Consider the following 65252-nt stretch of genomic DNA (forward strand, 5'->3'; position numbering starts at 1 on the left):
ATGGTTCTACAGGTTGTGCCTCCATCGCTTGTGTCCAGATCACACGCTGCACTGCCGTGCTACGCCGTCTTTTTCGCTGACATTTGTGTTTGCGCGTGCGCAGTGTGGCAAACTGCGGTGACACCCTCACGACCAAGCGATTGATGATCGGGAGCTGGTCGTGAGGTGTCAATCGCTTCTCGTTACCCCACGTATACTACACTATGCACGACGCACGATGAAGGCCAAAATCGGGCCGATCGCCAAAACGGTCGCACGACTCAAAAATCGTCTCAAAATGGGCCAAAAAAAATCGCACAGTGTGAGCCCAGCATTAGTCAGAGGTCCCTTTACTACAGTTCGGAGTCGCGGACCTTCAGTAATAGTAATAAATCACACAGCAACAGTACATTCACGTTGTTGTAAAAAGCATGATAATATTGTAGCGGGTCAGGGCTGTTCGGGGTTCTGCTTGTACAGTTATGTTTTGTGTATGTTGCCATGGTGACGGGTGACGCCCTCTCGCTGCGACGGTGTGTCCTTCCGGGGTCAGAGGGCGCCCTATGTGTGTTGTGGTTGCCGCGCTGAGCAGTTAGCTAGTGGCAGTGTGTTCTTCTGCAAATGTAATAAACGGCTGTGCTCCCTGGCTAGCTCACGGGAAGCAAGACCAAACGATACCTCCGTCTCCTCCTTGTCTGAACTCGCCACAATATATTAAGTAATCCAAAGTATTCAGAATACGTTACTGTCATTGAGTAACGTAACGGAATAGGTTACAGAATACATTTTGGGGCATGTATTCTGTATTGGAATACGTTTTAAAAGTAACCTTCCCAACACTGTTTAGAAGCTACTCATAGCCTCGCTTTGACCTCTGATCTGACCTCTTACTGCCCTCAGGTACCAGTATGCAGAAGCCTAAATTAAATGAAAGTGACTTACATTAAACTAAACAGGACGTGTGACAAAACCAAAGCTTCTGCCTGGAATGAGGTCCCAGCAGTCACGGTGTCTTTGGAAAAGTAATAAAATGCCTTAATGTCGCAGGTTCCTGGTCCCTGTCAAACCGCTTTAGTTTGAGTCTCTGCGGCCTGACGAGGCGACGCTGCAAACGTTTACTCAGCAAACTGAAGCGTCGAACACAGCAGTGAAGCGAGGCTCGAGAGGCTGGTGCTGAGAAATGCTTCCTGCACTTTTTCGGGCTTCACTCGTTGTTTCAGGTTTTATTTTGTTGTCACTGTGATGCACTTTTTAAAGCGAATGATTGTGTTGTAGGTCATCATCGTTGGTAATATTACTGACATTTTCCTGCTCTGTAACACTTTCAGCAGCTCTGCTGTCTCAGAATAATATTTTCTTCTATGTGAACTTTGTTTACAAACACATTTCATGCAGAGAATAAAAGAAGAAGAAAATCAATTTGCATAAGATTAGAAAGTAACGGTGCAGCTGTAGTGTCCATCTGTGGCCTGCAGGGGGCAGCGCAGTCTCAGGAGCTGCTCTCAGTATATTAAATATGAGTTTTATAAGTTTCTGAAGAGCGAAGTTTTTCCTGCACAGCTGTGAGGAGAGAGGCTGACGCTGCTTACTCTGAAATCAGACCATTCTTCATTTTTCAAAATCAATTAAAAAAATCTGATGATCAACAAACCAAAGACTCACTATTTCTTTGCTGTATGAGAACTTTAGTGTGTGTGTGTGTGTGTGTGTGTGTGTGTGTGTGTGTGTGTGTGTGTGTGCGCGCGCACTGAGGTCATGTGACTGGTTTGGTAGGTTCTGGTTGGCTCTCTAGGAGACGTTTCCAGAAATCTGCTCCAGTTTTCCTCTGAACTTTCTGAAGGACATCTTCTGTCGCTGAACTGAGAGGCATCGTCTTTAATTTTCATCTTCATCTTTGTTTGAGTGAGCTGCTGGAAAATCCTGTCGTGAGGACATTAATGTTGGATGACAATGTTTATGCTCCAGAGTATCAAGCCCCAAATTAGTCAACGTCTGGGTCCTTTCTCAGCCTCGATAAAAGCCGCCGCTCAGAATCTTGGGATCATTGTTGATCAGTCTGTGCCGTTTGATGCTCATATCAAGCCTGTGACCCGCTGCTGCTTTTTTCATCTAAGTATTGCTAAACTCAGGACTCTCATCTCCAAAGGTGAAATGGAGATGCTTGTCCACGCCTTCATCTCCTGGTTAGACTATTGTGACGCACTCTTTTCCTGTCTGTCTAAGGCTTCCTTCCCCCCAAGTGATCCAAAATGCTGCAGCAAGGCTTTTAACCCACAATAATAAGCTCTCCCATATCTCTCCCATGTTAAAGTCCTTGCACTGGTTTCCAGTTGGGTACAGGTATCAGTTTCAAATCCTCACGTTTACGTTCATATCTGTAGGAGGTGAGGCCCTCACAGATATCACTGCGCTTCTCCAAAGCGGACATCCCCTGATAGCGCTCTCCTGATTAGTCCACGGACCCGTCTGAAAACGAGGGATCGCGCTTCTGTGGCTTCTCTTAAAACACTTCTGTTAGACAGGCGTCAGGGTAATGTTCCTGTGAAATGTTTTTATTTGATATGCTTTTATATTCCCATGTGACGCACTTTGTAACAGCATCTTGTCTTATAAAGATCTGTATAAATACATTTTACTTGCTTTATCATTCTTATTTCATTCTGAGGCTGGAGCCTGGCTAAAGCGCGTGCAGCAGCGAGGCTCTGACTCCGCAGGTATCAAACCTGAATCTTTTTGCTCTTTGATGTTTTAATGAAACGAAAGCGGGGCGCAGCCAGCGCTCTGTGCGTAAGGAGCCGTTTCCATCAGTGCTGTTACATCTGCTGCAGGTAACTGGGTCAGTAACGCCTGGCATCCTGCGCAGCTCAAGTTCACACAGCGCTGGGAGAGTTATAGAAGCACAGCGGCGCCAACACGACAAACTTCCAGCAGACAAGGTCAGCGCTGCGCGTGCACGCCCCGTTAACCCAGTTCATCCACAGGGCTGGTAGAAATAGAGCGACACTCTGAGTGACGGAGCTTTAAAGGAGACGGGTCACAGGCGCCTCTGCATCACTCGCTCCTCCTGTAGGCGTCAGGTTGAACCCTGAGCGCGTTGCACCAGCTCAGATTATTAAACACAGGAATATGAGTTCTGTTGGGACGCGCCCTCCAACCGGAGGATCATCATCAGGATCACTCAGTGTCCTGACCTCAGGCCAGCATGTCAGTCTGCAACATTACTGTGAGCTCTATTTACAGTAATTAGAGCAACTTTTCCAGAAATAGTCCCCCTCACACACACACACACACACACACACACACACACACACACACACACAGACACACACACACACAGACACACACACACACACACACACACACACAGACACACACACACAGACACACACACACACACACACACACACACACACACACAGACACACACAGACACACACACACACACACACACACACACACAGACACACACACACACACACACACACACACACACAGTGATCATGTGCTCCAGGAGTGCCCAACGTCTGACCGGGAAAACCGCCAACCGCTGTTTTCCTTGCACTCCCGCCCGTGAACCCGCTGGCCCTCGGCTCCACAAAGCCAACACGCCCACTCGCATTCCACCCTGAGCGCACAGCGTGGAGGAGGAGCTTAGCCTAATGTGCCGAACACAGACCCTCCCCACGGCCTCGGACAGGATGGCTTTGCTGTTTCACAATGTGAGGCACTTCTTTCTTTATTAAACTGTTCAGATCTCCAATGAGAGCAGAGGCAGCATTCAGTCAGGGTGATAAATCCGCTGTTTCGCTCACTTCCTGTCCGTCACACGGCCTTCTCCGTGGGCCTCACAGTGGTGTTCGTGGGACTGTGGACACATCAAGGTAGAAATAATAAAGTCATTCAGCCTCTTCCGCTGAATCCTGAAACTGTGACGCTGGTTTGGTTTGATGAGTCATCTCTGCCGGGAGCCAAGGACCAATCAGGAGTCCTGATTCTGTCAGAAACTGACAAACCTGCCCCCCCGAGGTTTCTTCCTGTCAGATGGGGGTTCTTCCTTTCCACTGTTGACTGTTTGTTGGGGTTTCTCTGTATGACTGGAGGCTCTTTACCTTACAGCGTCTCACGGTGACTGTTGTGATTTGACGAATGTTGTAATGATTTTAATGGTGAACAGACCTCATCACACTTGATTCAGCCAGACCTGAAACTGCGACAGAAAGCCACCATCAAACCGTTCGTTCCATACAGCCAGACCAGAGGAGTCGCCCCGTGGGGGTCCGGCATGCTTCAGCTGGAGCTGTGCTCGGCACCGTGCAGCTCCATGCGTTGGGTCCTCGTCTCCACAGGTGGGGATGTACCACAGGTGGCAGAGAGCAGTGGTCTGTGGACACCACCTGGGAACCCTGCTGCTGCACCTGTGCAGGTGAGATGAGTGCTCTCTGCTTGGACAGACTGAGTGTGGGTTGTGCTGTGACTGTGTGAGGTGGTGACTGCTGCAGAGCAACAGGAAGTTAAAGAGATTCACCAGGATGGCTGAGGGAGGGGTGGAGGGAGGAGAGGAGGTGTCAGATAATGAGGAGTGACCGTGTTTGAGTGTGAGCGCAGAGAGCCCGCCGAGGGCGACACACAGCAACGCCGTCACCTCCATCCTCCACCACCATGCCAGAGCTCACGGTCCCGGATTTATCCGTGTGATGTGAGGAGCCTCGGTATAAGCAAACTAAGTGACGGTAAGACTTCCCTCAGTTGTCTGTGATAATGCTCACTTTCCAAAATAACATCGTGTTCATCCTGTGAGTCAGCGTCGCGGTCCAGCGTCGTGTTACTGACACAGAGCAGACTGCCAGGATACAAAACAAAGACACTGTTATTGCAAAGATTACGCAAGACGAGGAAACTGACGTTAAGAGAGGCGAGAAGGTCACATTTAGCTTTTCTCTCCTGGAAACTTGGCCTGAGTGTGTCTGTCAAACTGAGAGAAGCCAGCTCTGCAGACTGGAATCAGCCCACTGCACTTTAAACCTGATAAAAATATGAACTCTCCATATTTAAAAGCCTAGAGATAAACTCGAGTCCTGATCTCTCAGGTTTGAAGCGTGTCTTTGGTGACACGGCTGCTTTGTTGGCACGATAAACTGTGCGTTCACGCAGCGAGCGAGCACGCTGAGATTTGAAGGAGAAAATCTGCAGCTCAGAGGTTAGAGGACGGTCGTCATTTAACCTTTGAGCTGCAGATCTCTGGGCTCCAAAGCACTCAGCCCCTCCCTTCTGTTTCACCACTTCAGCTCATTTTGTTTTCATCAGCTGAGCCAAACATAAAAACATAAAAACCATGTGACCAAGATCAGAATCACCCACCTGTCAGAGGATAATAATCCTCCCACACAAAATAATCAGGCCCCATCTTATCTCAATGACCTTGTAGTACCATATCACCCTATTAGAGCACTTCGCTCTCACACTGCAGGCCTACTTGTTGTTCCTAGAGTATTTAAAAGTAGAATGGGAGGCAGAGCCTTCAGTTTTCAGGCCCCTCTTCTGTGGAACCAGCTTCCAGTTTGGATTCAGGAGACAGACACTATCTTTACTTTCAAGATTAGGCTTCAAACTTTCCTTTTTGCTTTAAATGGTGACAGCAGCTCGTCTTTAGTTTCATTACTAATAGAAACATTAATAATTCAGTCCTTAATGTGACACTTTTGCATCCCCGTCTCCTGTTTTTTTAACCCACACACCGTTTGTTCCTCTCCCACACCGCTGCGTTTGGTATTAATCAGGAAGTCATGAATCATCAGCAGGCAGATCGGCTGCAGAAAGCGAGGCAGTCGTTATCCTGCTGTGCAGTTTCCCAGTTCTGTGTATGAAGCTGTTCGGCTTTAAACACGCAGCGGTGACACGGACGGTTCACCTGTGCGTCACCCCGACCCGGTCAGCAAACTGGTGCTGTGAAGTATGAGGGCTGTGTTTACGAGGCACGCGACCTCTGAGGGATTTACGGCTCACCGCTGTAATCTGCATCCCGAGGCCTTATTACTCGGGCCTCTCTGACGGGGCAGATCTCCTCGCCGCCGTGTCGTCGGTCAGAATTAACGGAGCCGTTTCCTGATTCAGCAGGAAGTCCTGTTAACAACAGCTGGTTTTCATGTGGATAACCTGCAGTCAGCTGGTGGAGACCGAGGAGGGAAAACGTGAGAATCGCTGCCGCCTCGAGGAGGATGAAGAACGTGTCCACGTTCAGAAGCCAAGGAGCAGAAAGCTCATTAAAATCATCCAGATTACGCTGAACGCTCCGAGGGAGCCGGCGGAGCCTGAATGACTGGAGCCAGCACTCACCTCTGCTCCTGCTGGTCTTCATGTTACACAGACCAGAGTTCCCAGTAATGAGATCCGTCTGTGTGCACTGCTCCCTGCAAGCCTCCAAACACTCAGCTTCAGTATGTAAAGCTTCACTGACAGAATACTCGAGTAAAATACTCGAGTATTGACCTTCTCTTGCTTCTATCAGGTAGGACCAAGAGCTCAGGCTTCAGAGCATGCTCAGTGTCCTCCTGTCACCACCTCAGCTTCTCTCGCGCACACACACACACACACACACAGACACACACACACACACACACACACGCACACACACACACACACAGACGCACACGCACACACAGACGCACACACACACACGCACGCACACACACACACGCACACACACAGACACACACACACACACAGACACACACAGACACACACACAGACGCACACACACACAGACGCACACACACACAGACACACACACACAGACGCACACACACACACAGACACACACACACACACACACAGACACACACACACACACACACACACACACACACACACAGACACACACAGACACACACGCACACAGACACACACACAGACGCACACACACACACACACACACAGACGCACACACACAGACACACACACAGACACACACGCACACACACAGACACACACACACACAGACACACACAGACACACACACACACACACAGACGCACACACACACAGACACACACAGACACACACACACGCACACACACACACACACACACACACACACACACACACTTGTAGGTCAGCACAGAGCTGAAATGACACGCTGCATCTGTCGGATAAAAACGGCTGCTGACCTTTCCCTCCGCCCCGCACCCACATCAGAGGCTCTGCTTCCTTTTTTCCCTCCATTTTCCTATTTCCTAAGCTTTTCCATGGATCCTCACTTCCTTTCCTTACCACTGTTCTTTGCTTCCTTGTTTCCTTCTGTCACTATTCACCTTTCCTCTTCCCTGCCTCAGTTTTCATTTACAGCTTCAGTGTGTAAACACACACACACACACACACACTTTCCCCTACTTGTGCAGAGGGCAGCCCGTCCTCCCTTCAGTGGAAGTACAGATACTTGTGTCATAAATACTGAAAGTGAAAAATGACTCAGTCAAAAGTAAAAGCTGCTCCTTGAAGGACGGCTGTGCTCTACATGATAATAAAACACTATTAGTGCACGACAAACGAATGTTGTGTTGAATGTAAGTGATAACTCTAAAGAGTGCTCTCAGCTGGAATCTGTTATTTAGGAAAACTGAAAAAAATGCCCTGAGCTCCAGAAAGAGGCGCGTCCAGGATAAAGGAGACACCTGGAAGAATCCAGGGTTAGCAACGTTACATAACCTTTGACCTTGTTTCAGTCTGGATGACCATGTTTGCTCCTGTTTGTATCATCGGACAGATATTGCCAAACTAAGCTGCACTCTGTCACGTCCTGAACGGGAAATGATTACTCCCACGTTTGGTTGTTTCTGCTGCGCAAACCTTCCCTGAGCTGCTGCACGTTGTTCAAAGTGCTGTTTCTGACAAAATCCCCACGTGTGACTCTAATCTTCACGCAGCTGCACGGCTTCTGCTTTGTTTCACAGTGCAGTAAAGAGGCTTTACTGGACAGCACCAGGTTGTATCAGAGGCTTCAGCTCCCACATGTCCCGGCAGGTCCCTGAGGTCTTGTGACCCGGGCCTGCTGACGGGCCAACTACGCTGGAAACAAAAGGAGGCAGAGCCTTCTGTTCTGGAGGGTGACCCTCCACACCGAAACAACGAGAACAGCCACAGTGGGTTCAACAGGAGGGGGGATGCTAAGATCAGCGTGGGGAAAGAATCACAGCAGACTTTTCACAGCGATCACAGCTGATTTCCTACACTCACAGTTTACACCGTCTTTAGACTGGACTGCATGCAGCTGGTATAAAGATTAGGGATGGGTATCGTTTAGCTTTTATCCGATACCAGTACCAAACCAGTACTTTTGAAACGGTGCCGGTCCTTAAACGGTGCTCGAACCAGTGCTTAAAGAATGGAGAACACAAACTTTGTCCAAAAACCTCTCATGTTCAGCTGTTTTTTTTGTAAAAAGATATCAATGTTAGCCTTTTCTGCAGCTATGGGGCATATATGGTATCACTCTTGGCTGGAAGCTTAATCAATGGAAAAAACACAAACTTTGTCCTAAACCTCTCATGTTCAGCTGTTTTCCACTTTTTCTTTGGTCATTTTAGCCTTTTTGGCCAGGGTGAAGGGAGTATCTGCCATCAAACAAGAGGACAGCCGCATGTAGCTATGATGATGTTTGCTAGTTCACCTTACATGCATTAATGTAATAACGTGGTTAGCCTACTCAACGTAAATTACACACGAACAACATGAAGCTACTCACGCAGAGAAGAACGGCTGCTGCTGCATCATCATCCTCATCATTTCTGCTACACTGGCAGGGCTAGGGGCCAGGACTCTCCTCTTCGTGTTTTTGGGGGATGTTGCATAACAGGCAACCCACCCGCAGTAGATGTGCTCGGTGTGAGGTCTCGCAGCAAGCTATCAAATACGGTTCATTTCTTGGCTTTTAACAAAACGCTATGTGTCGCCAGGTGTTTCATCGGATTTGAGGTGTTACCTCCTTTGACAGTATCACAGTATCAGCTTAAAGCACTTGTTGCTGCTGAGTTTGCATCTTTTGCTGTGAAGTACAGCCAGACTTTGACCGCTTCGCCTTGGACATTTTTAATCTGTAGCTCTGCTCTAAAAGAACGGACGTACCTGGACCCGCCTACTATCCTCAGAAACGTAAAATGATTGGCTAGAATCCAAAGTGTATGACATCTCAGGGGGGAAAAAAAAGCACCGAAATGTGCGCTGCTTTTCGGTCTGGTTACTACCGTTTATGTCAGAACGATACCGGGACCCATCCCTAATAAAGATGCAGTTCAGTGACTGAATCTCAGCATCATCATATGATCAATTCATCCCTGCTACACTCGCTGTGACCTGACTGTAAGCACGAGCTCCACGGTGTATCAGTCACACACAGAGCTTCCTGTGGATTCACCACACTAATGAAAGCTGACCTGTTTGTCCAGGAGGACACTGCCCAGTGTCATCATGCAACACTTGAATAACACAAGTTTGTGCACCTTAGTTTGTTTTGCAGGACATTTATCAAAAGGCGTCATACACAGATGCAACATGTGATTCTACGTCACATGTAAGCTTTGCGTTTGCTTCCCTTTCTGATCTGTCTGCATCTCTGAGCTCTCCGTCTTTTCCCTCTCAGTCAGATACAGCAGCTGGACCTTCAGCTGCACACACACAGTTTGTGTGTTTGCTGATGTTGGTCGAGCTGATAGAATCGCTGAGCGCTCTGCAGAGTAAACACAGCTGAATGTAAAGTAACAGCTCTGATTTTAAAATCTACAAACTTCAGAGATTTGTGTACAAATGTTAGCGTGGGCCGCAGCCACGCAGCGTCACAGCTTCAGGTTAAGATCATCTGTGCAGATAAAGTGTCTGGAAGTTTGTATGTGAGCTCACTGTAAAGGACCCAGAGGGCCAAACCGGAGCCGGCGGGTTTAAAAATAAGCGTCTAGTCCAGAGTCCTCCAACAGCAAATATTTTCTGTAACCAAAAAAAGGAACTTATCTAAAACCAACAGGTCGACTTGCCACTGAACACCACGAGGACGCAAACACACCGGCCTCCGGTCTACGACTCTGACCTCAGCTTATCAGGAAAACACACCTGCCAAAGTAATCACATTACACTGAATGACCTCCAAAGGTTTCCAGGCAGATGTATTTCAACAAGGTCGAAGCACCGAGTACACACGAATACAGGAACACAAACACGGCAAAGACGTCCCCCTCCAAGCTCCTACGCCCATGCTCAGGTGAAAGGTCACACTGACTCAGGCATCAGCGTTTCCTGAGGGGGGGGGGCTCTTCTCTGCTGTCCACCTATAGCAGAAATAGCTGCTCGTGCTAAAAGCCTTTTAAGCTGACTCAAAGTGTGAGGCTGAGCTCGGATGCTCCGCCCTCCTCCTCAAGCCGCTGACATTACGCTGATGCCACCTTTGACCCCAGAGGTCTTTGCAAACCAAACATTTACAAAGGTCGAACATTAACGCTGAACGTATCTGATCATCAGAAAAACTGAAGTTATGAATTTTTCCAGCTGACTCAGTAACTGAGGCCCGCAGTGAGCTTCCTGTTTCTCTCCCACGTATGGATGATGTCACTTTCAGGCTCTCAGTTGCTGCTGAACGGAAACACCAGTGACAGATGTTTGGTTGAATACTGGTTTGATGCGCCTCTGACTGGTTTTTCTCACAGTCCTGCCTCCAGTTTATGTGGCGTCGGCCTCTGCGGGGCAGCTGGCTGCATGTGAGCAGATTCATCCTGTAAGCCTGTGCTGGATATTAAATCCACACACACACACACACACACACACACACACACACACACACACACACACACACACACACACACACACACCAATAATAAAAAACCCAAAAAAGTTGAATTACTTTCCATAACATTTGAACTGTGAGCACATTGTCTCATGTCAGCACAGAAGCTTCAAAGCGGTGATAAAGGCTCATAAGCTTCATTTCGGTATGAGGTTTTATCACCGACATAAGCAGACGTCATGGAAACAGCTTCTTTCTCGTGAGGAGTAATGAGTCAGACCCAAACTCCTGCATCTTCCCCTTAAGACGCTACATTAAACCAACACGTGGACGTCAGCACTGCTCCTACTTCCTGCAGGCACGGTGTGCAGCCGCTCAGCTCCTCAGAGTTTATCGATCACTGTTTAAATGCTGGGAGCCGGCTGGCAGCCTCCGTCACTGCTTTTAAAGTCGAGGTGCCGATGGAAACGGGCCGGAGGAATCTCAGAGACGATGCTCAGGGAGTCTGGGTGCTCCAATAAATCAGTTTTCTATTCTGGTTCGTTGCTTTTATTCATTTCTTCTACTTCCTCCTGACTTCATCCTGTTTCTGTTCCTGCCTCTGTTACATTATTTACACCTTTCAAACTGGATCTGACCTTTGACCTCCATCTGTCTGTCTGCAGGTTGTGGATCCTGCAGGTCAGCAAACCCACCCTGAACCACCATGACCAGTGTCAACTCTCCAGCCTGCGTGCTCGCCCGAAACCACTTCTACCGAAGTATGAACACACACACACACACACACACACACACACACACACACACACACACACACACACACATAACACACCATAAGCTGTATTTTTAACTTGTGAGTCATTGTGATGGTAAATCTCTGATGTGGCACAAAGGTGTGTTGGCGTGCATGCGTCCTGGTCGTGCTCAGAATAAAGATAACTGCAAACAAACATCTTCTGGAAAGTGAGCACCATGTTCTGAATCTTTGACCTTTGACCCCACTAGACAAACTCCTGCATGTAAAACAAACATTTGTCTTCATTCAGTTTTCTGCACCAGTTCATCCTGTTATACAACGACAAACCAGCAGCAACAACGGCTCTTCTGATTGGCTGCCTCTCTCGAGCTGCAGGTGTGATGAAGTGTTCAGAGCCACCTGAGCTCATCATCAGAAACTTTGTGTTTAACGTCAGGAAATGAGCAAAGCAGAAGAAGAGCAGGTGTGCATCAACATTCACTCAGTCATGTGTCACGGGTTAAAAAACAGTCGAGGGTAACGAGGGTAACGTTCGCCTGAGGCAGCAGGACGGACGCTTTGCTCCTCTGCAGCAGTGTGTTTGGATCAGTGAGCAGAGAGAAAACATCCACACTGAGCATGCTCAGCCGCTTCGACGCCACATGAGTCAGAGCGCGGGTCCACGTTGTTCGCCTGGGTCACGGGGTGACGATGACAGCCGTGGGTAAAAATGACGGACTCGACCACCGACACCAAACTAATCTCAGAACAGCTGGTCGGTTCTGTCGCACGAAACGTGGTTTTCACCCGTCTGTCTGCTCTCCTCAGGTCTACCACCGAGTCCAGAACCCACCAAGCCCGCACGCGGCTGTCAGGACAAGCAGAGACTGCCCACGCTTTGGGTTACCGTGGAAACAGCTCCAGGTAAACCTTCAGTGAACACGCCTGAAACTGATCCTCAAACGCCACGCCAGAAAACAGCTACAGGTTGTAGAAATCCAGTTTTCAATGTATTCACGTGTGAAGCACAGAGGGCGGAGCAGAGCAGGCGTCTGCACTAAAACCTGTTTAAATGCTTTAATGGCCCTCCCCCTCGCTTCTCTCCTCTCAGGACTGCCGGGTCTCGTGGGAACCAAAGGATTATGGGTCAGCATCATCCTCAGCGCTTCTTCCTCCTCCTCCACCTCCAAACCAAGCAACCACAGAGCCAAGTAGATGAAACACCTCACCCTGCAGGTCGTTCCTGTGAACGTCCACTCTTAATAACAGGGCGGCGATCCCCTGGGGACAAGCTCCTCCCCCGACTTCACCGTAGAAGGAAAAGAACCACATGTCGTGTCCAAATTCATGGGCTGCATCCTCTTGAGGACCCGGCCTTCGCGGTCTACATGGGCCGGGTCCTCAGAAGATCGGGTAGGCCGGAAGTACGAGGTTGGGGAAATTGGACGGTCCAGCCTTCTGATTAGCGTCACCACTGCCTCGGTGGAGTTTAATAAACTCGGCCGTCTGCTCCTTGCTATCTAAAATATAACAGGACACTGGAGGAAACTCTCGACCGTCTCACACGTCTGTTTAATCAGTTTTCTGTTTGACGTTTATTCAGCTGTGTGAAAACCACCCGATGGATTAATAAAGTTTTATTTTATCTAAACTAATAACTTTGATCTCAGCCAAACCGATTTACTCACGAACAAACAAAACACTGAAAAAAGCCCAACAACAACATTTTAGGTTGTCTAAGTGAATTATATATCCCGTTTAACCTGAGTAGTGAAACTCCGCGGTGATCTGAAAATGATGTGCCGGAGTTGTGCCGTTCTCGGCCGCATTGGTGACCCTCGAGCTCCCGGCTAGCTATCGAGCTGGTGGGTAGCAGACGCCTCTGAAAACGTCGAAGCACTTTTGCAAATATGCGATATCTTGATAAACTGAGCAGATATTTGAAGTTTACACAGCTGAAAATATGTTCAAAGTTTATTTTGTGACCCAGAAAGATTAATAAGAGTAATTTTAAAACTTAGTGGCGGCTGCCATCGTTGGAAACTGGAGTTTGGCTGGGCCGCGCTATGAATTCTGGGATATCGTGGGCCACGAAAGACACACCCGACCCCAAATTCGTGGAAAAGGAGGACGCATTTGTCGGCTGCATTCAGAGGAGTCTACGAATTTGGACAGCCTTCATCGTGTCGCTGTGACGTAATCGGTCCACAAATGCGGCCTCAGGAGGACGCAGCCCATGAATTTGGACACGTCCACTGAGTGACCCTCCAGAACCAGGAGCAGGGCATGGCTAAAAGATGGGCGTGGTCTGAAAAATGGTTCCTCAAACCAAAGAGTGAACTCGTTCCTGATTGGTTTATGGTTTTGTCGCTGTTTACAGGTCTCAGTGAATAAAATGTGAAATTGGTGAAGTGATGGTGATGTTAGAGCAGGGCGCCCGGATGAAGAGCCCCACACGGCCACAGAAGCTCGTCTCACTTCCTGTTTTAGTTCCTGTGATATTTGAGGCCACATGTGCAAACTGTGACGAGGGCTTTAATCTACACGTTCTGACTGCATGTGTGACGATTATCACACTAATTCCACACGCGTGAATCTGCAGGTAATTTATAAATCCAGTGACAGGTGTCTACAGGTATGCACAGACAGGTAGACATTTCCCCGTCGCATCGGGTTGACGCTGATATTTCATCAGGTATTCGGCCTCCGGTGTGAGCTTTACGTCTCAATCTGCTCCAACAATGAAATCAAATAAAGTGCAACAGCTGAGCGAGCTTTCACCAGGTGTGCCGCACCTCTGTGTTGTGGAAATGACAGTCTTCACTAGTGGGGATAGTTACAAAGCTTTCTTCATTATGAATTAGCATACATGTTTTTATTGAACATTTGAAGAACCAGCAAAAAAAACCCAGAAACTCTTGTAGAGGACATAAAGTCCGAGATAGAAACGACACGGAGCAGGTGCATCTAGTGCAGGTAAAACCCCACAGAGCTCAGCAGCCAGCGCAGCAAATTCTGGATCCTTGTCTTTTAGTGACTCACACTGAGGCTACGTCCACACGTACCCGGGTATTTTTGAAAACGCAGATTTTTCTATGCGTTTGCACCTCCCGTCCACACGTAAACGGCGTTTTCGGTCACTGAAAACGGAGATTTCTAAAAACTCCGGCCAGGGTGGATATTTAGAAACTCAGTTTTTGTATTTACGTGTGGACGAGAAAACACAGCGTCAAAGATGTACGCCTTTTTTGAGGTCACACTGTGCGCCATGTTATTGTTTCGGTGAAATGAATTTCTACAATACTGTTAATTCTACTCTCTGCAGTGTTTAAATGCTTACATATACACACAGTTACTGTCCCTCCACACATACGACTCGGTTCTGCTTCTATGCCCCAGCTTTGTTTACTTTTTCCCACCGAGGCTTCTAGACTTCTGATTGGCCAACATTTCTGCACGGTTAGGAATCTAGCGCCACGTGCTGCTTTGGCATGTTCCTAGCAGCGTTTTCCTTCTTTTCTGCCTTTATGTGTGGACGGGATTATTTTTTAAAACGAAAACGGAAAATCTCAGCTTTCAAAAACACCCGTGTACGTGTGGACGTAGCCTGTGACCAGAGGTGGGACCAAGTCATTGTTTTGCAAGTCTCAAGTAAGTCTCAAGTAAGTCTCAAGTCTTTATCCTCAAGTCTCAAGTCAAGTCTCAAGTAATGTCAGGCAAGTCAGAGTCGAGTCTCAAGTCACTGGTGTAAAAGTCCGAGTAAAGTCACAAGTCTGAAACTTTGAATTTCAAGTCCTTTCGAGTCTTTAAAAAAAAAAAACGAAAAATAATGTTGCAGTTATGCTAAATGTAAATATTAGACCATGTAATTTTTTAATCTGTGTTTTTCTCAACACATGACAAAATAGTGAACTTAGAAAATATACACAAATTGTGAAATTGCACCTCTTTAAAATGCAGCTCAATTAAACCTAGCTCCAAGAATAATTTTCACCGACAGTTCTGAGATAAGCTGCATGTTATTCTTGGATGCGGTTGTAGGACCAGCTTTGAAATCGCATGACAAAAATATCATACATATTAAAAAAAACTGAATCACCAACGTAGCCTGGACAACATTTGCTAGTTAGATGAAGTCAGCTATCTCATCGTAGCATATTTATATGCATATTTATAATCATACGGTTCTTGGAGTGAGTGCATACACTCATGAAGTTTAGTAACTTCAGGTCACTGCAACAAGCCCAGGTACAGTTTACCGACGGATGGGTGCAGGACCTTGAAATGCACCGTGTAGAACGAAAGACCATCGTACGTATCATAAGTTTACCAGTCTCACAAATTGTTGTCATAAATACACATTCCTTAACCGTTTATTAATAGGACCTTTGAGATCAACGGTAATTAATTAGTAGTGGAAATAATTTCTGGTACCTGAAGGAAACGGTTTCCAGGGCCTAATCCGTGGATCGACTTCCTTCGAGGCGTGGACGTCTATCAGCAGAGAATGTCCCTTAGTCTGTAACACAGTCAAATATATTCTCAAGTAATATTCAAGCATGCCATTCAGCGTGTTAGTACGAGCTCGGGAGCAGCTTGGGAGAACAAGAAAACAGAGACTGCTTTAGATTGTCTTCCCAAAGTGACTCAACTTTATTCACAAGTACAACAGTTTATATAGAGGGACAAATTCATGAGACAGCAGATTTATCAGTTTAAACCAGTACAGACCAAGATAAGGCAGCGTCTTCCTGCCCTTGGGTGAAGAAGCATCCTTTGTGTAGTGTATCAGTTCAGCTACAATTGTGATTATCTCAGCGACATATTTTCAAGGCACAAAACGAAGAGTTCTTTCATTAGTGAAATCTGAAACAAACCATTTGGCCTTCAACAGGCGTCTAAAAGATTAAGAAACTAATGTAGCTGAGGGAGTGATCTCTGTGGTATTTCAACCTTGTACCAGCCTGTGATTCTCACACATCAATTCTTGGGTCAAAGAGAAAAACACTGAAACAAAGGGGCCTTATTGAATGACAGAGTTTTCCTGTATAATGTCACTATAAAACAATATCCAGTAAATGCTACCATGGTACTAAAATACCTAACAGTACCCATCACAGAAATGTAGCAGTGACAATAATACTGTATGCTGTAATCGTACTGGGCAATTAGTGATACAAAAAACCTGTTTTATCCTGTGAACAAAAGTATATGTTTTTGTCAATGTACCATAATAACAGAAGCGAAACGCAATATTGTGTCAGGACAATTCACTATTTATGCACAATAAATAAAGGAGCATAGCGCGACAATTTCTGTTCAGCGCCAGACTTGCTTGTAACCTATATCACCAATTATGTTATGAAAATGACGCATTAACTACAACAGCAGACTGACCTTCGTGTAAATGCTTGGAGCAGACTAACCTGTGAGCTGGAGTGTTCTGGGATGTTATATTTGATCTTTGAATGGCTGCAATCCAGGCCATCCCTCGCGTCTTTGTTACTTCGGAAACATGGCTTGAACAATTTCTCTTCAACGACGTAATCCGATAACAACCGATCTCTTTACCCGTCGGCTTCCCGTGGCTGTCATGCGACCGGCTATTGCAGTTAATAATACAACAGCTTCTTGACATTTTTGTGTTTCTTTTTATCGCTGTGTGACTGATTTCAATTGAAAGCCTGCGTGCGTTAGTACCGCTTGCCACGAGTTCCCAGAATCCTTTGCGGTTCTACCCGTGAATGACGTCACATTTTCAATCTCTATATAATATGCATGTTAAATTTTATATTTGGGGTAAAATATCAAGTCTTTTCAAGTAAACCGGTTCAAGTCCAATTCAAGTCCCAGGTCATTGGTGTAAAAGTCCAAGTCAAGTCACAAGTCTTAGAACATTTTTTCAAGTCAAGTCTAAAGTCATAAAATTAATGACTCGAGTCTGACTCGAGTCCAAGTCATGTGACTCGAGTCCACACCTCTGCCTGTGACTCACAGCAATGGTCCCGGATAGATTTGAAAACGGTGTTTTCGTCTGCAAACGCTCCGCGTCCACACTACCATTTTCAGTCGTTGTCACAGAGTTTGCGTCCACATTGAAACGTGGCGGCAAAATGTGGAGGAAAAGCAGCGAGTTTTTAAACAGACTAACAATGAGGTGCAGTTGTTGCTGCGACAACACAAAAGTATAAAGTTGCAAAAGCGAGTGAGAATGAAAGAATTTGAAGAAAAGCTGGAGCACCTACAGACTGACATTAATCTTTAACAGGGCTGTCAAACAAAACAACTGCTGTATAATGAACTCCGCTATCTTTGTTTAATTGGTCACATGACTGCATCACATGACTAAAATGCCCAGTTTGATAATAAAATGAATGAACGGTGCAGCCAGTGATTCCTCTCACCTGGTAGAAAGGCGGAGCCACGGCCCGGGCCGCGGTGGAGGAGAACAGCTCCTCGAAGCAGCCGGTGACCTGGAAAAAGTGCAGCATGGAAACAAATGAGGCCTCGGTGCGGCGGAGCAGAACATTGTTTGTCTTTCCTGCGTTTCATAGAGACGCGCAGAGATGAGCAACGCTCACACAAACCTTTCACTGCCGGCCAGAAAAGCCCGCGTCAGGGTTTCTGCCGCCGTCACAGCAGATTTCTCCACGCAGCGGGACCGCTTCACCCTCAGCCTAACCACAGACTGTAAATAAAAGATGAAGGCTATCGCCGTGACAGCCAGCACTCTTAATCTGATCTGAAAACACCGAGGACGGATGGCTCCATCCAGCAGGCCTCCTCATCACAAACCGAGTCTGTGCCCGCTCTGGCCTTAGTCCAGCTCATCACACGTACGTCATGTGACACACTTTTGCCTTCACACTCACACAGCCCAGGTAAGGGATGAAAGCTGCTCATTTACCTGAGCACCAACACTGCTCCACAGACTCACTTTACCTGTCGGTAGGAGGTTCAGAGACCTCACCTTGTCAGGTAAATCTGAGGCGTGACCAGCTGTTCATGCTAGTTGACACGGGGTATTCATGGGGGTCAGCGAGGCCCCTCTAAAACGCCCGAAAATACGTGTTTGGAATCTGTACTTCGATGGGTGAAAGTTTAAGACAAACACATTAAATATTTCTAAATCAGTTAATCACAAAAACAACCTGGGCCTGTCTGCGTGCGATCCTGAGCCTCCATCCTCTCACGCACGCTGAAGCTTCCATCGTTTAACGAAAACGTAGCTGATGATGTCATAAAGTCTTCATCATTTATGTGACTGAAGCTGTGTGACAAAGATGAGCTGAGCCCACAGCACCGCTTCATGAACGATCAGTCAGCTGATCTCCACACTCGCACCTGATCAGCAATAATCCAGCTACAGTAATCTGAGTATTTGTTAATATGACAGATTAGAGGCTGCTGCTGATGTCACAGTAATAACGTGCAGTGCTGCGGGCTTTCAGGTGACGTGTTATCGATCCTGAAGCAGTTTCTATGAAATCAGGGTTTGAGTTTATCGCCCTGAGGAGGAGCAGGAGGAGGTGTTTGTCCGTCCTGTACTGAGGCCAATGAAGCATCGCCTCCTCACCCTGATGTCACCTGGAGGCTGAACAAACACACAGAGCGTCGGGATGCACTCGACTTTATTTCGTTTGCAGTGACAAAGTGAGAAAAGTTAAGAAAAGCCTGTGGCAGCGCCACCTTCAGGCTGAATACAAACACATTACAAATGTTAAAAACAAACAGAGCTTATCGGCTGCTTTTATTTTTGGTCATTAATTTAAAAAGTGAGGTTACAGGAACAGAACACGCAGCCACACTACGACACGTACAAAAGGAAAAAAAGAAACTAAGGCTGTAAACGGGACTTCCTCCCGTCACCTAGCGTTGGCTGATGGTTCGATTCCCCCCAATCAGGTGTAGTGGCAAGACCGAGAGAGACCGTGGGATCACGAGGAGACGGGGCTTCCCGCGTCGCTGCTCTCGCTCGCCTGCCGCTGCATCACCATCTCCCGGGCGACACAGGTGATCTGACCGTTAGTCACCACACCAGATATCCCCGCCCTGCCAGGAAGAGAGCGGCGTTAACCAAGTCAGACCATCGCTGCTAATAAAGTTTATTTATGTGAGTGTGTGTCCATACTTGTGCTGCGCCTCCTCAGTCAGTGGGGTCATCCCCGGCTGCTTCCCGAAGAAGAAAGTGGACCACCAGTGGCCGGAGTCCTGCTTGGGCAGTCCTGTGGACAGAGTCCAACATTCAGACACGACAGCAGCGTTTAACCGTGAAAGGACTGCTGCGCTTCCCGCCGTCACAGCGGCGACGTTAACCTCGGTCACAAGAAAAAGTCAAACTTTCTGAACACAAACGTGAAAACTAATGAAATCAAACAGACTTTTCCAGCCATCTACAGGCGGAAGCAGTTCACACGTCACTGACTGACGCCGCTCACACAAGTTTAAACGAGTTTCAAACTGGTCAGTTATTTTATAACAAAGACGTTTCTATGGCAACAGGAAAAGAAAGCAGGAAATGACTGCATCAGACCTTCATAAAGTCTCGGTGAGTCCGAGCACCGCCCTGGTTTCTGAGACACACACACACACACACACACACACACACACACACACACACACACACACACACACACACACACACACACACTCCCAGCTCTGTTCTTGAAAGTAGGTGAAAGGGGAAACTGGGTGTGTTCAGTTCACTCTGAGCGTGTGTGCGTCTGTGCGAGCTCCCTGGCGACATGCGTGTGCTGTGGTGATGAAGAGCAGCACTCTCACATGAGCTGTAATTCAACAAACCGGATCAGACCGGTCTCTGAGCCCCACAGTCTCCCAAACTGAGGCTGAGGGAGGAAGAACTGAGCATGCTCAGAGACAAACATCTGCATCAGCTCACGTGGGCGTCGCTTCAGGACACAAAGTTCCTGCCAGAAGAGCCGCCGCTTAACTCACTCAGTGTGCGAGCGAGTGGGTGGAGCATCTCAGAAAGCCCCGACTGCTGCATTTTAAACCGCATGATGTCGGCACAAGAAACGCGACAGAATGCTCCCACGCCACCAGACTCCCGGCCCCGCCCTGTCCCACTGTGCACTGACCCGGATGGTGAGGGATGACCTCGCCGCTGTACTCCGAACTGCCACACGAGCTGCTGCTGGACGTAGAGCCGATGCGCCCTGCGGGACACAAACCTCGGGTTAGTCTCCACCTCACACCTCGCTGACTGTAACCTGCCAACTCTTCTTCGTGCGATACTCACTTCGGTAGTAATCAGTGGTCGCCACGAGAGACCCTCCTGCTGGGATAGCTGCCATTGTTGGGCCGTTGGTCGCTGTACACTGTGCTGATGGAACCCTGCAGGGGACAAAACAAACAGGAAGTAATCACACCAATGACCTGCAGTCACCATTTCAGTCATTAAAGCAGTGACAGAGTCACGTGACCATGTCCTGACAGTTTGTTTACATGTGCTCCTCTGTTTTCTTTCTCCAACCAATCAGATCGTCCTGTGGGCAGGACTTCACGCATCCATTAAAAATACACACCAGTGATGGAGAGGCACTGATGATAATGAACACACTGCTCGCTGTGCTCACTGTTGACATTAAACAGAAAGCCAATAACAGATTACGGTTACTACTGTAATTCAGAGGATTACACGAGAAAATAAAGATTACTGTGTAATCTGTGTGCAGAATCTGACCAATCGCTGCCTCTATGGAAACAAAAAGGTATATAAACACAAACGCCATCAATCATCCCTGCATCAGTGTCTGTGAAGCATCACTTCCTGTGTCCATAGATATTATTACTCCAATAATCACCATCACAGAGGCTGCTCTGCTGTGTGAGTGACACCCGAACCTGTCCCACCGTAAACAAGGCCAGCTAGGAACCAAACATCCCCTCCCACAAAGGGCTTAAACATGATTCCTGCCTGTGCTTACACGGGACACGTGAGCGTGCAGCTCATTGATCATCTGTTCATCAATAAAGCCTGACGTCAAAGAGCAGCTGCAGAGACATCAGGCCGACATCAAGAGTGCAACACAGGATCTTGTTTTTATTCTACACAGGTGTAAACCTGCCACAGCAGCCTAACAGTGTGAGGCGAAACCCGCCTGCAGACAATATAACAGTACATGAAAGCATCACGGTCACTCTGCAGCCTCGCGTGCTGCACGTACACACGTCCACGGCAATGACGTCATCCCAGCCGGGCTTGTTTACAACTAACGGTCACTGCAGCAGACCGACATCTTGACGTGAATCCGCCCCATCGGGGTCACCCTGCAAACGGCCCGGTGGGAGAAAAGACCCCGGGGGAAGGAGGGGGGGCACACGGAGGATGTCCCGGAGGACATTTTGTTTCCGATTAATCCGCCTTTAACGGCCCGACAGCCCCCCGCTGCTCCCACGGCAACACCGAGAGAGACGTAACGGTTAGCATAACGGGGACAGAAAGGCTTCGGGACGAGATGGGAACGTGAAACCATCGAAAATGCCCACTTTGTGCCGGAAACGGCCGTCACAGGCACCGCTAACCACCATTTTCTAACCGCTCGTCGCGGTCGGTAGCCTCACCTTGTGCGGACCCAGACGTGCTTGATGTTCGGGAGCACTCCCTTCGATCAGTCGGCGAGGCTGGGGGAGTGAACGCTAGGCAACGGGGCCCATTTGAAAAGAAGTTTTGGGTAAATGTGACCCTCCAAGGCCCGAGCGAGTTCCGACGATGCTGCGGTATGCGGAGGAACGGGCAGCTCCCGCCTTTATACTGGACATGACGTACCCCAGTGGGAGGCGGGACGAACAAAGGCTCCGCCCTCACCGCTTCCCCCTTTCCCTAAAAAAACACCCCGTTGAAGTCGCGTCAGCGCTGAATCAGCGGGTTTCCATGGAAACATCACTGAAACAAAATTTCAACATTTGCATCACAAAATACCGGCACACCGAGACCGGCGCGTGTATCTCCCTGTAAGCCTCAGTACAAGCTCACTTTACATGCGTTCATTTCATTTCCGTTGAGGCTGTAACCGTTAACACGACGCTCGTTTTCCTGCACTTCTCTTTGTTCTCTGCGCTACCAGCAGCCTCCAGCGCCCTCTGCCGGTAATAATAATAATAATCATACATTTTACTGTATTATTGAGGCGCCTTTCAGACCCTCAAGGTCACCTTACAGTAGCACGTAAACAATACCATAAAAAACATTTTTTTTAAAGAAATCCCAGTAAAAACTACAAATAAAAACACAGTAAACTACATTATGACTAAAACCTGTTTAATGGGGGTGACTCGGTAACTGACTCAGTAAACTGGAGAAAAAAGGTGGTCATGACGCTGATGCAGTTTAGAGTTTTTTTGCTCAGTTTTTATATTTGCTTTTATACTTTTATGACTGTTTATGTCTAAATTTTATCTACCATGTTTGCTATATATACATATTTTACTGTAGTACTTGAGGTCAGTTCTGCTGATTTTAAATGCAGGTGTCTCTCATCTGAGAGCCTCGACAGTGGCACAGCTTTATCTCACCTGTCTGTGGTCAGGTTCGTAGGAGAACAGGAACGAGTGATTGTGCAAAACGTTCGTTGTCGGCAGGATTCGAACCTGCGCGGGGAGACCCCAATGGATTTCTAGTCCATCGCCTTAACCACTCGGCCACGACAACCTACCTACCTACCTCCTGCCGCCGCCTACACCTGTCACTCTACAGGTGTGGTTCTCATATGACCCGTACTGATACAGAACGGGGAAGAGTGACCACTTTAATACTACGAACATGATTGTTTCACGTTACTATTTAAGCCTGATTGTGACCATTCACGGTAACTCTCCCTGGTGGTCTAGTGGTTAGGATTCGGCGCTCTCACCGCCGCGGCCCGGGTTCGATTCCCGGTCAGGGAACACCCTTTTTCTGAAAACCGAAGCGTGCATTCACACGTAGCGTTTTGTGGGAGAAACGTTTCGTCACTCATCCAAGTGACTTCTTCAGTCTCAGCTGACTGCAGGTTTCCCCAAATCTTATCAGAATCAGAATCAGAATGGGTTTATTGCCAGATGTTGAGGTTTACAACATTAGGAAATTGCTGCGGTGCTTCAGTGCAAACAATAAGAATTAAAGTGCTATGTAGAAAGAAAGATATGTGCATGAGATATACATGAGATATATACATGAGAATAAGAATTATGAGTGCTACGTAGAAAGATATATACATGATATATACATGAGTGCAGGTGGTGATCAGTGCCAAACATGAAATGATGCAGTGACACAGCGTAGGGTCATGTGTTAGTGGCGGGGACAGTCATGTGGTTATTGTTCATGTGTCCAACAGCAGAGGGGAAGAAACTGTTCTTATGGCGAGAGGTTCTGGTGCAAATGGACCGGAGCCTCCTGCCTGAGGGGAGCAGGGCAAACAGACTGTGTCCAGGGTGAGAAGGGTCAGCTGAGATCCGAGCTGCACGCCGCAATGTCCTGGAGGTGTACAGGTCCTGCAAAGATGGGAGTCTGCAGCCAATCACCTTCTCAGCAGAGCGCACAACACGCTGCAGTCTCTGTTTGTCCCTGATAGTGGCTCCAGCGTACCACACGGTGATGGAGGAGGTGAGGATGGACTCGATGATTGCAGTGTAGAACTGCATCATCGTCCGTGTTGGCAGGTTGAATTTCTTCAGCTGCCTCAGGAAGTACATCCTCTGCTGGGCTTTCTTGATGACGGAGGTGATGGTGGGCTCCCACTTCAGGTCCTGGGTGATGGTGGTACCCAGGAAGCGGAATGAGTCCACAGAGGTGATGGGGGTGTCAGTCAGGATGATGGGGGGGAGTGGGGCTGTGTGCTTCCTGAAGTCCACAATAATCTCCACTGTCTTCTGGGCATTCAGCACCAGGTTGTTGTGGCTGCACCAGGACACCAGATGTTCAACCTCCCTCCTGTAGGCAGACTCGTCCCCGTCCGAGATGAGCCCAATAACGGTGGTGTCATCTGCAAACTTGATTAGCTTGACAGACTGGTGGGTGGAGGTGCAGCAGTTGGTGTACAGGGAGAAGAGCAGAGGAGAAAGAACACAGCCCTGAGGGGAGCCGGTGCTGATGGTCCGGGAGTCCGAGACATTCTTCCCCAGCCTCACGTGCTGCTTCCTGTCCGTCAGGAAGTCAGTGATCCACCGGCAGATGGGATCAGGCACATTCATCAGGGAAAGCTTGCCTCGGAGATGGTCTGGAAGGATGGTGTTGAAGGCAGAGCTGAAGTCCACAAACAGGATCCTGGCGTAGGTTCCTTATAAACAGTACATTTGCATAATGACTGAAACCAGCCCACTGAAGGGACAATGGGCCGGGAGGTCAGTTCCTTAATCATAATTATGCTAATTCTCATGACCACTGATCAACAACCACTGATCAAAGATTCACTTTCCTGGATGATTGAGAATGCATCAAGACGAAAATCTGTAAACATATTTAACCTTCGGTGACCTCAGCCTCTGTCACCTATGCTGTTTGCATACAGAATAGAATATGCATGCAGCTTATTTTTTTAAAAGCTGACGTTTTCTCATATTGAAACCCAAAAACCGTCAGATTGACTTCCTGTTCAGCCCCAGGTGTCATAGTTGACTCTAAACTCAGGAAATTTAGCAACCCAGGAGATGGTCATGGCTTTATTTCTCTAACTTTGCAGCCTTCATCTGAATTTAAATCAGTTAAATTCAGCAATACTTTTCCATGAATTCAGAAAAAGGAGAGCCTCAAATCCAGAATCAAACTTTAATTAATGTTTATTCAATTTACAGATTATAAAGATGTGTCAGTAAATTTATGCACAGCAGTGAAGTGAAGAGATCACAGGGCACATTTCATTTAAAGGAATGCTTTATTGATATCCAAACATTTACAATAAACCAAAATGTTTTTAATTAATTCACCATAAGCTTCCAAATCTGATCCCTTTAACGATCTACATGAGAGAGGCCCCGGACCCGAATAAAGCTGAAAGTTCTCAGTGAGCATGCTCGTGGTGTGCTGCACGTCCCAAAACTAAGAAGTCACTCACTCCATCCATCATCTACTCTCCAAAACAAACTGCTCATGTGCAGCTTTCAAGGAGGAAAATCCATTTAGTTTCAAAATCGCATTTTTCTCACACTGACGAGCTCCTTTCCCCTGTGCATAAGAAAAATGTGATTCTTTTATTAAGTAAATGACTTCAGGAGTATTTCTTGTAGTGTGCAGAAGTTTGTTTAATCTTGGCAAAGCGCAGAGACACTCGAGGAGATCCAGAGACACAAAGAAAGAGTCTGTAACAGATATTTCAGGATTGGCAACTGATGACATTTTACAAAGAAGAAACTACCTCAGAAAAGCAAAGGAAAGAAAATCAGGAAGCAGCTAACAAATCATCTTCATCGTCTACCATAATGATCAACACAAAGAATAAGGACGCACGCAGGAGGCAGGACAGCCGCGGGCAGCAGAAACACCTACAGCGGAGACCCGCAAGACTGATGACAGGTCTCCCTCTCAGGTGTACTCACACGTGGCGGCACGCCTCAATGACCACTTCCTGTCACAGAGCAGTCGGACGCCACAGGAGCAGGATGTCTTATTAACGAGCTCGTCAGCACTTCCTGTAGCGGGCAGGAGTGATGTTGGCAAAGCACACAAAGATTGGCACGGTACTTCATGGCGTTTTACAAATAATGAAAAAAACCTGAAAAGTCAGTTGTTCTGTTGTTTGGCGTGAGCGCAGTTCATCTGCAGGCGTGGTCGCTTCCGTACAGGAAGTTACTCTGCAGGCCCGAACGAAGACAAGCGGCACACCAGACGCGCCCCGTGTGAGTACACCACAAACACCCGGGCGTTCCGTCCTTCACCAAACCCAGAGTAGAAGAAGAAGAAAAACCAAAGGGCGAGGGGTGGGCGTGTCCCGCGGCTGGATCAGAGAGCGGGCGAAGCTTTTAACGCGAGTAAGGCCGACTGAGAAGCGGTGACATTCAGCAGGTAGCGTTCGCGGCGAAGCGTCGTTGAAGCGTCGGCTGCGCTCCGACGGCGACGCCAGTTTCACTAACAGGAAGCTGCGTTTTCAGCGACACGCCTGTGAACCGGAGACAGTTTGGTTACCTGTGTTGGTACACGCCGATAGAAGTTACGTAAAAACGTCTGCAAAGCTGTAAAAGAGTTCAGAGAATACAAAATGGCTGAAGGACTTTTTTACACAGCGGGGGTTTCAGGTGGGATGTGCGTGTACGTGGAGAAGGTCGAGGAGGGCGGGGGTTCCCGGGTCCTGACCCCGCCCATCCTCGCAGGTATATAGCGCTAACCTGTACACCTGCCTGCGTTTACACAGAGCGCGGCGGGGGGCGCTGTGCAGCGTGTGCTCACAGTGTGAATGCAGAGAAAGAAGAGAGCACGCTCACCCACAGAGGCCCATATAGTCCTCCTCCACCTGCAGAAGCCCCGCCTCCAAAGCTACACCTGCAGGAGGTTTGCGTGTTTGTTTTTTGGATGCGTATGAACACTTTGGGGGGGGGGGGGGGGGGGGGGGGGGGGGGGGTGTCAAGTTTCAGAAGGTGACATCTTTTAGCGCCTGGTGTTTAGCCGGGTGGCCTCTGAAACATTGATGGGTTTGAAACAGAGGCGGGGCTCGGGGGCGGGGCTGTGCACTCTGCCACCAGCTACAGAGCGAGCTGATGAGGTGGAGGTGGAGGTGTGGCTCTGCGACGAGGTGTTAACAGTACAGTCTAAGGTCGTGAAGAAGGTGGCGGCGAGGAGGTGGTGGAGGAGGGAGCGAGTGTTCAGAAAGATGGGTTCTCCTGAGTGGGGGTGGTGTCGGTGGGGGAGCTGACGGCGTCTCCATTTCCTCTCTGACCGACGACCTTATACTGAAGAGAGAGAGGAAGAGGAAACAGCTGAGGGTCAGTGATGCGGTTAGCGCGTCCCTTCATCAGCTTCCTGTTTACTCTGTTTAAAGCCTCGTCTTCATTTTAAAACCTTCCTTCAGACACAAACCTGAAACTAAAGAAAAGCTGACTTCCTGTCCCACACTCACGGAGCACCGTGAGCAAAAACATGCAAAGAAGAAGAAACTAATCGACACTGGACACAGAACATGCTGCCACCTTGTGGTGAAACTCTGCATTAACCTTTGCTCGTTCTGCAGATATCTGAACTCAATGTTCAACTTTGATCCTTTTCCAAACACTAAACTTTGCTGCAGACCTCTGCTCACCTTCAGGTTCCCCATTTTATCCTCAAAGGACTTGAAGGTTGGAGAGTTTCTGCGGAGCAGAGACACGAGGTTAGAGTCAGAATAACACCGCCACATCAAATCTAACAAACATCACATTTCTTTAATAACAACGCCAAATCCAAACGTCAGGATGCCGTGTGAATAAAAACTGAATGTGATGATCTGCAAGTCTCATAAATCCAGATTTGATTCACAGAAAACATTTAAAGGAGAAAATGAACCATTTCAATAAAGTTTGACTTTGATGGCGGCAGCACGTGCGTCAAAGTTGGGACGGGTCGACAAAACGCTGAAAACTGAGAAGAGAAACAGCCGGAGGAAGATTTATCAGCTGATCAGGTGTCCTGTGTGTTGTGTCTTTCTGGCTGCTGTTACAACCAAATTTCCCCTTGTGGGACAATTAAAGGATTATTCTATTCTATTCGATTCTATTCTGTCAGCAGCTGGGTCACATGATCGGGCAGAGCTTCACCAACCTACAGCAATCCTCACTGTGAACATGACATCATCAGCATACTCAGAGGAATCTCTGTGCGCGGGGACGATAACCTTCAAACGCCGCTCTGTGATCAATCAGTGCACGGGCTCAGGAACGCTTCCAGAAACCGCCGTATGCGAGCAGCTCGGCGTGCAGTCCACACGTGCAGGTTACAGCTCCATCACATGGAGGAGAACCACGCGTGACCACGATGGAGAAATGGCGCCATCTGCTCTGGACTCCTTTAAGACTGATCTGAGGTCAGACCCGTCATGTTTTATGTTTTATTGTGAATAAAATGTGAGTTTCTGAGATCTGCAGACTCACAGCAGCCCGACGTTTTGGGCCATAGACCTGATAAAATATTCAATCATGAAATAAAAGCAGCTTTAATAAAAACAAACAATGTACACATGTTTGTATCGTTTGTGTTTCACTGCAGACGAGCTGCGACTGGAAAGAACAAACAAAGAAAAACAGCCACCGCAGCAAAGTTTCATTATGTCACCGCAGCGTCAAACTTCAACACAATAACAACTAAAATCAAAAACTTTCATGTTGCCACGGAAACATCAGATCAGCTGACGGCAGAGTCGAATAAATGTATTCGAATAAAAGTAGCCAATAAAAACTCCACCTCATTTCCCCACATCAAACGCCCCCAGGTTTGAACGCCTTCAGTGAGCTGATGTTAGCGAGCACAGACAGGTACAGGTGTGTGTGTTACGTTACCTCATGGCGGGCATACTTATCGAGTGGCGAATGGAATAGTTGCTACTTTGAATGCGTTAAAGAGAAGAGACAGAAAAGCAAGTGTTACAATGCAGGAAGCAGTGACACGCACGCACACGCACACACACAGCTGTTAAATCAGCTGTCACAGCCTGCAGAGCAGTCTGACGCTGAAAGAACTGAGTTTTTCAAACATCCTCTGCACAGCTGGAACGCCCAGCATCGTTTCTTTAACTCGTTTACTTTATTTTCAGCTCATATCATCGAAACGTCTTCCTGTCAGGCTGGCCAATCAGAGCACAGCACTTTAAACTGGCGCTGATACATGAACATACAGAACCATCAAACTGAAATGAAGCTGTCTCCACAGCAACCTGAGCCTAGCATCACTACAAACGTTGAATTCAACTTTATTGACACAACACAAAGTCACAACAGCAGTCCCCTTGAGGCACTTTAAAGGGTCACCTGACTTCTTAGTGGACCAGTGTTGCGTTTACATAATTACAGGTCATGTGACTGACCGTGTGAGGATGACAACATGTGGAGGCTTACCTAAAGGAGTTAGAGAACGGCAGAGCTCTGCGGGTCAGACCAAGGCAGCGGTAAGGAGAGAGAGAGAGAGCGTGAGGCCACACCCACCCACACACACACACACACACACACACACACACACACACACACACACACACACACACACACAGTGAGCTACAGGGATTAAACTGCAGAGTGGAGGGGGCCGCGTCCCACTGCTGCTTTACTCACACTCAGCACTGAAGCTGGGTAACGACCCAATCACAGCAGTGAAGCTGCAGGTGGGCAGGACGCGACCGGAGATGAAGTCAGAGCTGCAGGAAGAAACGCGTGGCCGGGTTTAACCTGGTGACGGTCTGAGGCGGGCCTCGTCCTCGCCAACGCGGGGGCTCAGAGAGCGCGTTGGCGAGGACGGGACAGGGTTGATGCTGTGAGCCACGTTAACGGGCCGTCGCCCGAGCAGTGCTCGCACTCTGTCACTCGGGGAGCTAAACCCACAGCAGGAGAGGCGTGCAGACCCAACACACCACCTGATTTAAACGATCCACAGACTCGTCACCAGGTTGCCTAGCAGGGGACGGTGTAAGGATGGGTCCACACGTCCCCGCTGACATTTGTTCCTGCAGCTGAGCCGGCGCGGTGGCCATGTTGGCTCTGTCGCACTGTACCTCATGTCGCCGATCTTCTTGCTGAGGGCCGTGCTCATTGTACTCAGAGCCGCGGTCGTCTTCTGTCCGGCCTGGGAAAGCGTCTCCTGAGTCTTCTTGTACCTGCAGAGAGGAGGAGCACAGAAACAGAGGCGTTAGTGTTGAGCTGCAGCGCCACAGACACACAAACGCACCAGTGTTAGTGTTCACACAGACCAGCCGCGACACACAGCAAGTTAAACACAGCAGAGCGTCCTCCCTCTGGAACAAACTGGAAACAGGAACAAGAACCCAGGAGTGTTAGCAGGCACCAGTCAGCCGGCAGGAAGAGCTTATTTCAGTCTCGCCTCACAGCACGAGGAAAACATGACAGGGAGACCGATGGCTGGTCATGACCAGCGGCGAGCCGAGCGCGTTACAGCGAACAGAGCCACACTACTGGTTTGATGATGTGAGAGACCTGAGATGCAACAGCGTCCAGCAGAGGCAGCAGTGAGTCCGTGCCTCAGACTCATGTTACAGCCTGACGGTCCGTGGATCCTCCTCCGTAACACAGCTTTAAAGGGCATCGTGCTCGTGCTGCCGGAGCCCTTTTAATGAGGTCATGTGACCAATAAGATGGCTGCTGTGAGGTCACTGTAACAGAGCGCTGAGGAAGGCGGAGCTCCGCTTTAAGGATTTTATGTTGATGTTACTGATCAGCAGGTGTGATGCTCCCGTACGTCGCTGTCCGCCCTTTCATCCAAACACGAAACAACAAGGGCCAACTTTGATCCTGCAGACCGCAGAGCGAGCTCGCAGCGGCTGTGTCCATCTGCGGTCCCGAGACAAGAACCTCAGGTTTATCGGGTCCAGACTGAGGACGCTTCCAGACAGAAAACGTCCAGCAGCTAACAAAGCAGCACACCACCTGTGGAGGCTCTTCGGCCAAACGCATGCAGGAGCTCAGAAACGCAGGGGCTGAAGTTCAAATGGATCAGAGACCGGATCTATAACTCGCCTAACAGCAGTTTACCGACGGCTTCGCCTGACCAGCTGTGAAAACAACAGGAAGTCAGCGGCTTGTTTTCATTCCTGCAGTCGAGCTCCCGTTTACCTCCAAACACCTCTGATCCCAGCACGGACAGGACGACGCGTGCGGCAAGCAGAACACGCCGTGCTCTCGCTGCTTCCACGCACAGCAGGCGTCTGTCAACACTACAGTAACGCAGCAGCACGATTGAAGCACGTGAAAAGTTCAGAGCTGGATTGTTACTTGCAGAAAGTAACTTGGTTACTTTTGGGGGGGAAAAACATTTTTAGAGTAACAGCACTGACAGCTGCGGCTCGGGAGGACCAGCGGCTCGTTGGTGGTTCGATCCCCAGCTACTCTACTCTGCATCTCAACGTAACCCCCAGACCCAGGCCTCTGTGAGGTCCACCAATAGGAGCACAAAAATCTCAGCCCCACACACACACACACACACACGGGCGGCCGACAGCTTCAGCTCCACGCCGGCTTCACTCTGAACGTCAGCCAGGACGCACAGCCAGGAACAACAGGAAAACTGTGTCAGTCTGGAAAAGCAGTCGCAGCATTAGGTCATCAGGCAAAGCAGCATCTGTGACCTTTGACCTCCACCAAGGAGCAGCACAAGATGAAGGAGGATTATGATAAACTGTGAATCATGCAAAGCTACTCTACTACAACCCAAGAAGAAAGATGAGGAGCTGGAAACGAGCACACAGGTCTGAGTTTGTTGCTTTTTGGTTCCAGTTTTCTTTCTCAACCCACCATCACAGCTTCAATAACACTTCCTGTAACCCAGGGGTGGGAACTCCAGGCCTCGAGCTTTATCACCCTGGGTCGGCACACCTGGGTCAAATGATCAGTTCAGTTCCAGGCCTCTGCAGAACTTCACGACATGTTGAGGAGGTCGTTTAGCCATTTAAATCAGCTGACATGTCTGAAAACCTGCAGGACGCCGGCCCTCGAGGCCTGGAGCCCCCCGGAGCCCCGCCCCTGCTGTAACCCTAATATTAATAAAACATTTAACCCTATGATGTCATCTTCTGCTTTTTTTTTTTTTAAACTGTTGAACCTCTGCACTGTTGCTTTTTCCAAAACAGACTGGGAGCTGACGATGACGCCGTAAACAAAGAGCTCCAGGTTCCTGCTCGCAGCTCTGCGTGTGCGCCGCTGTGTGGCGCGTCGGAGGGTCGCTCTGGACGAGCTGATAGTTACTCCACCTGAGAATAAATGCCACTGTGTCCGTGTGACACTTACTGTAATCAATGATCCCTGCCAGACATGCATGGCGGTGGCGCTTCACTTCCTGTCAGCTTTGACTGTTTGAACGCTCTGCATGACGTCTGTTTTAGATTAATAACTGGAGAAAACGTGGTCAGCATCGACAGGGCCTGAATATTTTTGGTTCAAACACTGAAGACGATGAAAAGTGTAACGAGGAGGCTTCAGCTGCGTCCACAGCAGAAAACGTCTCCTCGTCTCGTTAGCAACAGCTCCACCGCCGTGGCACCACAGAAGCAAAAGGAAAACAGAAAACTTCCACAAATCCCAAAGTGAAAGAAACCTTAACTCATCTACAGACAGACAAGAGCACAAAGACGAAGGTCAACTCACGCGTCGGAGTGGGTAATGTCATCCAAAGTGGCCGAGGCAGACAGATATCTGAAGACACAACAGCAGGAAAAATCACACAGAGACACTCACAGCACACGTCAGCTGAAAACGTCCAAAACATGCTAGAAGCTGCCGCTGTGTGCGGCCGGACAGGAACGCCGACTCTCCTGAGCACACGGAGGAGGTTTAAAAACGCCGCCGCCGTGGATTCAGAGCTGCACGTTCATATAACACGTTGATGGAAAAGAATATTCACATGTAATACAGATCTGCAACATAAAAACCTCCAGCTGAAAAGAAGCCGTCACAGATGAACAGCAGTCACACAGTCAGCACATCCGTGTTGGCGGCGGTCCGCTGCGAGGGGCGGGGCGTAAAGCGAGGTTGCAGGTACACGGGTAAACACTCAGACCTCACAGAGCAGGGAGAGGATCAGCGTGGAGTTCACAGGAGTCACACAGCCACGCAGCTGAGGGCGGAGCCAGGAAACAGGAACGCCGCCCTGACCGAGGAACCTACAGGTGTGTGCGCCTGTGTGCGTGTGTGTGTGTGTGTGTGCGCGTGTGTGTGTGTGTGCGCCTGTGTGTGTGTGTGTGCGCGCCTGTGTGTGTGTGTGTGTGTGTGTGCGCCTGTGTGTGTGTGTGTGTGCGCGCGCGCGCCTGTGTGTGTGTGTGTGTGCGCGCCTGTGTGTGTGTGTGTGTGTGCGCCTGTGTGTGTGTGTGTGTGTGTGCGCCTGTGTGTGTGTGTGTGTGTGTGTGTGTGTGTGTGTGTGTGTGTGCGCGTCTGTGTGTGCGCCTGTGTGTGTGTCTGTGTGTGCGCCTGTGTGTGCGCCTGTGTGTGTGTCTGTGTGTGTGTGTGTGTGCGCCTGTGTGTGTGTGTGCGTGTGTGCCTGTGTGTGTGTGTGTGCGTGCCTGTGTGTGTGTGTGCGCCTGTGTGTGTGTGTGCGTGTGCGCCTGTGTGTGTGTGTGTGTGTGTGCGCGCCTGTGTGTGTGTGTGTGTGCGTGTGCGCCTGTGTGTGCGTGTGCGCCTGTGTGTGTGTGTGTGTGTGTTTACTGACTGTGTTGCTGTTCGAATAATTGTTGTGAAGTAGCTGTAGGCCTGTCGTGATGACCTTTGACCTAGCCCACCAATCAGAAACGGGCCTGTGCAGGTCCCGGTTTAAACAGCCAATCACAATGAGCCGTATCCTGTGTCCACTAACATTCAAACACCTGCACTGGTGAAGCTGCTATTGTGGTTGCCATGGTGATGAGACTTTTGGCCGCACCGCTCAAACCCGAGACCGGAGCTGTGAGCGTCAGGAAGGAGGCCGTCTCTGCTTCCCTCGTGGTCAGCGTCCACTCAGTCCACAGTCACAGAGAAACGTGCGTGTTGGTGATCACATGATGCCATGGAGTTAAAACTCACCGAACATTTCACCCATTTATCTGAAGCTCTGCGATAAATATTAACCGCAGGGACAGGCTCCACCCCCCGCCAACCTGATAAGGATCAGAGGACGGATGGATGATGTGATGATATTTAAACTTTGATCTGTGAAACATGACACGGTGAGCTGCAGCATAAGGTCGAATCCAACGCACAGCAGACTCCTGTTGTGCAACAATCCGATTCTGACCTCGCAGACAGCCTGAGTTATTTTTACAGAAACCGGAGCCGCCCCGCGAGGCCAGCCTCCGCCCACAACTGTCCCCTCCCACTGCACGGGCCACATCAACCCAAACGGCTCCGTCTCCACCGCCTCCGGTTTACTTTGAGACAAGACGCTCAGTCAGCTGATCCACAAAACGAGGAAACGGGAAAAAAAGAGAACATCTAAAAATATTCATGCGGCCGTGACGTGTTCATAACTCACAGCGTCTGTGCGCGCCTCACCCGCCTGCCCGTCTTCCTGGATATCACGTATCATGTGACTAAGCAAAACACCGTCTCTTCCCCTCCTCCTCTCTCGCATTCCTTTCCTCCCACTCGTTCCTGCAGCAGCGAGTCCGAGCTGTCCGTGTGGTTGCAGACACGTTTCCAGCTGCATTAGAGTAAAATCCACGCTGACTGCACGTCTGCGGCAGACGAACGACCACAAACTAACACCGACAGCGCTCGCCGACGTGCTGGTGTATTTCTGCGAGCAGAACAAACACCAGAAACCTGCCGGTGCAGCTGCTGCTGCTTGTGAGTCAAGCACGAGTCGGCAGCGCCGCCCCGTCAGGTCACGCCAACTATCCGAGCGAGCTCGCCAATCCGGTTCATTACAGAGGCGGAACCTGGAAACTTCCAGCAGCCTCAGGCCTCAGCAGCCGGGCGGGAACGCTGCGATTCACAGCGTGTCTTTGCTCTCCTGGCACAGAAACGTGTCCCTCGGACTGACCCAGACTGGAAGTCGTTTCAGGGGTCAGCCGGGATCGCCCGGGGTCAGATGGCGTGCTTGAGGCTCTGAGTGATGCAGCAATTCTGCACATGCTCATTGGGAACGACTCATCCTCTGTGGGGTCTCCAACTCCACGTGTCCGGGAGCGCTGTCACCTTTAACAGGGTTTTTGGACGTTAACGTCAACCGTAAAAACACCCGTGGCGCCAACGCCAAGGTGTGTCTGCGACGGAAGCCGCTGGCCTCGGGAGACACAGGCCTGCAGCTGCATGGTGAATAACCACGGTCCGACAAACGAGTCGCGTTTTACCGTCACTGGGTTTGACTTTGAAACGTTTCAAAGCTCTGTCCTGCCTCGCCTTATAAATCAAGCGCACCCATCTCCATGACGGCACGGCAGCGTTTTCTCCCCACGAGCTCCCAGCGCGTCTACTCCAGCTACAGCCACAAGTCAAACCAACGTGGCTTCCAATCACCAGCAAAGACCTTCATCGGTTCAATAGCTGCCTTTTACTGAATGAAAAAACAAACATGTAATTATCAGCACAATAGTTACACATGGAAGTGTGACCACGCCTCCTTTAGAGGAGGTGCGCTTGATTTCTAACAGCGGGGAACAATGAATGACTGACTGCAGTGAACAGCCTGTAACTCAGACAGCAGAGGGGGGAAGGCTGTTTGAAGAAGCCAAAAATACGGAGGAAGACTGATGCTGAGAGGAAGCAGGAGAGGACACCGTCACATCTGGAGGCAAAGACACCTGATCTCTGAGAGGGGAAGTGAAGAAATACACTGAACCTTTAGCTCCTCCACAGAGAATCTGATAACCAAACACACTCGGGTGAGTGAGGCATGCAGCTCAGGCTGCTGTGGTCAGGACGCCCACACCAAATCCCACCTCAGTGCTACCTCACAGCAGAGCACTCACTCCAGCAGTTGCTCTGTCCGCTGACACCACGGTGCATGATGCTAGCATCACAGACTCACACTCAGTCCTCAGTAACTGGAGCTCAGCCTTCTTCCTGGTCTGTTAGTACAGAAACGTCACAGCAGCCATGTTATCGGTCACATGATGTCATTAAAAATGCTCCGACAGCACAAACACGGTGCAGAGGTCCGGCTCAGGGACCTGAGACCGAGCAGACAGCTGCAGGTGAGCCTGAGCAGCTCCCACACTAGACCGCTGAAATGTTCACGCACACGTTAGAAGCTGGGTGCCAAAGTCAGAGCGTGAGAGCGCAAACAGAGCGAGCAGCGAGCACGGCGTCGACTCACAGATCTGAACGGGTCACCCGCTCGTTCCACTCGCCCAGCGTCTCAGCCGTTCTCACGTAGCTGGAAACACACACAGGACGGCGTCAGCTCAGCCTGAATCACACTTCAGTATAACCCCTCCTGTCATCCTGCAGCTCTGTCTGAAACAAGCTCCGCCCCTTATAGACCCACTTTCTGCTGATTGGCTGCCCCTCACTAACAGAAGGTTAGACAGCAGTGACTTCTCCTTCCTTCAGAAAAGCTTTGCTGCCATTAAAGCGCAGAGCGCCGCTGCGTCTGAGCGCGTCAGAGATGAAACTGTCTCTGCAGCTTCCGTTTCATCTGAACGATGCAACGTGAAACCGGATGGGTCAGTCTGCAGCTCGTTACTACCGGCGCCCGCAGGGACTCGCACACACCCTCTCGCATCCTGTGCCAGAAGCTCGTCTATCAGCAGGTGCTCCCTGCACATCCTCAGGATCACATCTCCTCCTCAGCATCAGGAGGTGGGATCCAAACCAGGTGAAGCTGGACTCTATGTGCAGATGTGGCTGTGCCACAAGCCGAGGCCTTCAACTTGTTCAGTTTCTTCTTTGCAAACCAATCAGGATCCACAGACTCGGGCTGAACCTCCAGCCTCGGTGAAGCGAGCCTCCGACTGCTGAACAGTACTCATGCTTCAACAGCTCGTCTCCTCACCTGTGGGGACCTCCCAGCCTGACAGCCCCGGGGTTCAGTCCACATCGTGGCAAACCAGATACAGCTTTGGTGACGGTGGAAGGAAAAACTCCCTTTTAACAGGAAGAAACCTCTGACAGAACCAGCTGAGGAAGCCAAAGCCATCAAACACATGAATTTAGGCTAATTAAACGCGACGCCATCCAGAACAAATCAATGTTTGCATGAGTCCAACCTTCGGTCCTCTTGTTATTCAGAGCTGAGCTGAAGGCTGTGAGCGATATCTGCTGGGACTGAATGGAGCCTTTATTTAGTCTAAGCTGTGGAGAACATTTGAAACGTAAAGCACCGAGATATACGAAAGCTCTCCGAGGACAGCCTAACCTCCCGGCGCATTCACAGATACGTACGCGTTGGAGGTCTGCACGTCCTGCCAGCTCCTCGTGAGGTTCTGCCTGAGTTCGTTGAGCGGGTTGAGGCCGAGTTTCCTCTTCAGCTCTGCGGCGTGTCTCTCTTTTGCGCACAAAACCTGCCGCAGGGTGTTGATCTCCTCCTCCACCTGAAACACATTCACAGACTTTCTTAAAACAGGAGCTTTAAATCCAACTCCACAGAAAGTCACGTTATTTGATGGAGAGACCGTAAACACCACCATCCTTATTCACCCCCACCCCTCAAACTGTTTTCTGGAGGCTTGGAGAAAGCTGCGTTCACACAGGAAGGAAGAAAACAAACACACACTGGCAACACAAAGGGGGCGGGGCAAATAAAATTGTTCTCAACTGTAGCGACTACAAGTGAGAGCTCAGGATACTGCTGACTGACTGATGAAGTGGTAGTAAGTACATTAGAAGGTTACCTAGGTAACCAGCACCCGGTCCATTAGCGACCGCCGAGTCCAGGCGTCTGATCTCAATATAAAAAAAAAAATTAAAAAAAAAAAAAAACAGGCTCAAGTGGCGATCGTGGCTCAAGAGTTGGCAGTTCATCTTGTAATCACAAGGTTGCCGGTTCGAGCCCCGGCTCAGACAGTCGCAGCCGTTGTGTCCTTGGGCAAGACACTTCACCCGTTGCCTACTGGTGGTGGTCAGAGGGCCCGGTGGCGCCAGTGTCCGGCAGCCTTGCCTCTGTCAGTGCGCCCCAGGGTGGCTGTGGCTACAATGTAGCTGCCATCACCAGTGTGTGAATGTGTGTGTGAATGGGTGGATGACTGGATATGTAAAGCGCTTTGGGGTCGCTATACAAACACAGGCCATTCACCATTTTTATTTCAGGCTCAAGTAACGGTTTAACCGCAGAGGCCGTGGCGTAAACGCAGCGCTCATGATGTCATGACAGTCACAGGATCAGAGGGTTAAATTAAACAGCTGCTCAGTGAAACCTTTCGCTGTAATCAGTCACCTGACACTTCATTTCAAAACTCCTGAGCTCCAGTTTTGGATCCAAACACTGCAAACTAACACTTAAAGAAGCCCCGCCCCCACCACACAGGTGCTGTTGAGCACCTGGGATCTCAGCAGGTGTGGTGTGTACCTTGGTGAGCTCGGTGCGGAGCTCCTCCGCCTCCTCCTCCGTCAGGCCAGGTGGAGGAGGGTTGGCTGGGTTCCCCATAGCGCCCTCCACGGGCACGTCGGACAGGCTGTCTGTGCGATCCACGCCGAGAGCTTTGTTAGGAGAGTTCAGGTTGATATCTGAGAGGAGGAAGAGGAGGAGGCGGGATTAGAGACACTGAGACAATGCTGAAAGCAACAGAGGCGCGCGCACACACACACACACACACAGGAAAAGGCGAGTGCTGGCGGCAGCTGATATCAAACAGGAAGTGGCAGCAGCTGCTGCGAACACCGCCACACTGAGAAAGAAACTGAGTCATGCTGGAACAGAAGGACTGGTTCTGATGGGCGTAGCAGCCTGTGGACCAGTGCGGTCCAACACGGAGGACCTCTGGCGGTGGACGTGAGTCAGCAGGAAACGCTGGCGACCCCGGTCAGACCGGCAAATGGTAAAAATCAGCAGGATGACCCTGTGACCTCCACCACCTCCACCCGTTTCATTTAAACCAGGATCCACACTTGAGAAAAAAATCTCACTGATGACCGACTGTAGAGACGACACAGACCACCATAATGGTGACCTCGCAGGTGTGTCAGCCAATGAGCAATGGCCTCAACGCAGGTTTACCCGCATTTCCAGCACAGCCAGCTGGGCCCCAATAAATCCTGACTCACGGTCGAAGAGCAGATTATTGTACGATTGTGCGTCCGTCTGAGCCCGCCTTTGTCACAGACTTTACTGGGCGGGGGTGTGTCGATGGACAGATGGCAGTCAAAGCGATTCTTACCCAGCGTCCCCCGGTGCATTAAAGTAACGCTGTCCCTGTGCTGACAGTCATAATGCATTAAATCAGGTTTCACATCGCACAAACACCCTTTAGTGTGTGTGTGTCTGCGCAGCTACACTGACCCGAGTGTGCAGGATTCAGCCTCGGAATTACAGCCCAGCATTTCAAAATAATAGACAACATCTGCAATTATAGAGGCACAAAAACACCACACAATGTTCTCTCGATGCTCGCCGGCATCATTCATGTCGTTACTGAAGGACGTCCTTCCACACTTCCTGGTTACAGCAGCGCTGACACAGCGTTACAGCCGGACCCTCGGCACAGGCCGCATGCAAGCACCTGGGCAGCGCCTTCAAAGGAACATTTAATCACAGTAAAAATGACCTTCTCGTGTTTACGTGAATGCCATAGCAACAACATCACCGTTCATGTGACATACAAAAATGGTCCTGCTAGTGTCACAGGTGGGGGTGGGGCTACAGTATTAATCTATGACTGACAAACCCCCCACTCTAATTTTGAAAGTTGAGTCGCTGCTATAGGGGCGTTCCCAGTTTACATCACTGCAGCGGGAGTAACAAATAAAATCAAAGTTTCTTCCACCTCCACGTTTGCTTACACCACCTGACCCAAAATGGTCAAAACATTAAGAACCCCCAAAGGATTTTACTGACCTAACACAGCAGGGACCAGACATCAGACCCTGGAATATTTCAGGTAACTCTGACAGGGTCAGGTGGGAAGCATCAGGTGACGCTGCCTCAAAGGGTTTCTCGACAGTGTCATCACTGTGGGTCTGTTCCCGCACATCCCTCCATGATCCCCTGAAGAAGAGTCATTTCCTAATCCTTCATGCTTCCGGCTGCGGTCTCACTTCCTCACTGCCCTCACAGAGAAACCGTGTGTGTGTGTGCGCGTTATCAGCTTCATCATCTGATGTGGCAGCGGTCTGACGAGTCTGCAGACGCTGAGCCGTGTCCTGCATGTGAACCACACCTTCCTTACACTTCTGCTGATAACACAACACAACAGCTGCTGCCTCGCCCTGTGAGCCAGCAGCGACCGAGCCTCGTTACTGAAGGCCGACCCAAAGCAGTCAGCAAACCTCTTCCTGGTTCATCGGGTAGTTACTGCGGGGTCACTTCACAGACTCGGACGTCCCTCTTTATCCGCCCTGCTGCGCACAGACGAGAGGCAGCAGTAACCTCTGCTCTGAAAACGTCCATTAGAGCTGCAGAGCAGCGCGGGGAGTTCACAGAGAGAGGGCCTGCAGGAGCCGACCGAGGCGTCATCAGGTCACCTCGGATCCTATTGGCTCAAGCATTGACGCAAGACACGTCTGTCCCGTTTATTCCTCACGTTCTGGGGTTGTCTTACTGAAAACAAGCGTCTTCACCTGAACTGATGTTGAACGTTTAACAAATCTGGGTTTTTTGAGCTCGAGTAAATTTAATCCCACTGACAGAAAGGTGCACGTGCTGGCTTTATTAAAAGCAGATGATCAATAGGAAGTCATTTCCTTTTTGTCCTGAAACCTGAATTCACGCCTCACCTTAAAATAAAGACAAAGCTCCCTTCACAGTCTGACTAAATGCTGCTTTTAAGGCTGACCTATTCTGCACTTTTTCTACTCTTCCAGCTGTATGATGTCATCACGACAAACAAAAGCTCCACCCACCTGCTGTTTAAAACTTCCCTTTGTAAGGCTTATTCTGATTTGTGAATCATGCTAAGCCACCCTGGCAGTGTGAGAGAACACAGCCTGATTCAGCTGTAAACACAGCGTCAACACAACATGAAGCTGTCAGTCTGAAAAGTCAGTGATGACACAGCAGCAACTAGCATGCTAACAGCCAGTTAGCTGTGTCCACCTGACAGGAGGGGTCGGTGACTCACTCAGGTGAGGCTCCAGGTAAATACAGGAGCCTCTGCTGCTGCGTTTGGGGCAGCCAGCCAATCCTACCTGGAGTCTGAGCTGGTTAAACACGTCGGCAGTGTCCGTGTCCGTAAACACGGAGCTCCGTTTTTAATATGATTCAAGTTCCACTCAGCGGCTAACCCACAAACCCGAGCTCAGAGCCCGGGAACCGGGCCTGTGGCCAATGTTCGGTGATCTCCCAGCTTCGTACAATCAAACCGGGCTCACACAGTGGGCTGTCGGCCGTTTATGACCGATTAAAGTGGCTAAAGTATCCGCTGAGAGCCGCTCTGCGCACTCTCACACTCGGCTAGGCTACGCTAGCTCCGTGCTAGGCTAACACTCAGCGTTACCTTGGCTGGCGGGGTCCATGGCGTCGCTCTCTCGCGGATTAAACTCCTCTTTCGAAGATTTAAAGTTTCAGGTGGAGCGCAGCGGACAGCAGAGCGGCACACTGAGCACAAACCGTCCACACTACAGCTTCGCTGACAGAAAGTCGTCGACAAGAACACACGGGGAGCAGCAGTCGTTTATCCCACGGTCCGTGAAATTAACGCCAAACAACAGAGGCACATCCGGCGGGGAATTTCAAAATATTACGTTAGTGCCTGGAGGCGATGACTGGGAAATATTTATTGATGACTCCTCTATTATTTTATTAAGAAATAGTGGATTACCTGCCTCGGAAATTAAAAAAAATCCATTATCGATATATTCATCAGTGTCTGAGACTTCACGTTTTTTTAACAGTCCGAGTACAATTCTGAAGAACAGATTACACGTTACATTTCCAAACTGGCAGAAACACAGTGAACCAATCACACTGAGGTGTGTCATCACTCTGGTTAAAGGTGTTTTTTGTAACAACCCACTGTAAACTTTGACCTGCAGGGGGCGACACGGCATCAGCGGGTTTTTTATTTTATTCGTTTATTTTAGCCGCGTTTCCTCCGGATGCTGCTATGCTTTTACCTGCTAAATAAAGGTCACCCTGACTCACTGCTCCGTCCTGTGGTACAAACATGAAGGTACAGCCCAGGCCTGTTCTAACTCCGGCTTGCATCTCTACATCACAGTGCACAGATGTTCTCGACGTGAAGAGTAAGCAGATGTTTCTTCTCGGTTTGTTACTCAGCTGTTCTGAGATTATCTATGACACACACACAGGTACAGTGCTTATCAGATTCACTGCACACCTGTCATAAAAACAATAAAAGACAAACATTCATTTTAATTTCATATATATTTAATATAGTGAGTCGTGCCTCTTTAAACAGGAGCGATGAATTTCAAACTGAACTACTGACTTTAGTCACAAACATGAGCGAGCACCTCGCACGTCTGAGAGCAGTCACTACATTCAACCTCTCAAATGCATATTTGTGTAAATAAATGTAATTTAGCACCTTAATCAAAAATAATATTGATGAACTTTAATATTTTTCAGAGCTTGTGCGTGCTCGTGGGTTACCTGTTACAGAAACAACAAATCACAACAACAGATGCCTCAGGTGCTTTTATATTGTAAGACCTACTATAACACACAGAAAACAATGTTTTAATAATTAGCATTACTGTTAGCTGTGGCAGAAACCCGGCTGTGAGTGGGCCTCTGCGTGGACTCCAGGAGCACAGGTGACAGATTTACTTTAGACCAACGTGTTTTTAAATCATGACGACACATTTTACAGCAGCAGAAACACAAAAACGTCACATTGACGTGTTTGTGTGTAAACCTAAAAACACACCGTCAGAGAGTGTGACAGGTCTGCTGAGCTCTGATTGGCGCTTTAAGGCAGGTGTGCTTTTATTTTTAAAGGGCAGTCATCCAAACAGGAAGTGGTTTCTCCTCAGCACAGCTGCAAAATGCTGCTGAAATACTTTGGTTTGACACTGTGTTTATCTGTGAATGGAAATGCAGAACAGCTCTTCGCAGCACGCACAGCGTCTCCAGCCTCAGAAATCTGACCGATGTGATTTTTAAACCTGCGAGACGCCCTCATGACACACGCGCAAACACCACGTCCGTGGATTTCAGTGATTCTTGAGATAAGGGACAAAACACGTCCGCCGATAAAACCCGATTTTGGGGTTAAAAATATGCACACAAGTGTTAACCCAGCTGACTAAGAGACAAACCAAGGCAATGTTTACACAACAAAAGTATGATTTTGTGTTTTGTTATGCATATATATTTACTTTAAATGGTACAATACATTACCAGTACCCTAAAAATCCACTGTCCACAAGCAGGTGTGATGATATTAAAACAGAGAGAAAAATGAACAGTAATGTAAAATGAAACATCAAGTCACTAAGTATTTAAGTCAATACCTTATTTAATATCAAAATGTACACCTGAAATTTATTTTTGCATATTTTAAGTGATTAAAATCGTGTCCAGAGTTTTTGTCAACACCATCAGATTTTTTAAAAAGTACAAAAAAATCAGGAATGATTGTGGGCAGCTTACACTCTGAGGACCCCTTTACCACTTCCTGTTCGATACACATGCCATGGTGAGTTTTTTTGTTTTAATTTCATTTATGGCACAACTTTGTGATAAAACTGCGTCACAGCCACAGGGCATGTAATCTGTAATCTGTAGTGGAATACATTTGAAAAGTAACCTTCCCAACGCTTCCACCGTCAACACCTTATCAACTCCAAAATTCTGGGTTTTTGTTTATTTTTCCCTTTTGAAGAACCATATGTTTTGCTCCCTCATGATATTCCAATAAAAAAAGTTAATTTTCTCAATAAATGTGTAATTTTCATGCTGCTAAATATGATTGTTTCTTATGGAGATTAAATACAAGCTTCTGAAAATATGTACGACTGTAACTCTAATAACAAAAAGCCAAACAATCTTACTTTTAAATGTGGTATAATTAGTTTGAAAGCATAAACAGTAGAACAGAGAAGCTGCTAAAAGTCAAACTAGCTGAAACACTTTATTTAAAATATATATTTTGCATTTCTTTGTGTCTGATGGTGTTGACAAAAACGTTGCACTTCTCCAGCAAAAACATAAATTATTAAAAAATGTTACACCTGGGAGACCAAAACATGGCGAGACGGCCAAAACTTATAGTGTAACAATTATATGTAAATATGATTTTGAAAAATCAAAAATATTTTTTAGAAAATTAAAACCTGTTTTGTCCCTAATCTCAGGCATCACTGACAAAACACGCAGAAACTCAAAGTGTCCAAAGACTGAATGAGTCAGTCATGAAACAAAATCAGCATCAGAAAAATTATTATTTAAAAATCAACAATGAATATGTGAGAAGCATCATCATCATCATCATCATCACGACACACGCACATAAATGTATCACGCCTCCTCGGCCTGTGAACCTCGTTATTTCTCTGCTTTCACTTCCTGTCAGGTCAGCGATCGTCTGTCACACTTTCTACAAAAACGAGCCCAAAAATGTAATTTCTCAGGCACAATTTCAAAATAAGAGCCCAAACAACCAAACATCTCTCAGAGGAATCCCCCCCAACCATCCACCCACCGCCTAACTCTTGTTGTGGGTGGGGCTCAGCCAGGAGAAAAACTGGGCAGATGAGGAGGAAGTGGAGGAGGTGGAGGCAGCGATGCGGGGGCCGTGGGTCTCCCTCCTGGAGGGACAGCAGGTGGAGGTGAGCGTGAGCAGTACGAGTCTCCTGAATCCTGCAGATTAAGATTTCAGATTAAAAGATGGTTAAAACGGATTTGGCTCTCTAACACGCAGAGACGACCAAGACGTCACCTGGAAGCTCACCTGGTGTCTCATACCTGAGATAAACTTCCTGTTTGCTCCAAACTATTTTAAATCCTGTCCTGATGTTCAAAATGGTGACCTTTGACCTTTCTATTTCCAAACTGACTTCCTGCTGGATTTGGTTGGTCTTTATTTCCTCTCGCTCTGATGTCATGATTACAGAATGTTGCATTATTGTATTTTAATCTGCATGAATGAACTTTTACATAATTATAAACAGCTTTTCTTTATATTAAATCAAGTGTCCGCAGAGCTTAAGCAAACTGGCCCAAAGACATGTTTCAGATGATTATTATGAATTCAATTTTAGAGCAACGTTAATGACAGACGTGTGGTGGGAGAGAAATTTACATATTTAATAAATGGAAATGTTTATCATGAATGATATAATATTATGCTTTAATAAAGCCTGAATAAAACAGTGATAATGCTTCCATATTTATACTACAGAGAATTAAAACTGTCATTACACAGACCGACCACAGGGTGTCAGCAGAGCTGAGTCTCCGCTCCTTGTCTGCACTGTAAGTTTGTCCAGTCCCACCACGCTCCTGTGCTCCACTCAGTACCACACAGTAAGAGCATTAATAGTATAAGTACTGCGGTAACAGTGATAGTAGTATGGGGGTAAAAAAAAAAGTAAAATAAAAAAGAATAAAGTTCAAATAATTTTATTATTATAGATTTTTTTAGACAATCAGTGCTCGCTTTAAAAACAAATTCGACTGACTGTAACCTGATTTCATTTATTTGTAGTCGCTGTGAGTTTAAAGTGTTTTCTGTAAGAAGCAGAATTATTATGTTTATAATAAAACGCATCAGTGATCGTCTAAAAGTAAAGATTAATTCATCTTTAATGTAGTCTGACCAAAAGGATCCTAGAAAAGCTGTTTTTATCCTTTTAAAATAAAAGTATTCTGAGTCACATGCTTTTCACAATAAAAGCATGCCGCAGGTGAGCATACCTGAGCTGTGCGGCAGTGATGTTCGTGCGGCTCCGTGTGGCGTTTATGTGCAAATAAAGCAGCCGACGTAAGCCCACGCCCTCTGCAGGATGACCAGGAGGGCGAGCAGGTAGAAGAACAGTGTGACAGCCTGCAGGTGGAGAGGAGGGTGGAGGAGGGATGAGGAAGAGGATGGAGGTGAGATGCGGTGGATTATTTGCTAACTCTAACGAGCCGGCTGAGCGGCTCAGGTGGGAAGTCTCCACCTGTTCATTCAGGTGTAGCTGTGCTTCCCTCCTGCTCCCGTACATGGAGGGTTAAAGCTCTGATTATTCCCTTTTCCATATTTAAACTGATGTCTGAGCCTGCAGGCTGCGCCGGCGCCCGGCATCACGCTCGGCTCGCAGAAACAAAACGAATAAAAAGAGAAGAAGAAGCAGCTGTGGAGGTGGAGCCATATCTGTGGGTGGGAGCAGCGTGCAGAGCCTGGTCCATGATGATGACAAAGGATGACACTGACCTGAGAACGGGCGTCTTCAGCACCTCTCGTCTCCACGGTGACGTCAGAGCCTTTGGGTTTCTTCTCGTCGTCCTCTCTTCCTTTCGACGCTCCAAACTCGCCGTCTCTGCTCTCCGTGTGACGCTTCTCCTTCCTCACAGCTTCATCCTCCTCGCTCCTCCCCAGCCTCACCCTGAGCTCACTGCGCCGGCACCAGTGACGAGCATCCTTTGCTTCCCTTTCCTTCGGCCTCGTTCAGCTGCTCCTCAGCGGCCTCGGACAGGTACGCCCAGCCTTGCACCTCCTCCTCCTCCTCGCTCTGAGGTTCTTCTGCTGGATTTTTTGAGCAGATATGAGAGCAGATGGGGACTCATGGAGGACAGATAGGCAGCCTTGTGGGAGGAGATTTGACCCCAGCAGCATGAAGTGAACCCGTCCTCGCTGATGCATCGATGGACCTCCGGCAGGGTTTGTCCAGGAGCTGAGGGGCTCAAGCCAGCTGTGCACCAGCCGGGGTAAAAGTCAGCATCCTCCTCCTCCTCTTCATCCATCCCCTCACACTGACAGGTGAAGACAGTTACAGCCACATGTTTAACCACTCGCTGTGTTTATCCCTCCGTGATGGTTTTGGAGACCTGCAAATGTTCTCTTAGTAAAACATGCATTTCCTGCAAACCCTGTATACAAAAGACGGACACAGACTCAAGCCCATTGGTCAGTGAGGTCCAGCTGTTCACGGTTTGTAGCATTTTGAAGCCTCATTGGTAACGTTTCAATTGCCACCATGTTGGTTTTGTTTCAGGAAGTGACCATATTTGGACAACCTTCATGTCTCACAGCCGACCCTCAGCTCTGTTGGCAGCTCTGAGGCTACTGATGGACTCTTTCATTAGATTATATGTTAGAGAAATTCTGAGTAGTTTACAATCAAATGTAAAGGTGAGCGTCTTTAAAGCAGGTGTGATACTCTACCTGCTGTGTGCTCATTCCCTCCTGCCGTTCGCCGCCCTCTTTAGCTAGCTCGGCGGCGGCTTCCTCCTCTCCCTCCGTGATATGACCCGAGTCCAGCTCAGGAGTCTCCTGCTCTGAAACCTCCTCTGCGGCCTGCTGGTTGCCGTTTGGTTCTGTGTTCTGGATCAAAGAATCTTTGGGTTCTTTTGGCTCTGGTTCTTCAGGAACATCCTTCACGACTGGAGAGATATCACAAAACCATGATGCTGAGGGAGGAGGAGCCAAAATTTTCTGAATTTTAGAAGATTTCAGAAAATCTGAGCATGAACAGAAATGAACAAAGACTTAAAAATGGGCGGGGTTTTATAGAAGTGACCTTTAACATGCACGCCCACGTCTAACGGCTGAGAGCTGGACCAATGAATACTGCTCACACTAGTTCGTCTGCAGCTGCAGTCCTTCATACTCGTCGTCATTATTGTTTGAATTCTTGACGTGGCTCCTGATGCTCTGCAGCAGCTTCACTGTGAGTTATTCTGCCTCTGCTCAGGACCTCCAGGACCAAGCTTGGCGCCTACTACACCTACATGTGAAGGCGCCGCCCCTCGCCCTGCTTCTTCAGGAGGGGACGTTAAATTAAAGCACGTGTCTGTATTGTGGAGATAAAACACTACAACCTGATTAGTTTGGTAACCCGCTGCAGCTGAAGACATCTGTGTTACGATGATCACAGGGAAGCACCTGGGCAGGTATCACTGATGACAGCTGACCTCCTGCATCCTCAGAGTGTTGGTGCCAACATGGCGTCGCACACTGCGGATCCTCTGACCGATAACACGGCTGCTGTGAGGTTACTCCAACAACAACCCATAACCAGCTCATTGTGCAGTAATGTGCTCCAAACAGAAGCCACACCCACAGCATTTAAACCAATCAGAGGAAAGGCACTTTAAAGTGGGAGGAGCTAAACAGGAAGCGCTGCAGGATCATATAAAGATGGCTTATTGTAGCCTTCGTGTCATGCAGAGCTGCCCTGTGTCGGGTTGGGGAGGTGGAAATGAGCCGAACGAGTCGAACCTTTGATGAAGTCGATGCTCTTCAGCGCCCTCTCCTGCTCGCTGAAGTTAACCCTGTAACGACTCAGGCGCTCGTAACTTGGTCTCAGCGTCTCGGACGGACCCGAGGCACTCGCCGCCTTCACCCTGAGGACGGCGAGGACACGAGGAGGTATAGGAAGCAAAAGAAGGTTGGTTAATGCTGACGAAGTGAAGGAAGGCGTGAAGAATATTTCCCGTCACTCACTTTGTGATCATCTCTGCTGAACTCTGAAAGAGGAGGAGGAGACAAATGAGCCGAGTCAGACTCGTCACCGCCGCACACAGGAAACGGGAGTCGCTCACCTGAACAAAGGCGGCCATGTTGGGCTCTTCCATGCTGCTCGCGGCGCTCTCCGCCAGCCTGCTGTTGGCTGCCATGCTGTCATCATGGCAACGCACCAGCGCCCGCGCGTGGCCCGTCTTCTCCTCTTGCTCAGAGCTGATTCGCTGCGCCATCGCCTTCGATCACAGTAAAAAGAAACACTATGAGGCGTGACCATCGTGTTCAAACAAGACGTAGTACAGAGCTTTCTGTCACAAACAGACAGCAGGCGCAAGAACATTCACCGCAGAGGCTGCAACGTGTTTGAGGACACGTGTCCTCATCCGAAGGACGTTATCCTGATTACGTCCCTCAGACGAAGACACGACAGAGCAGCAGGCGGGTCTCTGTGCGGTGACAAAACAGCGACTGCTTCTTTCTGCTTGGGACTGTAAAATCAGTTTCCTGCTCACATCGTTTACAGAGTGACGTCAGGGAACTGAAGCTTCCTGCTGAAACAGAAGCAGCGATGGAGGCAACCAAGTAAAAGAAGAAGGACTTTGTGAGGTTGCAGTCGTCTGATTGGGTCTGCAGCTTTCAAAAACAAAAACGTACTTTTATTGGTGCAAAGTCCAAACAGGAAGCTCACTCCTCATGCAGACACACTGAGGGTAACCAGGGAAAGGAGACACAGGGACACACAGCAGACACTGCCACAGGGCAGGAAGTCAGACTGAAGACAAAGCACAAGCAACACGGGACTACCAAAATAAAACAGGAAACCTACGCGCACGGCACACATTTATATTTTAAAGTCCCGACGTCACTGAGGACGAGGGCTGAACTCTGACCTTCTGTCTTTCCTCCAGGATGGAGAACATGCGGTTGAACTTCTCGCACACGCTCTGTTTCTGAATGCTGCAGTTCTCCTGAGGAGCAACGACACAGTCAGTCAGGTCTGACGCAGATAAACCACGAGGCTCTTTCATGGACTCCTGACACTTTTGAATTCATCTTCGTGCAGACTCTGCTTCATCACATGCTCAATAACTGGATCGTGATGTGTGTGCACGTGTTAACGAGCAGCTTTTGTGCAGATGTTCTGCAGCTGCAGTCTGAGGAGCTCGAAATCACAACAGCAGTCGCCTCAAGGTGCTTTATATTGTAAGGTAGACCCTGCAATAATACATAGAAACACCAACAATCATATGACCCCCTGTGAGCAGCACTTTGGCGACAGCGGGAAGGAAAAACCTTTGGAAGAAACCTCCGGCAGAACCAGGCTCAGGGAGGGGCGGGGCCATCTGCTGAATTGACAAAGTGAAGAGATGAGCAAAGGTGTCATGAAACGATCTGAAACACGTCCCTGTCACGACCTGCGGGATCAGCAAGGAGCTGGTCATTATGTTCGCTCTCTCTCTCTCTCTCCTGTTTTGCTGGGGCGGACATCATGGTGGGTTCACGCCCTCGGCCCACGCCTCCCTGTATTGGAAACACCTGGACCTCATCAGGACCAGCCGGTATTGAAGAGGGGAGAGGTCTGCTGTTTGGCGCTGGATCGTTGTTAAACTCCCGTCAGTAACAAGTTCAAGCCAAAGTTTCTCGTGCCCATGTGCAGAATATTAACGTGCATTTGTTTGTATCGAGCTTCCTCGGACCATCGCATTGTTCCAGGAGCAGTGTGTGGAAGGAGCGACTGGTCACAAAGCTGAGAGAGAGGGAGGAGCGTGTGTGTGATCCTCTTTTCCCCAGATTCCTGGAGGTCTGCCCCCCTCACGTCTTGTATATAGCACTATCCCCGCACAGCCTGTAAATACACTCGGTGAAGAGATTGTAAACAAACTTTCATTGTTAACTGGCTACTCAGCAGTGGTGTGTCCAGCGGGGTGGCCTGGGGGGGCACAGGTCACCTCCCCAACCAGACTGGCCACCCAGGTGCCACCCCGAAGCTAAAACAATAAAATTCAATCAAATAGCCAATGTACGATTATGTTTTCATCGTGAAACTCGGATGTCCGAGTGTAAGTGAATGCAGCATTGGCTTCTGCACTATGAGCATCAGGGTAGCAAAGGAAGGAGAACCAAGCACGAAAGAGACACCGCGGAAAATAATTTTTCAGCGAAAGAAAATGAGGAGAGAATAAATGTCCCAGTAAGTAATATTAAGTTTGTTGAGTTTAGTAAACTTAAATTAGAATCCCAAGGAAAAAATAACACTTGAAGAATTATTGCAGCCGTCGCATATTTGAGACAGTCGGCTGCTGGGGGAGCTAGCATAAGAGTTATGAGTTATAAGATACAATCCAAGTCGTAGCATTGCTGTGTGGAGCTGCAGGTTAACACTGGCAGCGTCACCATGCCAGCTGACTGTATCATCAGCCAGTGTTCTGTATACATCAATATTACCAAAGTTTACCATGAGGCAGCACTTACACTGCACCGTGCGGTCCAGCTAATTTCTCTCATTACTGATCCTATCTGCCAGCTCCATGTTATGAATAGAGTGAATCACCCCTGTGCCATGTTCAGTGCAGGGATGTGCAGTTCTGGTCCTCCCGGTTCCAGATGTTTCCAGACTTCAACACAGCTGATTTAAAGGATCATTTACAAACACGTAGGTGTTTGGGGATTGTTTGATTTGAACTGGCTCTGTTGGTATCCGGTTGTTCAGTGATGACGCGACGAATCCTACTTCCGGGTCTAAAGTAGTCTGCGTTTAATATGGCTTTTGTGTTGTTAACATGTTTAATGTTTTGTATTTTCTTCTATTTGATCCCAAAAAGCTCCTAAAACAGTCAGTGATCACTGTTGACCTCCCTCGGCTTTTATTACCACTAATCATTTATTTAAGCTCAGTTTTTAAAACCTTAGGATGTAACTACAGCCCAGCCCATGCAGCAGTATATGAATGACTAACCTCGTATTGTGGATGGATTATCTCAGTTGTTCTCCTGGCTGAAGTTTGGTCCTTTTACAGCATCCTGCCATGCGATTACATTTGTTCCTGACCACCGAGAACACTCACGTTAACTTTTATCCAGTGGAAAAAAAAGTTAGCTTGTTTATATTATGCTAACATAGCTGTGTCGCTAGCGGTCACGTAGCACATCATTATATACCAGCTAGCCAAACTTCAGTAACCCTACAAACGTCACTGCTGTTTAGTTTTCTGTCTTCATTTATGCTGGAAGTGATAGCAGAGCTGTACGTTTTAATTTGTTTCCAAAACCCCGCAGTCAGGACATGCTATATTGTATTTAGATAGAAGCTAGCGAGCTAACTCCCTGCTAACTTCTAACTCTGTTAAATGTCATAAATTCCGTTTTCATGGATGCCTGGATGTTAAACTCAATTGTTACACCTGGTAGAGCAGAACGCTGATCATTTTATTAAAGATGAAAGACTTTAGACAGTTTTTCAACTCTCAGTAATGCCACTCTTGATCGTTTGATATATGGACCTGCAGCGGAGTTTAGACCCAGACACGGCTAGTGACGTCAGACTGAACAACCGGATAGGAAACATCTAAAACGTGCAGGATAGGGTCCACGAGGGCCGGAAGTTGACATCCCTGACTTCTAGTCAAGGTCATCAGGAAAGTTGTTGTTTGTAACACAAGTTTTTGCTTTATTACTTCAGAGCCAACCAGTAGAGATAAAAGAACAGGAAGAATGAAAAGATTTCTTCCTTAAGAAGGCTAAAATACACCCAGAAGCAGAGAACAATGTCCGCAGTCATCATTGTCACCTGTGAGTTCTACAAATGAAGGTGTGTGAGAGAGAACGAACAAGGAAAATGCAAGGAAGGGATGTTCAACCGATCCATAGGGGACAAATCCTAATATTTGTATTGTGGTACGTAACTGGAAAGTAAAACAAAATCCTGTTTTAAATAACATGTTTTTTTATTGTTACACTAAAACAATACACTGCCAACCCCAAATCGTAACATTATTTAATGAAATGTAATCTTTTGATATTATCCCAGCACCTGTTCATGATCCACCAGATAACCAGGATGCGGTGCCTTTTGAAACATCGTGTACGACACCGGGCCATCCACATGGTATTGAACCTCCAGTCTTACTTATAGACTAATATTGACAGCCTTTAAAATCTCATTCTAATAAGAGTTATTAGGGTTATAGGGTTATTGCATTATGGTTAACAGTTGATAGACTTTTTTTAACACTATCTGTGCCCCTACCTGCCCCCCAACAGAAACACGCCACTGCTACTCCTGCGTGCGGATGCTGAAAGGCAAACCGTGACCGTCTCATAGCTCAGACTGTTTCTAACACTGTGAACTGAGCTGCCAATCACAAGACTTCTACAATGAATGTTATTGTTGTTTATTGGTTATCGCTGACATCACACACCTCTATGTGTCTGCAGGTCTCCTCCAGCTCATTGATCACAGTCTGGACTTTGTCGCTGAACGCCCTCAGAGAGGCGACGCCTTCGCGCAGCTGGTCCTGGAGAACAGAAGGAAGTGACTGCATGAGGTGGTAACAGCTGCAGGTCATTCAGCAGAAAACAGCTGTGAGAGCTGAGCAACAGTGTGAGCCGGACACACAAACACAGAGATCATTTATTTAAGCGCCTAATAACAATAATAACGCAGGCAGCAGGTCACTGCAGTACCTTCTGCTGCTGGTAGATGGCGCTCAGAGGAGCCACCTCGCAGGACTGATGGGCCCCGAAGACTTTGCAGAGCGAGCAGGTGGGAACCTGACAGGTGAGGCAGTAGATGTTCACCTTTTCTCCCTCGTGGTCGGAGCATGTTGAATGAGCAGGAGGTGAAGGCGGAGGGAGGGGCCTGGAGGTGAACACACAGGAAGTGGTTAAACACCGCGTCTCTGCTTTAATCACCTGTCGTCAGACATCACCTGGCTGTGACTCAACCTGGTGCTGTTGATTTCCTCTTTGTAGATGTCGATGATGTTCTCCACCAGCAGGTTTCGCTGAAGGCCGTAGACGCCGTGGCGGTCCAGCAGCACTTCTTGTCTGCAGGACGGACAGCGGAAACGCCCGCTGTTCACCGACATGGTGGTCCGAGCGTGGAACAGAGACGGCTGCACACAGGAAGCAAGAAACCAAAATGCCAGCTTAACCCCGAACGCCATCGTGACGCACAAACCGGGCGGCAAACAGCGGCCGAGCCTCCCATCACACAACATCTGTTACTGGAGCATCGAAGACACACAACACAGCCCGAACACACAACATCAAAGTGACAGAAATGATCCTCGCTACGTGATCTTTGTGTATCTGCTGTACTGTTAGCTGTGCTTGGTCACCTCCAGTTTTACTTTGGCGGTCTGTCTTATTGTGGTTTTACTTCCTGTTGTTGTTGCCAGCCCCGGCTTACCTGTGCCCACCTGTGTCCTTCCTCACTGCTTTACTGTGATCACAGCTCCACGTCTGCACTCCCTTACAGGACGGACCGAGCTTCCTTCTACTCTATTTCTGTTCAGCCTTTACTAATGAAATACAAACAAAGCCGTTCTCCGGATTTCAGCAACCTTCAGTTTCATTCTCAGCTCTCAGCTCACAGCTGGAGTCGGTGCTCGGTTGTTTTGTGCTAGATTCTGAGCTGAAGGTTTCATCTCTCTCCAAGCAAAGTTGACACAACCAAGCAAAAGAAGATCCAAACTACGCTTCGCAGTTCACTTTCTCATGAATTGCTTCTTAGCTTTTCTGTTTTGCTTCCATCACACGTAATGCACAGCTCTGTGTCTCAGTGAACGGCACGAACAGCTTCCCATCTACAGATCTGTTTCTGCATTTTCACTGGCTTGTTACCCACCAGTCTACTGTTATGTGCTGACTTCCAACAAGGAAGTCTCCTTTCTGCGGTTCAAGACTGAAGAAATGTAAACTTTTTAAAATGATGACGAGGAGCAAAACTCTCAGCTGTGTCTGTAATCAAACCTCCGTAACGTTGCTCTGCTTCACGTCAGCAGCATCAGGTCATGTTCACATGTTGATTAATGGTTTTCTTTCGTTTTTGATCTACTGCAGAATATTTGTATAAATCCCAGACCAGGAAAACCACCTCCATGTTTTTCTGTTTTATCCTCAGTTACTTTGACACAAAGGCCTCTGCTGTGATGCTCACACCTGTGACAAAGTCTCGCAAGTGTCAGCTTCCTTTTTATAGATGCAAAAATATGGAAATGTGCTGATGCATGATCAGAATTATAATATTTCTGACTGTCTGAGGCAAAATTCCCCCGATTCCAATCGAATCGATTCTAGAAATCAGTGACGACACCCAGCCCTGAGATTTAGCTCCACCTCCTCCTATCCCAGCATCTTCCTCTGTAACATAACCTTCTGCCTGTCCTCCATAAACCTTCGCTCTGCTCCTCCTTTACCATCACAGCGTTTGTTCCCCCCTCCCCTCCTCTGTCTTCAGGCTGGAGCACCGGAGGAGGTCAACATTAGCACGGCTCTGATTTACGTGAAAATGTTCGCAGATGTGAGGCAGCAGCAGGTTTCATTACCATGTTGCACATTTGGAGTCATATCTTCATACACAGACAGTGAAATAAGAAAAATGGCAGCAGTGTAGATGTTGATGCTCCTGGATGTGCGAGTGGAGGAACTGCTGGGGGAGAAGGCTCTGCAGGGCACACGCTGTGTTTACAATACACCTTCTCTGTAATGTCCAGCAGAGGGCAGCTGCGGTCTGTGACAAGACGGACGCCCTGTATTTGTGAAGCGCTTTACTCGTCCCTAAGGACCCCAAAGTGCTTCGCACATCCACACATTCACACACTGGTGATGGCAGCTACGTTGTAGCCACAGCCACCCTGGGGCGCACTGACAGAGGCGAGGCTGCCGGACACTGGCGCCACCGGGCCCTCTGACCACCACCAGCAGGCTACGGGTGAAGTGTCTCGCCCAAGGACACAACGACCGAGACTGTCGGAGCCGGGGCTCGAACCGGCAACCTTCCGATTACAAGACGAACTCCCAACTCTTGAGCCACGATCGCCTGAAGTCTTTCCTGATTGGTTCATGGTTTCAGGTGTGAGTGAACAAAAAGGAAGTTCATTTTAGAAATGATGGTCCTGTTAGAGTCAGAGAGGAGCAGGTAGTGGAGGAGGATTAGGGCGGGGCTACACAGTGATGGACAGGTAACCTCTGTATGAGGGGGGAGCTTCGAGCGCTCACCAACCTGTGACATCACTGTGGCCATCTTTACTTGGTTACTTGTGTGTGTCTGTGCTGTGCTCACTCACACACACACACACACACACACACACACACACACACACACACACACACACACACACACAGAACAATAACAGTGAATGTGTTCATGACAGCTGACTTTGTGGTGCCTCCGTGAGCAAACCAGTTAAACATCCACATGTCCCAGTTTAGCCACAGATAATCCACTTAATCTGTCCGCACACCACGTGTGTGTGTGTGTGTGTGTGTGTGTGTGTGTGTGTGTGTGTGTGTGTGTGTGTGTGTGTGAGAGAGAGAGAGAGACCTGGTAGAGCTCGTTGGCACACTTCCTGCACAGGTTGTGCTCGCACGGCAGGATGACGACGGGTTTGTTGAAGATCTCCAGGCAGATGGGGCAGATCAGCTGTTTCTCCAGCGTGGTCAGCGCCACCTCGCGCTCGGCGCCTCTGCTGCCCTGCAGGCAGCTCAGGTCAGCTGACAGCGACATGGGCGCTCCGCCGAGCTTCACCTCCTGGTAGAAGCAGTACAAACACTCACTTCACATCAGCAAAGACACAAAGCTGTGACGTTTGTGAAGCAGCACCAGTGACTCACACAGACACACACACACAGACTGTAGTTAAAAGGTGGACGTAACCTCGGGGTCTAAGATGTGAAACTTAAATCTGCAGTTTTTCTAAGAGAGAAGCGGAACATTTCATTTCACAGGTACCAACATCTGCACATCTGCTCTTCTAATCAGCCTGCTGATGAAACAAAATTCAAGATGGCTGCATGACCCCGACTGTGAGGCGGCTGTTAATTGTGAACGACCCTGTTTGTGCAAAGTGACAAGTGTTTGGCAGCTGTGCTGATTCATGGGATGATCATTTAAAATCATCCATCGTTAACATCTGTCCAGCCTTGTTATTCACACTGTTTGGACTGGTTTTGGCAGCCTTTCAAAATAGAGGCGCGATGCCTTTGCTACACTGACAGGAGATTCATTCTTATAAGGTGACAGATGAGACTCTGAATCAGACTTAATGCAATTATTAATAATTCATTTAGTATCGCGGTTGGGACACCTGTGAACACACGAGCTCAGACTGCAGGTTTCCCCTTCGGTTCACACAGACCTGTGCACCTCTCAGTCAGCTGTGCGGACTTTAGGGAAAAGAAGCCAATCGAAATGCTGTGTTTGTCTGCAGCTCCATGCATACGGTCACAACACAAACACCCGACTCAGAGCCCATTCCTCAACACAGTTTGAGTTGTGGTTCAGTTTAACGAGGCTGACGAGTGCGGAGGTGATGATGGAGAGACCCCACAGCTGCGCCACGAGAAAGAGACAGGAAACAAACTCCTGCGTATCTGCCGCAGGTGGAAGAGTTCAGGCTGTCAAACTCAGGAACTCTCTAAGTCAGTGGCTCCCAAACCTCTTTTGCTAGGCCCCAGGAAAAATGCCCCCCCCCCCCCCCCCCCCCCCCCCCCCGCACAAACACATCCTCCAACCACACACACCCATATTTTGCCGCATTGCAGTTTATTTCACCTCAAACATTTAGCAAACAATTAAGCAAATGCAAGTAAACTGCAATAAATTACAGGCAGTAATAAAACAAACTACTAACTCTTTTACGCTGCGTCCGCACCTACACGAGTATTTTTGAACACGCAGCTGTTTCGTCCACGTAAACGTTTCGAATCACCGTAAACGGAGATTTTTTGGCCACGTTATTGTTTACATGAGATGAATAGCAGAATGGCAGATAGCGACAAAATACTGTTAATCTGACTGTCTGCAGGTTTACACGCAGTTACTGTCCCTCCGCTTACAAAGGCAGAGGCGTCACGCTGTGATTATTTTACATGTTGTTTTTCCTGTGTAATAATGTTCAACATTGCATCAATACATTTTTCAAAAAATGCCTCTCTGTGCAAAATGGGTTCAAAAACATAAACAGCTGTGGGATCCTGTTTGTCTGTAATTCGAAGAGCCCAGCGCTGCTCCTGATGCAGGGAAAACCAATCCTGCAGGGAGACCTACCTCAGCACCTGTGCAGGTGAAGCCAAAGGGCAGATTTGCTTCACCATATTTTCTAGTCTTTGGCTCAGAATGAAGTTGGTTTGGAAACATTCAGCGATGCTTCATCTCCTGATTGCGTTTGTGTGGGCGCCTCATCAAAACCGTTATGCTAGCAGCGTCCAAGCGTTCTTTTACTTTTTTCTTTTCATACCCCCCCCCTGCAATGGCTCTGCGCCCCCCTAAGGGATGGGCCCCACACTTTGGAAACTCTGCTCTAAGTGATGCACACAGTTTCCTAAACAGAGGCAGCCACTAGCATGAAGTGGTCCTCTTGATACTTCAGATGGATTGTCAAAGACTCACTGGATGTTTTACCTCTGCCGTCGTCCGGTTGGTGCTGCGAGTACCCACCCAGAGACGGCCGGAGGTCAGACGGTTCGTGAGCTCTTCTCTTCAGAGACTCCAAATGTGTCCCGCGAGAAAGAGTCCAGACGTCTTCCTCACCAAAACTGTCCTGTTCTCTGAGTCTGCTTGTACTTCCTCACCATCTGCAGAAAAGTGTGGAGGGGGGCTGACCTGAGGGGGCGTCAGGTTTCAGCCTCTCTCACACACACACACACACACACACACACACACACACACACACACACACACACACACACACACACACACACACTTTCCATATGAGGAGGCTGGTATGTGGACAGATTAAGCCCTGGCCGTGCTGGAACAGCCAGCTCAGCCTGATCCTTCAGCTCTGGTTTTCTGCTTCGACCTTTTAAAGTTTTAGATCTGAAGCAGTATTTCACAAACAGGTCACAGAGGAAAACAATACATCAGTACAGCTTTTATCTGCTAGTTTACAATATCTGTCTGATGTAAGTGTTTGAGAATGGCTGTCAGATTACAGCGTTTATCCTCAACAGTTAACCGTCTCCTATGTGGGCCTTTATTTTGAAGGGCTCTCTGTTTTTTGGGAGTGAGGTCATGTTGGCGGGGCAGTTCAGGTGTGCTACTGTGAAAATCATTTGTTTCAGAGCTCCGGCACCCGGCCGGTAAGCCTGTGAGACTGAAACAGCGAAACACTCGCAGCAGTTTGGGTTTTTAGCTTTTTTGTTGTTCAGTCTGACACAACAGCACCTCCTGCTGACCACTTTGGTACTGACACATCTTGATAATATTATTCTATGAAAGGGAACCCAGCACTGCACACTTCTAAACCAGACTACATTTTATTCCTCACACAGGATCAGTTATTATATAATAATTAAATCTCATCACTGTAATTCAGTAGTTAAGCTTAAATGCATCTTTATTGTCTCCACACTCTTCTTCTACAATACTTGAGATACAGCGTGTTAAACCTCACCACTAGATGTCAGCAGAGTTCTGTCTTCTACCCAACTGAAGTGCATAATCCTAGCTATGGTGGCCGCTGTAGGACAAATATATTTTACCGTATTAGAATAATATAAACATACCAACGAATGTGACGAATCGTCCGTATGTTACACGTTGGGAATGATAATGCTCTGGGGGAGGCTGTAAAACTTTGTGAAAGGAGTATGATATGAGTCAGTGAGTCAGAGAAGCTCACTAGCTGGCTTACATCTGTACACAAGTGTGTTGCTAGCATTTGGTGGCTAAACTCCAAGCTAGGGGCTGATATTAAATGGCCGGCTGGGCTAGAATCTAATACTGAGTGTAGATTGCTAAACTGGAGACTGGGAACTGCTACTGGAGTTCCAATCTGAAAACTATGGGAGGGTCTGTACGACAATGAACTTCGAACGGGGTGCTGATGCCCTGAGGACTGTGGGGATTCTCCTGCCTCTTGACTTACTTCTTAAAAAGTATGTGTCAATGCCAGGCCCCTTTCTCAGCTCGCTGAGGCACTTCTTCCTGCCTTGGTGGATGTTAAGGCCCATTTTACATAACAAGATGGCGCCAGTGTTCACGGCAAGCCGTCTCCTCCGTTTTTGTTTGTTGTTTATTGTCCTTCTGTCTATGTGCTGCCCTGATGTCTCCACGTTACTTGTCTATGATCGCCAAACTCTTTTGAATCTCCGGCCTTTGGACTACCAGACACAAGATTTTAAATGGAGATCTGACGATCCTCCTCCGCTTTCGAAGGACTTTCCTGATTACCTCCGCCACTTACCATCTACCTTCTCTCAAAGGAAATGTTCACGGAGAAGGGGTAAACGTGGCGGCATCCGTGTTCGTATCAAGGCCCTTTTAAAGTCCTATGTTGCAATAAATGATCGCTATTCTACAAACATTTTGTCATGTATTTCTGCCCTCCGAGACCATGCTAACTTCAGACTGTTCTGTCATCGCTGGATTCGCCCTGTCGGACCTTATGGTTACCTGAACCTCCCAGCTGATCTTCCACCCGGTCGGTGCTGGGTGCGGTCCTCCAGAGGAGGCGTGAATCTCGGCAACCTTCGCCTGCTGCGGCGTTCTCCTACCAGTAACAGTGTGACCACTCTCCGTATGGCCTTATTAAATACAAGGTCACTGACGAATAAGACTTTTATTTTAAATGACCTTATCCTATCGTCGGGACTGGATTTCTTATTCCTGACGGAAGCTTGGCTTCGCTACGGCGACCTTTTTCCCTTCTCGGAGCTGCTCCCACCTGACCACGCTTTTATTAGCTCACCCCGGACCACTGGAAGAGGTGGAGGGCTAGCTTCAGTTTTTAAAAACAAACTTCGATGTCGGCAGCTGCCACCTGTTCTGTACCGCAGTTTCGAGGTGCAGTTATTGGAAGTGAACTGCGTCCCCTCCATCCTCTGCGCTGTGGTGTATCGTCCCCCGAAACTTATTAAGGATTTTCTTCCAGAATTTGCTGATCTGCTGGGGAGCCTAGTGCCACGTTATGACCGTATATTAATTGTTGGTGACTTCAACATTCATGTTTGCTGTGAGGACAGTTCGCTAGCTAAGGATTTCCTCGCTCTTATTAGCACCCTCAATTTCACCCAGTGGGTAAGTGAACCAACTCACACTAAAGGTCATATACTTGATTTGGTACTATCTTATGGTCTGGATATTTGCATCACGGACATAGAGGACTCTGGGATTTCAGATCACTTCCCGGTTTTGTTTAATACTGTAGCGAGCGATGTGGATTTGAACAGTGATGGTCCTGTGCGGCAATCGCGCACGATTAACTCCCAGTCAATCGCCCACTTCATTGATGCTTTCCTTGACTCTCCCCTCTCTGCTGCTAACTGTAATGGGGTTTTATCAGCGGATGAGCTTGCTAACCTCTTTTATACTACATGCGCTGACATCCTTAATTCTGTGGCACCTCTGAGAATTAAACGTGCCAAATCCTCCCAACCCTGGCTAAATGATACTACTCGCGCCCTTAGGCGTGAATGTCGTCGTGCTGAAATAAAATGGAGGAAAGACAAACTCCACGTCTCTCTGGACATCCTCCATAATTGTCTAAGTATCAAAAGTCTGTTAAAGCTGCCAAATCTGCCTTTTTGTCTAGCATTATTATGACTAATAGGCACAACCCCCGAGCACTTTTTAATACTTTTAATTCTGTGATAAACCCTCGCACTATCACTTATAGGGATGCCTCCCCTGCTCTTTGTGATAAATTCTTAAAGTATTTCTCTGATAAAATCTCAGCTCTAAGGGCTTCTCATTCATCTCACCCATCATCAGTTTTAGACCCAGTTCCAGCTTCTGAATGCTTGACTGTCTTTCAACAGTTTGAGCCAGTGTCTTATTCTGCTTTAAAACATATAATTGATCGTCTCAAAATCTCTGGTTCCCCGCATGATATTCTTCCTTCTCGTTTCTTTAAGGAAGCTTTACATGTCATTGGTCCTTGTATCTTATCTCTGCTGAATGCATCATTGTCATCAGGTTGTGTACCGTCTGTCTTTAAGCATGCTGTTGTGCAACCTATTATGAAAAAGAAAAATCTTGACCTAATTGGTCTCACTAACTACAGGCCGATCTCCAAACTCCCTTTTATTTCCAAAATATTGGAAAAGGTAGTTCTAAAACAACTTCAGGCCTTTTTAGATGCAAATGGTATTAATGAAAAGTTTCAGTCTGGTTTGAAACCTCGCCACAGCACAGAGACAGCCTTACTTAGAGTTTTTAATGATCTTCTTTTAACTGTAGATTCTGGATATTCTGTGGTCTTAGTTTTACTTGACTTGTCTGCTGCTTTTGACACGGTTAATCACAACATTCTTCTATCAAGATTGGAACATGTTGTTGGTCTCAAAGTTTTTATGTTGGTTTAAATCCTATCTCTCAGAGAGGTCGTTCTCTGTTGCTATGGGGCAACACTCCTCGGCTTCTGCCCCTATTTATTGTGGTGTGCCTCAAGGGTCCGTGCTCGGTCCTGCTCTTTTCTCTTTGTACATGTTGCCGTTGGGATTAATTTTTAGAAAACATAACATCTCCTTTCACTGTTATGCCGATGATATCCAGATTTATTTACCTTTGAAATCCGATGTGACTGCTTCTTTGCAACCTCTGTTCAACTGTTTGCATGAAGTAAAAATTTGGTTATCACATAATTTTCTTACATTGAACGAGAATAAGACCGAAATCATAGTCTTTGGTAGTCACACTCCGCTAGACCAGTTAGCTGACGCCCTAGGCCCTCTCGCTAGCCATCTTTCGTCCACTGTAAGAAACCTCGGAGTGTTCCTGGATGGCTCTTTTAAACTCGAGAAACAGGTGTCCACTGTGGTAAAAAACAGCTTTTACCAGTTGCGTCAGATTTCCAAAGCAAAGCCGTTCCTTCCTTTAAAAGATCTTGAAAAGCTTATCCACGCATTTATTACATCCAGATTGGACGACTGTAACTCCCTCTACTCGGGCCTCCAACACTCCTCTCTTTGCCGGCTTCAGTTAATTCAAAATGCAGCTGCGCGTCTTTTAACAGGTACGAGAATTCATGAACACATAACTCCAATTTTAGCCAAATTACATTGGCTCCCTGTTAAATATCGTATAGATGTTAAAATTCTTTTGTTCACTTTTAATATTTTGAATAATTTAGCGCCCAGTTATCTTTCTGATTTACTCCATTCATACAATCCCAACAGAGCACTTAGATCATCCAACCATAGGCTCCTAGCACAACCTAGGACTCGAATGAAGTCGAGAGGCGACCGGGCCTTTGCATCCGTGGCACCCAGACTCTGGAATAACCTCCCCGTTCATATTCGCACTGCCGAGTCTATCCAGTCTTTTAAATTACGTCTTAAAACTTATTTTTTTACTTTGGCTTTTGATTCTGTCTAGTTGGCTGTTTTAGCTTGTTGCGTTGTTACCTATTGTTTGTTGTCCTCTTCTATTGTTTGTTTTAACTGTCTCATGTTTTTATTGACTGTGAAGCACTATGGTCAACACTGTTGTTTTTAATATGTGCTATATAAATAAATTTTGATTTGATTTGATGTCAGTTGTTAGTTTTGACCAGCCACAAATTGGTTAGAGCAGTGGAGAGTAGACTTCATCACAGTAGATGTCTTTCTGAAAGCGCTGTAACTAAGTTTAAGAATATAATCCACCCACTGTTATCATCTTCAATGCCCTGTACCAACACAGAGCAGAGCAGCTATCTGAACGCTAACAGAGGTCGATCATCTTGTTAATAATTTTACCTCCTCACTACGTACGACTCTGGTCGTAATTAATGCTTCGATCTTAAATATGATCAACCTATCTCTAATGATCGGCTATGTACCACAGGCCTTCAAGCTGGCTGTAGTTAAACCTTTACTCAAAAAGCATCTCTAGACCCAGCAGTCTTAGCTAATTATAGGCCAATCTCCAACCTTCCTTTCATATCAAACATCCTTGAAAGAGTAGTTGTCAAACAGCTAACAGATCATCTGCAGAGGAATGGCTTATTTGAAGAGTTTCAGTCAGGTTTCAGAGCTCATCACAGCACAGAAACAGCTTTAGTGAAGGTTACAAATGATCTTCTTATGACCTCTGACAGTGGACTCATCTCTGTGCTTGTCCTGCTAGACCTCAGTGCAGCGTTCGATACTGTCGACCATAATATCCTATTAGAGTGATTAGAACATGCTGTAGGTATTACAGGTACTGCGCTGCAGTGGTTTGTATCATATCTATCTAATAGACTCCAGTTTGTGCATGTAAATGGAGAGTCCTCTTCACACACTGAGGTTAATTATGGAGTTCCACAGGGTTCAGTGCTAGGACCAATTCTGTTTACATTATACATGCTTCCCTTAGGCAGCATCATTAGGAGACATAGCATACATTTACACTGCTATGCAGATGACACCCAGCTCTATCTGTCCATGAAGCCAGATAACACACACCAATTAGTTAAACTGCAGGAATGTCTTAAAGACATAAAGACCTGGATGGCCGCTAACTTTCTGCTTCTTAGTTCAGATCAAACTGAGGTTATTGTACTCGCCCCTGAAAATCTTAGAAATATGGTATCTAAGCAGACTCTTACTCTGGATGGCATTACCTTGGCCTCCAGTAACACTGTGAGGAACCTTGGAGTCATTTTTGACCAGGACATGTCCTTCAACGCACATATTAAACAAATATGTAAGACTGCGTTCTTCCATTTGCGCAACATCTCTAAAATTAAAAATATCCTGTCTCAGAGTGACGCTGAAAAACTAGTTCATGCATTTATTACTTCCAGGCTGGACGACTGTAATTCATTATTATCAGGAAGTCCTAAAAACTCCCTGAAAGCCTTCAGCTAGTAAGGCTAAGGCTGCATCCTACCTCTTTCTTACAACTAGAGTGGTACTCTTTGAGAATAAAGTAACAACTTCTGATACAATGTGTGGATTACAGATTACAGTGGTAGATTAAACACAAAGAGGCTCCGAAGCATCAGAAACATTTATTTTACAACAGTACATCAGATAGTCGTTTCAGGCAAACGTCCACGCTACAAACACAAACCTCTACGTCTCTGTGTGTAAGTACAGCACGTCTGCCATTTGTCACCTCGCCATCAGAACGGTTCACATCTAAAGATGTCTACATCCTCCTCACAGCGGCTAGTTCATCAATCATTACAAAGATCAGAAAATCAAAATAAATTAAATAATGCATCATTATTATCACCATGTGGCTGCTATCTTCTTACATACATCGGTTTCATTATTCGATGATGGAAATGTGCCGACTCCAGGTTTGGTCAGCCAATCAAGTAACGAGGCGT

General features: G+C 47.9%; 5 protein-coding genes, 2 long non-coding RNA genes and 2 other non-coding genes across 22 annotated transcripts in view; 4 read left to right on the plus strand and 5 right to left on the minus strand.

Moving 5' to 3' along the window:
• ptk6b (PTK6 protein tyrosine kinase 6b) overlaps nucleotides 1-1628 on the plus strand; it is a 20077-nt gene extending 18449 nt beyond the window's left edge. Inside the window, exon 8 of the mRNA XM_076878334.1 lies at nucleotides 1-1628. This exon is cut by the window's left edge and continues 1643 nt beyond it. The gene's annotated coding sequence lies outside the window, so the exon portion shown is untranslated.
• A 2933-nt stretch (nucleotides 1629-4561) lies between these two features.
• LOC143414250 (uncharacterized) lies at nucleotides 4562-13884 on the plus strand. Its single transcript, XR_013094751.1, has 4 exons — nucleotides 4562-4709; nucleotides 11407-11502; nucleotides 12306-12401; nucleotides 12589-13884. It is a non-coding gene; the product is annotated as an uncharacterized LOC143414250 (long non-coding RNA).
• A 5207-nt stretch (nucleotides 13885-19091) lies between these two features.
• Nucleotides 19092-22270, minus strand: ppdpfb (pancreatic progenitor cell differentiation and proliferation factor b). The gene is made up of 5 exons (XM_004576341.6): nucleotides 22062-22270; nucleotides 20737-20831; nucleotides 20576-20653; nucleotides 19609-19702; nucleotides 19092-19529 (listed from the first exon to the last, which is right to left on the minus strand). Exons 2-5 carry the CDS (start codon nucleotides 20789-20791, stop codon nucleotides 19415-19417), a joined length of 342 nt encoding a protein of 113 aa, XP_004576398.1. The 5' UTR covers nucleotides 20792-20831; nucleotides 22062-22270; the 3' UTR covers nucleotides 19092-19414.
• A 796-nt stretch (nucleotides 22271-23066) lies between these two features.
• On the minus strand, nucleotides 23067-23148 carry trnas-aga (transfer RNA serine (anticodon AGA)). The gene has a single exon. It is a non-coding gene; the product is annotated as a tRNA-Ser (tRNA).
• Nucleotides 23149-23312: 164 nt separating this feature from the next.
• trnae-cuc (transfer RNA glutamic acid (anticodon CUC)) lies at nucleotides 23313-23384 on the plus strand. Its single transcript has one exon. It is a non-coding gene; the product is annotated as a tRNA-Glu (tRNA).
• Nucleotides 23385-25332: 1948 nt separating this feature from the next.
• tpd52l2b (tpd52 like 2b) lies at nucleotides 25333-41874 on the minus strand. Of its 9 annotated transcripts, none has more exons than XM_012923673.5 (10): nucleotides 41654-41874; nucleotides 38572-38729; nucleotides 37449-37597; nucleotides 36382-36441; nucleotides 32742-32789; nucleotides 30140-30241; nucleotides 29493-29519; nucleotides 28938-28979; nucleotides 27707-27755; nucleotides 25333-27359 (listed from the first exon to the last, which is right to left on the minus strand). In XM_012923673.5, the coding sequence occupies exons 1-10, from the start codon at nucleotides 41670-41672 to the stop codon at nucleotides 27273-27275; spliced, it is 741 nt and encodes a 246-aa protein (XP_012779127.1). In that variant the 5' UTR covers nucleotides 41673-41874; the 3' UTR covers nucleotides 25333-27272. The 9 variants fall into 9 exon arrangements, with proteins under 9 accessions (XP_012779127.1, XP_004567657.1, XP_012779130.1 ...); XM_004567600.6 differs by having other exon boundaries at nucleotides 28938-28982; XM_012923676.5 differs by lacking the exon at nucleotides 36382-36441 and having other exon boundaries at nucleotides 41654-41872.
• A 677-nt stretch (nucleotides 41875-42551) lies between these two features.
• trim101 (tripartite motif containing 101) lies at nucleotides 42552-59958 on the minus strand. Of its 5 annotated transcripts, none has more exons than XM_014410255.4 (12): nucleotides 58448-59957; nucleotides 56333-56539; nucleotides 53731-53900; nucleotides 53470-53644; nucleotides 53205-53300; nucleotides 49678-49755; nucleotides 48868-49023; nucleotides 48770-48792; nucleotides 48545-48669; nucleotides 47489-47733; nucleotides 46039-46168; nucleotides 42552-44982 (listed from the first exon to the last, which is right to left on the minus strand). In XM_014410255.4, exons 2-11 carry the CDS (start codon nucleotides 56513-56515, stop codon nucleotides 46082-46084), a joined length of 1338 nt encoding a protein of 445 aa, XP_014265741.2. In that variant the 5' UTR covers nucleotides 56516-56539; nucleotides 58448-59957; the 3' UTR covers nucleotides 42552-44982; nucleotides 46039-46081. The 5 variants fall into 5 exon arrangements, with proteins under 5 accessions (XP_014265741.2, XP_014265738.2, XP_014265739.2 ...); XM_014410252.4 differs by having other exon boundaries at nucleotides 58412-59957; XM_014410253.4 differs by having other exon boundaries at nucleotides 58400-59957.
• Nucleotides 50632-54882, plus strand: LOC105941290 (uncharacterized). 2 transcript variants are annotated; one of them, XR_013095058.1, is made up of 5 exons: nucleotides 50632-50978; nucleotides 52466-52680; nucleotides 52814-52891; nucleotides 53221-53563; nucleotides 53758-54882. It is a non-coding gene; the product is annotated as an uncharacterized LOC105941290 (long non-coding RNA). The 2 variants fall into 2 exon arrangements; XR_001167918.4 differs by having other exon boundaries at nucleotides 53221-54882.
• Nucleotides 59959-64909: 4951 nt separating the features above from the next.
• dnajc5ab (DnaJ (Hsp40) homolog, subfamily C, member 5ab) overlaps nucleotides 64910-65252 on the minus strand; it is an 18536-nt gene continuing 18193 nt past the window's right edge. Inside the window, exon 5 of the mRNA XM_024798221.2 lies at nucleotides 64910-65252. This exon is cut by the window's right edge and continues 2274 nt beyond it. The gene's annotated coding sequence lies outside the window, so the exon portion shown is untranslated.

Source organism: Maylandia zebra, linkage group LG20 (genome assembly GCF_041146795.1).
Source record: "Maylandia zebra isolate NMK-2024a linkage group LG20, Mzebra_GT3a, whole genome shotgun sequence".
Lineage (NCBI taxonomy): Eukaryota > Metazoa > Chordata > Actinopteri > Cichliformes > Cichlidae > Maylandia > Maylandia zebra.

Excerpts from the sequence above, each read along its gene's own strand:
- ppdpfb (XM_004576341.6), bottom strand. The coding sequence starts at position 20,791 with ATGGCAGCTATCCCAGCAGGAGGGTCTCTCGTGGCGACCACTGATTAC. Across the intron at positions 19,703-20,575 it reads GGTCATCCCTCACCATCCGG|GACTGCCCAAGCAGGACTCC; the intron begins GTCAGTGCACAG and ends CTCTGTCCACAG. Across the intron at positions 19,530-19,608 it reads ACTGAGGAGGCGCAGCACAA|GGCGGGGATATCTGGTGTGG; the intron begins GTATGGACACAC and ends TCTTCCTGGCAG.
- tpd52l2b (XM_004567600.6), bottom strand. Across the intron at positions 32,790-36,381 it reads CGGGTGACCCGTTCAGATCT|ATATCTGTCTGCCTCGGCCA; the intron begins GTGAGTCGACGC and ends TTGTGTCTTCAG. Across the intron at positions 27,756-28,937 it reads ATAAGTATGCCCGCCATGAG|AAACTCTCCAACCTTCAAGT; the intron begins GTAACGTAACAC and ends TCTGCTCCGCAG.
- trim101 (XM_014410255.4), bottom strand. The coding sequence starts at position 56,515 with ATGTCGCTGTCAGCTGACCTGAGCTGCCTGCAGGGCAGCAGAGGCGCC. Across the intron at positions 53,901-56,332 it reads GTGCCAACGAGCTCTACCAG|CCGTCTCTGTTCCACGCTCG; the intron begins GTCTCTCTCTCT and ends TCCTGTGTGCAG. Across the intron at positions 46,169-47,488 it reads AGGGAATGAGCACACAGCAG|GCTGTCACACTGTTCTTCTA; the intron begins GTAGAGTATCAC and ends CTCCACCTGCAG.